The sequence below is a fragment of the Coffea arabica genome, chromosome 1c (assembly GCF_036785885.1).
Source record: "Coffea arabica cultivar ET-39 chromosome 1c, Coffea Arabica ET-39 HiFi, whole genome shotgun sequence".
In the NCBI taxonomy this organism is placed as follows: Eukaryota; Viridiplantae; Streptophyta; class Magnoliopsida; order Gentianales; family Rubiaceae; genus Coffea; species Coffea arabica.
In genome coordinates, this window is record NC_092310.1 from 33,733,539 (window position 1) to 33,805,627 (window position 72,089).

Sequence of the window (72,089 nt, forward strand, 5' to 3'; positions counted from 1 at the left end):
GACCCCTTTTGACTTTTGACTGGTACAGTTAGGACTAGTTAGGGTGACGCGAGTGCTGAGGCCATTGTATTTTGCATGCTTGTGTGGCCTACTTTTGGGCACTTGTTCTTACTTTAGTCTTTTGTGACTAAAAGTATACTTTTGAGCACCTGTGTGCTATATTTTGTGAATTGTCCCTAACTTCCTAATTGTACGAACTTGACATGCTTATGAATGTAAATTATTGTTAATTTCAATGCTTTCTTGGTTGGTTCTAATTTTGATATATTTCTTCTTTTCTGCTTAAGTTAATCTATTTCTTGCACTAGGCACATTTAGGCTAATGGAATGACTAAGAAGTGGTCGAGGCCGTGGGCGAGCGTCTAGACAGGCCCAACCTCAGGGGGATGACCAGGGATCGGCAACTGGACCGACCCAGGGACAGGAAAACATTGAGGGTAACCAAGTGGCTACTGCCATCAATAGGATGACTGATATCCTAGAACGTCTAGCGGAGAGATAGGGTCCTGGACCATTTAACCAACCTGGGGGCCAGGATAGAGGAGAGGATAGAGCCCTGGAAAGATTCTTAAAATTTAACCCGCCTAAGTTTATGGGTGAACCTGACCCCGAAGTAGCGGAGAATTGGCTAGAAAGGATGATCAATATATTCGCCGCACTAGAATACACTGAGGATAGGCGAGTGAACTTTGCTGCTTTCCAATTTGAGGGAGTGGCCCGTGCTTGGTGGGATTTGATAAAAGGAAAATGGGAAAGGGCTCGAACCCCTTGGACTTGGGAGAATTTCACAAGGGAGTTTAATGAAAAGTTTCTTCCGCCCTTAATCCAAGAGAAAAGGGAGGACGAATTTATTAAGTTGAAACAAGGAACCCTTACTGTAGCAGAGTATGAAGGGAAGTTCACTAAACTTTCCAAATACGCTCCTGAGTTAGTAGCCAATGAACGGGGGAGGATTAGAAGGTTTGTACAGGGACTTAATGTGGAACTTCAGGAGGGCCTGGCTGCAGCCCAAATCTCTACTTTTACTGAGGCTTTAGAGAAAGCGCAAAGGGTTGAGAATGCAAGATCTCAAGTAAGGGATTTCCACAACAGAAAAAGGAATTTTCCTAGTCGCACTACTGGGCAGACCAGTAAGTTTGTACACCCTTCTAAAATGGGAAGAGGGGAAGGAGGAACGAGAACTGCTGGAGCTTCTAGGGGAGCTCTATCTAGGGGAGGTCGTAGCAGGACGACTCAAGTTAGGGGGGCACCATCTGTTGGATCGACTGTGACCCCTCAAGTTACATGTGGGTATTGTGGTAAATCCAACCACTCTGAGAACGATTGCTGGAGAAAGTTGGGAAAATGCTTACTGTGTGGGAGCACTGAGCATCAAATCGCGAATTGTCCGAAATCGTCGAAGACAGGGGGAAGCCTGCAGAGGCCTGAAAAATCAACCTCTAAGCAGACCAGTGCCGGAGGAAGTCGACCGAAAGTACCGGCTAGGGTCTACGCATTGGACTATCCACAAGTTCCAGAGGCGACCGAGGTGGTTGAAGGTACAATTCCAATCTTTCACCGCCTAGCTAGGGTTTTAATTGATCCGGGTGCAACGCACTCTTTTGTAAACCCTGATTTCATGAGTGGAATAGACTTGAAGCCAATTAAGTTACCATATGACTTGGAGGTTAAAACACCCACTGGGGACAAAAGTCTAATTGCTAATCTGGTGTATAAGAATAGTGAAATCTGCATGAAAAAAAGAAAATTGCTGGCCGATTTGATAGGCCTAGCGATTAAAGGATATGATGTGATCCTAGGGATGGATTGGTTAGCCCGTTATAATGCCCAACTGAATTGTAGGACGAAAATTGTAGAATTGTGTATTCCAGGGGAAGCAACCCTGAAATTGGATGTGAGGGGTAAGTTAGCCTCGTCTGCACTTATTTCGGGAATTCGGGCTAGAAAATTGTTAAATAAGGGAGCTCAAGGATATTTGGCTTTTCTTATTAATACCCCTAGCGATAAGGTGAATCTGGAGGACACACCAGTAGTGAAAGAATTTTCTGATGTTTTTCCTGAAGAATTGGAGTCCCTACCCCCGGAACGGGAAATAGCTTTTAAAATTGATGTAATTCCGGGAATAGCACCTATTTCAAGGACACCATACAGGATGGCTCCAGCTGAGTTGAATGAGTTGAAATTACAATTACAGGATTTGTTGGAACGGGGTTTTATACGAGAGAGTGATTCCCCGTGGGGAGCCCCAGTTTTATTTGTAAAGAAGAAAGACGGGAGTTTGAGGTTATGTATAGATTATCGAGGCTTAAATGATGTTACAATTAAGAATAAATACCCACTACCCCACATTGATGAACTGTTTGACCAACTGCAAGGGGCGGTAGTGTTTTCAAAGTTGGATCTAAGGCAAGGTTACTATCAATTGAGGATTTTGGAGAAGGACATACCTAAGACTGCTTTTAACTCGAGGTATGGGCACTTTGAGTTTGCAGTGATGCCTTTTGGGTTAACCAATGCACCGCCGCTTTCATGGATTTAATGCATAGGGTTTTTAATCCTTACTTGGATCAATTTGTGGTGATTTTCATTGATGATATCTTGGTGTATTCTAAGAATACGAAGGATCATGAGAAGCATTTGAGAATTGTTTTACAAATCTTGAGGGAACATCAGTTATATGCTAAGTTTAGCAAGTGTGAATTCTGACTAAAAGAAGTGACTTTCCTAGGGCATATAATTTCTCAGAATGGGATTAAAGTGGATCCAGCTAAAGTTGAAGCTGTTTCAAAATGGAAACGACCGAAAAACCCAACGGAAGTTCGGAGTTTTATAGGATTGGCAGGGTATTACCGGAGATTCATCCAGGATTTTTCGAAAATTGCTGGGCCTATGACTGAGTTGACCAAGAAAAATGGAAAATTTATTTGGAGTCCTAAGTGTGAAGGAAGTTTCCAGGAGTTGAAAAGACGGTTGACTAGAGCGCCTGTTCTAGCTCTACCTAATGGACGGGATAGTTTTGTGGTTTACACCGATGCTTCTAAGGAAGGTTTGGGATGCGTGTTGATGCAAAATGATAAAGTGATAGCGTATGCCTCTAGGAAATTGAAACCGCATGAAGGAAATTATCCGACCCATGATTTGGAGTTAGCGGCTGTGGTCTTTGCTTTGAAGAAATGGAGACACTATTTGTACGGAGTGACGTTTGAGGTTTTTACAGATCACAAAAGCCTTAAGTACTTATTTTCTCAGAAGGAGCTGAATTTGAGGCAACGTAGATGGATGGAATTTCTGGAAGATTATGATTGTACGATTAAGTACCACCCTGGAAAGGCCAATGTAGTGGCCGATGCTTTGAGCCGTCAGGTACAAATGGCTGGATTGATGGTTAAGGAATTTAAGTTGTTGGAGGAAGTTAGCTATTGGAATCCTCGATTAGAACCAAGGAAAGTGATTTTGGGAAATATTGTAATAACCTCCACTTTGTTGGAACGCATCAAGGAATTTCAGGAAAAGGACCCTGAAGTGTAAAAGTTGGTGGAGAAAGTTAAGATGGGAGACCAGACCGATTTCACTTTGGGATCAGATGGAATATTGAGATTTCGAAATCGGGTGGTTGTGCCGAAGGATGAAGGGCTTAGAAAAGAAATTTTAGAAGAGGCACACCGATCAAAGTTTACAGTAAATCCAGGAGGGAATAAAATGTACGAAGACTTGAAAAGTCTATATTGGTGGAAAAATATGAAGAAGGAAATTGCCCAATTTGTTCAGACATGCTTGATTTGTCAACAGGTTAAAGCCGAACATCAGAAACCATCAGGACTTTTGCAACCTCTAGAAATACCTGAGTGGAAATGGAAAAATATTACCATGGATTTTGTATCAGGCTTACCAAGGACACAGAGAGGCCATGATGCCATTTGGGTGATAGTGGATAGATTGACTAAATCCGCTCATTTTCTACCGATTAACATGAAGTATCCGTTGGAGAAGTTGGCTAGGTTGTATTTGGATGAGATCATCAGACTACATGGTATACCTGTGAGTATCGTATCGGATCGAGATCCAAGATTTGTTTCGAGGTTTTGGCAAAAGATGCAAGAAGTGTTGGGGACTAAGTTGAACTTTAGTACCACTTACCATCCCCAGACGGATGGACAATCTGAAAGAACAATTCAGACCCTTGAGGACATGTTAAGTACTTGTGTGCTGGATTTTGGAGAGAATTGGAGTAAGTTTTTGACTTTAGTGGAATTTGCCTACAATAATAGTTTTCACTCTTCTATTCAAATGGCTCCATACGAAGCACTTTATGGTCGAGGTGTAGATCTCCAATTTGTTGGGATGAAGTAGGTGAACGGAAAATTTTAGACCCGACAACCGTATTTTGGATTGAGGAGGCGAATGAAAAAGTAAAATTGGTACGGCATAGGATTCAAACAGCTCAGAGTAGACAAAAAAGTTATGCCGACAATCGGAGGAAGGATTTGGAGTTCACTGTTGGAGATATGGTATTTCTCAAGATTACGCCTTTAAAAGCAAGTTTACTGTCCGGAAAAGGGAAGAAACTACAACCAAGGTTTGTAGGGCCTTATAAGATTATTCAGCGAGTTGGGAATGTAGCCTATAAGCTGGAATTACCACCGAGCTTATCTCGTATTCATAACGTGTTTCATGTGTCCATGCTTAAGAAATATCATCCAGACCCCTCTCATGTTTTACAACCGGAGAATATTGAGATCAATGAAACCCTGACCTATGAGGAGAGACCGGTAAAACTTCTGGATCGAAAAGTGAAGGAATTGAGGAACAAGCAGATACCACTAGTGAAAGTTTTATGGAAGAACCATGGAGTAGAGGAGGCAACATGGGAAGTTGAAGAGACAATCAGAGAGAAGTACCCAGACTTGTTCATCAACCAAGGTAAATTTCGAGGACGAAATTTTCTTAAGGGGGAGAGGATGTGAGGACTCGTAAAAACTATTATTTTATGCCTAATTTATGGCTTAATAAATTATTTAATTGGATTTTATTTCCAAGGAATATTTTCTAGTCTTATTAGACCTAAATACATGGTAATATAACTTCGTTATATTTTTAAAATGATTCGTTTCAAAAATTAATTTCCTGGAGTGCGTTTAGTAAAAATAGTGAATAGTGCTTGGAGATTTTATCCGCGTAGGAGCACAATAAGCTTGGAATATTTGAGACTTGTACTATGGTTCTAAAATAGGTAATCTTATGAATAAATACTCAAGTGATAGTTAGTAGTGCAATCGTTATAAGAATTTCTCGGAAGTTTCGCGTTATGACGTTAAATTTGACGGTACGCGTTTTCACATGCGCGGCTTCATTTGAAGGACTTTAGACCCTTATTTCGGGACAACTAAGGGTGACTAATATTTACATGAATATAAATGCATTGGAGGTTTAGTGCACTAGTGAACCAAACGCGCGAGAAAATCGAGCCGTAATCGCGCCAAACGGCCCCTAATGAGAGTTGACTTTTGGGTGAATTTACACCACTTATTTCACCTTCTCTTGGAAGCTAAAAGAAATCAGATCACTCTCATCTTCTCTCTCCTCATTGCCGACCAGCCCTCCCCTCTCTCTAACTCCCTTGCTTCAAAATTTCAGCTCACAAATCTCACTCAAACCAACCCCAAATCATCTCCAAATTCAACCAAACTTGCACCACACTTAGCTTGATACTTGAGGAGCATTTTGAGCTGCAAACAAGGGCTGAAAATCACGGTTTTTCTGGGGTAAAAGAGGGCTGAAAATTCTGCTTGAACATCAAACCAAAGTAAGTGATGATCCACTCTTGGAAACTTGAAGTTTGGAAGCTATCTTACCTTGTTAAGTTCATGCATGCATTTGGTTAGCTTGATATGGTTGTAAAATGTGAAAGTGGGCTCTTGGTATTCCCACACTTGGGTTGTTGTTGCTGATTAGATGACTAATGTTGGATTTAATGGTAGTTTAGTGGTTATAATGATGGATTTATGGAGTATTATTGTTGGAAACTCAAGTAGAGGTCATGACAAGAAATTTCCGAAAATACCCCTGTTTTGTTCGGCCACTATAAGGCCCATTTTTAGTGATTTATTGGCATGAACCTGATGTTTATATGTTATACTATATGTGTAAAAATTTTCGTTGTAAAACATTAACGTTTGGATGGGCAAATGAATTTATTCGTGAACTAGGCAAGCTGGAACATCATTTTCGGGTAACCCTGTCCAGCGGTAGCATTTTAGCCATACCTCTGTCCTCGGGTGTCGAAATCAAGTACCGTCGGTGGCGTTGGAAACTAGACATTCCTGGATTTAATTTGAGATAAAATTCATGTTCTGATTCATTGTGAGTGATCCGAACCAAATGTTTTAAGATAGCTGTCCTGTCTCTCGGATTTGCTGGAATGGTTTGTAGAGGCAGCAACTTGATACTCAATTTCGAGCTGGTTGCTTGCCGAATTTCAGAACATTTGCTTCTGTGAACTTTTAGTCCTATGAATGTATTTTCTAACGCCATAAACCATGCCTAATTCCGAGTTAAATTGACTGAGTTGTGACTGAAACAAGTGGACTGCCCTGTTTTGGAAAAACGTAAAATCTGGACTGATTTTGGACAAAACTTGGGAATGATTTTATTAATTGAAGTTCTTGATACTCATCACTTACCAAAGGTATCATGGATGTATCTTAGACCTTTATTTCACAAATGAACCATGGTTGGATAGTTTTCATGGTTAAACGATTTGAATTTGGAAATGGAAGTCACAAGGCAGATTGCCTTAGAATTTTTCATGAACTTTGGTTGACTAATTAACTATCTTGCCGAAGGTATTTTTCCCTGAAATTTGATAGAGCGGTACCTTTCATATGGGAGTAAAATACTGCCAATTTTGGTACCAATCCAAGTTCGTTTCGATACCTAATTAAATTCCTAGGGTTGAAGGTTCAAATCTGGAAATTCTTCCCCAGTCTTGAATTTCCCCAACTTCGGGCTACCGTATCTCGGTACTCGAAACTCCAATTCTTGATCCGCTTGTTTTGTTATAAACCTCACTTGTAACACTGATTGAGCTGCAAATTTCAGAGGCCGGTTTACAACGTGTGAATCGTGCCGAATTTTCAAAGTTGGCCGAAATCCAACTTAATTCTGCCTTGTAAACCAATCCTGCATCTTCAAGCTCATTTTTGAACACTTTCCACTTCGATTCATGGACAAATGTCTTCTAGGAACTTATAGTACTTTCTAAGAGGTTTCCAACGGTATAAAGTTTTCCAATTCTCGACTTATGCCGAGCGAGTTACGATTTTCAAAGATTCATAATAAAATTGGAAATTTTCCAATTTCAAAGAAATAGAGTTTTTCAAGAACTCTTTATTCTTTTGATATTCTTAAACGTTTGCCCTCGATTTTCATGATAAAAACTCAAATAATATTGTACATAATAAAAGGCAAGTTGAACCTCGATTTACGTGTAATTGAGGTTCCCTTTTGCGAAATAATCCTTAGATTGTACTAGTATACAATCTTCTTGATAAGTGGGTTAATTGTGTGATTATCCACTATTAATTGCCAGGCGCACAAGGAGACCTTCAAGAGGATCTCACAGTGGACACTTGAACTCCCAGAAAATAATTCTTATTGAATTGCTCGGTGAGTGTCAAGTGTGTGAATTTTGATACTTGCTTATTGTGATAATTGTTGGAATTTTAAAAATAAGGCCGGGTGCGTACTTTATCGCACTCGTTCTAATTTCAAATGAATGATTGAAGTGTATTGAATGAATGAAATGTATTGAATGAATGACTGAAATGCAATGGTATGTTATGAATACATACGTCGACGGAGTGAACCTCCTCGACTTTCAAATGAATGGGGGACGCCCAAACTCATAGGCCAACCTTAGACTCGAGCCGGCAATGGGCTAGGTCGGGGACTGGGGCGAGCCATGAGATACATATAAGCTCGACCTAATGAGAGGTCTTGCTTGGCATACTCGTGGAGTATCGCCTTATAAATGACTTGTGGGCCCTTGAGGTGTACGGTGGACGAAGGGAAGTAAGTGGTGGTCTACGGAAATGGAAATACCGACCCGGTTGACAGGAGGGTCAACGCGGGAAGGTATACGAATGACATCGGCAGATCGAGTGGAACTTAGCTCCTGAGAGCTACTATATCCTTGAATTGTTTCTAATTACTTTTCCTGTTCGAATGATTGATTATTGAAAAGACATGGTTTTATTTATTAAATTTGGGATTGTTATTTGACAAAGTGCTTGCATGTGTGTTCTTGGCCTCACGAGTGTTTTGCTCACCCTATAGTTTTGTTTTCCTTAACAGGACCGAATCTCAGAGAAGTTTGGAGAAAACCCTTCGCTGTACTTTTGTTTTAAGGTTTTCTATTGTTAGTGGCTATGTCCTTTGTTGGGATTGTACTTTTGGAATTGAAGTGTAACTTTGGGGCTGACGTATATTTTGGATTTAAGTTGTATCTTGAACGCCCTATCTATGGGTGGAGTAATGGATGATTTTATGCTTGAACGCTTCCGCATTATTGTATTCATGTTGCTCTCTTCGAAGTGCTTAATTCGGTTTTAAAATTGAATGGAATTGCTTGAGTCCTGGTGAGAGCTAGGCAGGCGTCCGCGGATACCCTTTGGTCCGCCTTAGGGAGATGTGGGGTGTCACAAAAAGGCAGCAGAATAAAAAATCGTAATTGCCTCTGTCATGCATACAAAAAATTTCTAGATTTGTTTTCTTGGGTTCAAGTTTTCGCGAAGACCATTTATCAAACAAGTCAGGGCCTTTAACAAAATCCAATTAATCCCTCAATCCATGCAGTAGCAACCCCAAAATCTACAGCATCCTAATCAAATTGCTCATACGCAATAGAAATTATACATTTCACATGGAGGCCGAGACACCAAAAAGGGATAAAATTACTGATTTCAGTCGAACATTTCATCGAACAGCAAATGGGCATTACAATTTTACTAGATTTTTGCTCAAATTGAAGTTATAACTAGCCCCAAAAATTTTCAGAAACCAAGACATTCATCTCAATCAACGTATGCAGCATGTGTATTCAAAAAAATGAGGCCAATTGACAGGAAAATTGCACCAAATGAAATCATGGAAAACCCATTTCAAAACCTGGACAATAACTGAAATTTTTAAAGAGAAAAGAAACTTACAGTGCTCTTGTTCGGTGAAGATTCGCAGGTAGTAATGGAAAAATCCCAGAACTGGCAACAAGTTTCAATCTCTCTGCCAAGTCTCTTCTTTTCCTTTCCTTCTTGCCCGAAATTCTTCCTCAATTTTTCCTTTCTTGCTCTGTTTTTCTTCAATTTTTTCCTTCACTTTGCCGAAGCCTTTCTCCTCTGGCTTACTCTTTGGTTCTCCCTCTCTCGTTTTGATTACCCCTGAAGAATTCCCTCAATTTCCCTAGATTTTCCTTCTTTACTTGCTCTCTCTGGTTCTTTTCTTGCCCAGCCGAAGCCTCCCTCTTCACTTCGTTCCCCCTGTTTTTCCCTCTGCCAAAGACGAAGCTCTCCATTCTTTTTTTTTTCTTTTTGTTTCCTTTTTTTTTTTTTTTTACTTTTTTTCGTTCCTTCCCTTCTTCTCTCCTCCACCCACCTTTTTCTTCTTTTTGTTCCTTTTCCTTTTAGCCGAAGCCTTTCTTTGTTTTTCTTTCTTTTTTTTTCGTCCCCAAATTTCCTTAGGCCCCATGTGTCTTAACACCTCACCTCCTAGGTGTTGTGTTCTCCAAGAAACAAAGAGATGCTTATCCCTATTGCATATGCCCCATTTGCTCTATTGCATGTGTACCACTTGATCCTATTGCATTGTGCCATATGTTATTTTGTATTTTGTATTTTTCTTGTCAATGCTAATTTCCAATGTCATTTTATATATAAAAACTGAGTTTGAATAAAAAGATAAAAAAATTGAATCTTTATTAAAAATTTTCTTTTTTCGAAGTTTAGTGTAAATTTTTTTTAAAAGAAAATGATGAATCTTAATATACCAAAAACAAACACCAATTACTATTTTGTAACCTTAAATAAATTAAAATAAAAATAGTAAAAATGAAAACAAGAATAAATAAAAATAAAAATTGAATTAAATAAACACATAAAGCCAACATTAAATTAAATAAATAAATAAAGCTAAAATTAAATTGTATAAATAAATAAATAAAGTTAAAAATAAAAAATTTAAATTTTGGTGTCTACAACGGTTATCGAAAGATGGTCTTTGAGCCTGGCAATTGGGTATGGATTCATATGAGGAAGGAGCAATTCCCTGTGGAAAGAAGGAATAAACTCTTGCCAAGAGAAGATGGACCATTCCAAGTCATGGAATGCATTAATGATAATGTATACAAACTCGACCTTCCAGGTGAGTATGGCGTATATGCTACTTTCAATGTCACTGACTTGAGCCCTTTTCTTGTAGATGATGAGCTTGATTTGGGGGCAAATCACCTTCAAGAGGAGGGGTGATGCAGAGTTGCAAGTTGGCCATGGTGTGCATGTTGACCCCGTGAAGGTTCCTCAAGGTCTAGTAACACCTGCAAGAGCTAAAAGATTCAAAGAATCACTTTTGACTTTTGTACATGCTGTGCAAGAACAACAAGGACCCTTTACAAGCATTGAAGGTATCGACTTGGAAGATTCTCGCAAACCTACTAAGGTGTTGTTATCCATTGAAGGTGACAATGGTCAGGCATCAAGTGAGTATTTGTGTTAGTTAATCGGATTTTTTTCAGTACCAAATAACCAGCTCTTGTTGAGCTTTGAATAAACATATAGATTTGGGTCTAAGCCTTGAGTGGCAAGGCTGGTTTCTAGTTGGTTAGTTAGTTGTTAGTTTTAAACCTTTACAATTCGGCCCAAGTTGCAGCAAATCTCAAGGGCCGAGTTCCTTTATGTCTTCCAAGTAGTAGTAGGTTTATGTAAGGTTATAAATTGCCCTAAGTATGCTTTGATTATTAGTTTTTGACAGTTTAATAAAATTTCTAGAATTTTATCTTCTTGAGAGGTGAATTTATTAGCTTGTGAAAGCTAGTTTGAGCATCTTAGTGTAGAACCTTTGATGTTCTTTGACTTATCAATCAAACAACACACTTGATTGTGCCATCTTCTACCTTTGTTTTCACTCTTGAGTGGTCCAAGGTTGAATTTGAATCCATCCCAAACCAAACGTTCCTCTTACAAAGATTTTGGGTGATACGAACCCACCACGAATGACATGAACTCGTATCCCACCTAACCTCGGATCTAGACGAAGAACCAAGTTAGAGTTACGAACACACTTGACCCTTCTAACCCGCGTAGTTACGAACCTATTGAACTTAATCTCCATCCACAACTAAACAAAAAAGTGAACCAAGGCTGTTGGTAGATTGTGAGGACTCATGTTTTATTCTTAATTTAGTCATTTTTACAATTATTTGCCCTAGTGTTATTTAACTATACTATTATTGCGTGAATTTCCCTCAAATTTTGCTTTATCCCGTTCGCATCGAAAGTTTCTCGAATGTCGCGTCGGTATGACTAATTGGAGATTGAGGATTTAATACTAGACTAGTAAGTATGAGTAATTATAGTGTTAGAAGAATTACCTTGGAGGATTAGTGCATAAGTGTAACAAACAAGAGAGAAAGTAGTAGTACAATGCACTATTTCGCTACTATTGAGAGTTAACTATTGCACCAACTTAAAGTTACCTTTTCTTCATTCTTCCACCACAAGATTCACAATACTTTCCATCCCTCACTCATTCATCCTCTCAGCTGAACCCAAGGAAAGAAAAGGGGAAGAGAAAAAATTCCATCCTTGCTCCCATCTTGCTTGTTTTTCATCCTCCAACCCATAAATCATTTGGAATTTCACTCTAACTAGAAGAAAGGAGCAACCTTGTGGAGTTTCTTGGTGAAGTAGTGGTGGAAAGACTTGCTTTCATCTAGGGTTTAAGAGCTCCAAGAGGTAAGAACTTCATCCCTCTTTTTCCTTTCAATTTTTACAAAGTTTAGTGGTTGGATTTCATGGGTTTGAAACCCCAATTAAGATTCTAGGATAGTGGACTTGAGGAAACTTTTATCTTGCTTTATGTCCTAAACTAGTGGTCTTGAGGTGACCTATGAGGTAGCAGACCTGAGGTTATTGCTTGATTATTGTTGTTTATATGAATTATAGCTTGATATTGGCTTAAGTGGAGAGAAATTGGAAGAAAACCATGAGAGAGAGCGGGCCGAAATTTCTGTTTTGTTGCCTTGCTAGGATTTCAAATTTTTTTTTATTATTTGGCTGCTAAACTGATTGATATATGCGGTATTATGTGTGTGGAAAGTGCCTTTCAAATGGTTAGACAAAACTAGGGTTTTTGAAAAGGAAGAAATCTGGAAATTTGCTATCAAGCCAGCCGCCCATTGGTTCTTTGTCTAAACATAACTCTTTGTACAAAAGTCAAAATTGAGTGATGTTTGTGGCATTCGAAACTAGATATCAAGAGCTTTCCAATGGTATAGAATTCCCCTACTAATTCATTTTGAGGAAACCGTAACAAATCGGCAAAGTGGACTGACATGTTTTATTTGTTTGTCCGAAAGAAACTAGGAAACAGCATATTGTGGCTTGATTTTGTCCCTTTTGTGAAAGGAGTTTGGAAATAAATTTTTCTCATGAATTATAGCATTTTGAATATAGTTTCTAAAGCCATAAACCATTCTCAATTTGGACTTTCGTAGAGTTAGATATGGTCTGATTTCAAAACTATGTTGAAACTTGGTGATTGGAAATCTTCTGAACAGTTGTGAAAATCAGCCAAATTCAAACCATTGTATCTTGCTGCTCAAAACTCCAAATTTTGTTCCAATTATTGTGTTTGAAACTTGACTTGAAGCTCTGGTTTTGTTATAAATTTCAGAGGCCGATTCACTTCCTGTGAATTTTACCGAATTTCCAAATATTGCTGAAAAACCAAGACTAGTTCTGTCCTATCTTCATGAAAATGTAACTTTGAGCTGAAATTTGAATGATTTCTGGTTAGAATCTTGGAAAAATGTCTTCAGGAAGTTTTAGTACTTTGAATCTGATTTCCAATGGTATAAAGTTTTCCATTTTTGGACTTTCCAAACTCAAGATACGATTTCTCAAGTATCGTCGAGTAAAGCTGGAAAAATTTCTGATTTCCTAAGAAGTGAACTTTAATGAACTTCCGACTTCCTTTTGAGATTGATGGTTCATTTTAAACTCAATTTCCTGAATGATATGAGTTCACTTGAGACTTTAAATTCTCATTTTTTTGAATCTCGATTTTCGAGGGATTAAAGTTCTTTTAAGCCATTGTCTTAAGTTTTAAGTGAGTGCACTTTCTTCTTTGAATGTTAAGTGGTCGTGAGTATATGTAAGTGATGATTGGTCACTGTTTCATCAGGTGCTCAAGAGGGTTTTGAAAGAAATCCTGGTATGAACGACTGAAGGGCTTTACTTACTCACTTGTTTTGAATTGGTGAGTGTCAAGTGCATGAATTATTACTAAATACTTGAATTCTTTCTTGTTCATTAAGTGATTGGGATTTGTCGAGACTAGTGTGTACTTTATCTTCTCTTGTACTTAACTAGACAACTGAATTGTGTGAAATGAATTGATAATTTGTGAGGGCCCAGTCAGTTCGTAAGTTGATATTAGGGTCATTTATTATTCGGTGTGGTGAAGTTAAGGTTTTAGGGCTAAGGAGAAACCCTAAGCTCGGCTAAGATTGAAAACCCTAACTTTGCTTATGATAAAACCATAGTTTATGCGGTATTCTAGTGTGTGTTTTGGCACAAGAAAAAAATAGGATTCGTTATAGTTTACAGAGGTTTAACAAGTTTGAAAATGGTTAGTAAACTCTGGATTAGCAAACCTCTAGTGTTCCAACATTAGAAAGCTTAAGTGGAGTTTTATTTATCATCCGCCTTTTTCCACATTTTCTTTATTAGAAAAATTCCCCAGATAATTTTTATGAGTAAATATAGGTTTTAGATGATTTTCTAGTATCGGTTAGTTTTTGAGAAATTAAGAACGTATATCGGACGTGGGACCCACTGGTGCGGTAAGTTCGGAAAAAAATTCGGCCAGTTAGGTTAAGTTTTGGATACTGGATTTAATTTACCGGGTGTTATGAGATATTTAAAGGTACCAAGTGGATAGGTGTAAGAGAGACAAAAAAAAAAAAGTTAGGCAAGCATTAAATATGGTGACAAGTGTCACCAAATGGTTGGAGGAACTTTAAGACCACTATTCATTGTCTTACCATTGACTAAATAAATCATAAAAATCACCAAAAATTCCCCATTTTTCTCTAAGACTTGGCCGGCCCTCTCTCTCAAGAAAGGAAGAAAGAAAACTCTCCAAGTTTGCTTCAATCTTGCTTCAATCAACTCACTCAACCTTCCAATCTTGTTTGTGCTCCATAAAACCACTTAAGGGAGTGATAGTGAAGTGTTGTGTGGAGTTATTTGAAAAGCTAAGAGGACCTATTGCTCCCTCTCTCTTGTTTCTAAGGTGAGTTGTGAAGAACCACTTTCCTTCCTCTAATGATACTTAATTTGTGATTAGTAGTAGTATAAGGTGCAATATTATGGATTACATCTTGATTTGTGGTTGAAGTAGTGAAGTTTTCTATTTATTGGTGATTTTTCTGTTTTAATATGAACATGATTGTGTGGCTATCTATGATGATTAAAAATGGTATGTAATGACTCTAGGAAGTGGAAAAAGTGATTAATTACAACCAATTTACACAAGTTAGGGTTTTGTGAAGAACATTCTGCCCGGTTTTATAGCTCCTAGTTAGAGGCTGAATTAGCCTTGGCTTAAAACATGAAAGTTGTAGGGAATGATATTTTAGAGGTGCCTACAAAATTTCAGATCAATTAGAGTAGTGTAGAATGAGAAAAGTCGAAATTACCCTTGCTGTCCTGGTGTTACCCGAATGTAAGAATTGCACCTGTAATTGGTTGTTTTGGCTGGAATTACTTTAGAATTGGTTGTTAAGGTCTTCCGATGATTTTTAGCCCTGTTTCTAAGCTTTTGGATGGATTTGGAATTTCTGGATTTGAACTTCATTAGGCTGAGTTATGCTGTTTGTAGCAGAATGCGTTTTGTGAATCTGTTTTTCTGATTTTGGTATAGTATCTTGCATTTTTGACCTTGTTACACTCAAAACTGGACAAAGTTTCCTTCTTAAATATTGTAGCCCCTTAAGTCCTGAATATTCCTGTAAAATTTCAGGTCAATCGGATTAGCGTATCCTGAGTTATAGATGAAATACTCAAGCCTGTTTTGAACATCAGATTCTGTGCGTTTTTAGTTTAGCTTCTGCCCGTGACTTTTTCGGTTTTGATACCGTACGATCTGGGTATTGACTCCTTCATAAGAAATGTAGATCTTAGTTTTAGCTTCGAAACGGTATAAAGTGCGTCAAAATCCGAGTTCCGTAGCTCCTGTTATGACCAAAACAAGATCGATCATCAGAACTGCCTTGAATCTGGACAGTTCTGACGGGTACTTTGACACTCAACTTTCGTTCTGTTCTGAGTGGATTCAGGTCTTGGCCAAAACATAAAGGTTTTAGCCTTATGCCTCAGCTTTCTAATGCTTTTATAATTTCCTAATTTGGGTTTGTGAGCTGGGAGTTATAGTCCAGCAAACATACCCTGTCCGTTACTCCAGAGTGCGAATTCCTGGAACGGTTTTCTGCACTTTCGACCCATCTCTGTTCAGATTCGGATTTAGGTGTCTTCATGAAAATTGTAACCCTTCCTCTTAGCTTCGCAACAGTACCTCACATACCTTGATCCGACACTCGTAGCCTCAATTAGACTCAAAACCGTTTTGACGGCAAAGCGATTAGGTTACCATTTTCGATTTCCGTATGCCGTTTCCGCACTCGTATGTGCCGATTTTGCCATTTTGCTTGTTTTAAGTATGTTAGTAGCCATTTATGATATTATGTGACGCAATCTTCTATTTCAGACGGTGGTGAGCTAGATGGAGCCGGTGGGGCCTACTAGCTACTCTTCGCGACGCGAATTTTATCCTTTTGATTATCCTTGTTCGTTGAGTAAGTATTCAGGCCGCTCTTACGTGTTAGTTACTTATGTGTTTTGACATGTATGAAAAGGGTACCTAGGCGAGGGTGTACTTTATCGCACTCGACCTAAACCCTAGTTTGCGCACATATTTGTACATGACATATGTATATGTATCATTTTGGAACTAAACCCCTTGAGCTTGTGGCTCGGGGTGACTTTTGAATAAATTTTGTGAAGTTTGTGAGTTTGGGACCCGATCTCATGACCTAGATGGACTATTCGAGCCGGTTAGGGCTTGGTCGAAGTCAGTCCAACCTGGTTGAGGTCACCAAGTTTGTGAATCCGGTTCACCGATTATGTGGACCAAGTTTGTGACCCGAGCTTGTGAACCAAGCTCAATTTCGTTCGCTCGAGCAAGTTTGTAAGGTGTCTGGCCAGAGAGGGTGATAAGGTGTACGGTGGGAGTACAAGTGAAGTTCTACGGACCATTAATTGTGGTCGACGGAGTGTCGGCAGGAGATCATACATGGCACATGAATTGGCTTTGGAGCCACCTGTATCCTTATTATGTGATGTTACTTTTCTGCTTTTGCTTTACTCTTACTGTGTAACTATTGTTACGTGAAATTTATGCTTTCGCCTCTGTTTACTTACTAAGCATATAGCTTACCTCTTTCCTTTTGTTTTCCTTAGCAGGACCCCTGATTGAGTTGACTAAGAAAAGTGAGAAGTTTATATGGACCTCTAAGTGTGAAAAAAGTTTTCAGAAGTTAAAAAGACAATTGATAAGGGCACCTATATTAGTTTTACCTAATGAAAAGGATAGTTTTGTGGTTTATACAGATGCTACAAAGGAAGGCTTGGGGTGTGTATTGATCTAGAATGATAAGGTGATTGCGTATGCTTCTAGAAAGTTAAAACTTCATGTGAGAAATTATCAAACTCATGATTTGTGTAGTGTTTGCATTGAAGAAGTGAAGACATTACCTATATGGGGTGACGTTTGAGGTTTTTACCGACCACAAGAGTCTTAAGTACTTGTTTTCCCAAAAAGAGTTAAATTTGAGACAACGTAGTGGGTGGAGTTTTTAGAGGATTATGATTGCACGATTAATTATCACTCAGGAAAAGTTAATGTGGTAGCAGATGCTTTAAGTCATCAAATACAAGTAGAAGGATTGATGATCAAAAAGTTATACTTGTTTGAAGAGATTATTTTTTGGAATCCTTGTCTTGAACCAAGAAAAGTGATCCTTGGGAATATTGTCGTGAAATCTACTATGTTAGATCGCATCAAGGAGGCACAAGAGAAGGATTCTGAAGGACAAAAGTGGTTGGAAAAAATTAATAAGGGGAAAAAGTCAGATTTTAATTTGGGAGTAAATGGTGTACTAAAGTTTTGAAATCGCATAGTAGTGCCAAAAAATGAAGAGTTAAAAAGGGAAATTTTAGAAGAAATTCACCGTTCTAAGTATACGGTACATCTTGAAAGAACTAAAATGTACCAAGATTTGAAGAGTTTGTACTAGTGGGAGAACATGAAGAAGGAAATTGCTCAGTTTGTCTAGACTTGTTTGATTTGCCAGCGGGTTAAAGCCAAGCATCAAAAACCGTCTGGCCTATAACAACCTTTAGAGATACCTGAGTGGAAATGAAAAAATATCACCATGGATTTTATATCTGGATTACTGAGGACACTGAGAAGGAATGATGCCATTTGGATAATAGTGGATAGATTGACCAAATCTGCTCATTTTCTACCGATTAGTATGAAATACTCCCTGGAGAAGTTAGCTAAGTTATATTTGGATGAGATTATAAGGCTACATGGAATACCAGTAAGTATTGTGTCCGATCGAGACCCTCGGTTTGTCTCTCAATTCTGGCAGAGGATGCAAGAAATGCTAGGAACCAAATTAAATTTTAGCACTACCTACCACCCCCAGACTGATGGACAGTCAAAGAGGACAATTCAGACTTTTGAGGACATGTTAAGAACATGTATTTTAGATTTTGGAGAGAGTTGGAGTAAATACTTGACATTGGCGGAATTTGATTACAATAATAGCTTCCATTCATCCATTCAAATGGCTCCGTATGAAACTCTTTATGGCCGGAAGTGTAGATCTCTTATTTATTGGGATGAAATAGGTGAAAGAAAGATTTTAAACCCAACTGCAGTACCATGGATTGAAGAGGTGTATGAAAAGGTAAAGTTAATACGTCAAAGAATTCAGACAACTCAGAGTCGTCAAAAGAGCTATGCAGATAATCGAAAGAATGATTTAGAATTTGCGATTGGAGATCAAGTTTTCCTTAAGATCACTCCTCTAAAAACAAGTTTGATGTCAGGGAAAGGAAAGAATTTGCAACCTAGATTTGTGGGACCTTATAAGATTCTCTAACGTGTGGGAAATGTGGCTTATAAGTTGGAACTGCAACCAAGTTTATCTCGAATTCATAATGTTTTCCACGTGCCTGTGCTTAAGAAGTATCATCCAGATCCCTCCCATGTATTGCAACCAGAAAATATTGAGATCGACGAGGCACTGACTTATGAGCAGAAACCAGTGAAGCTTCTAGATCGTAAGGTGAAGGAACTAAGGAATAAGCGAATCCTGCTGGTAAAAGTTCTATGGAGGAATCACGGAATAGAGGAAGTAACTTAGGAAGTGGAGGAGGGGATTCGACAGAAATATCTAGGCCTATTTCCAAATCAAGGTATGAATTTCGTGGACGAAATTCTTTTAAGGGGGAGAGGATGTGAGGAGTCATGTTTTACTCTTAATTTAGTCATTTTTATAATTATTTGCCCTAGTGTTATTTAATTATACTATTATTACGTGAATTTTCCTCAAATTTCGCTTTACCGTGTTCGCGTCGAAAGTTACTCGAATGTCGCACCGGTACGACTAATTGGAGATTGAGGATTTAATACTAGACTAGTAAGTATGAGTAAGTACAGTGTTAGAGGAATTACCTTGGAGGATTAGTGTATAAGTGTAACAAACAAGAGAGAAAGTAGTAGTACAATGCACTATTTCGCTACTACTGAGAGTTCACTTTTGCACCAACTTAAAGTTACCTTTTCTTCATTCTTCCTCCACAAGATTCACGACACTTTCCCTCCCTCACTCACTCATCCTCTCAGCCGAACCCAAGGAAAGAAAAGGGGAAGAGAAAAAATTCCATCCTTGCTCCCATCTTGCTTGTTTTTCATCCTCCAACCCACAAATCATTTGGAATTTCACTTTTTAACTAGAAGAAAGGAGCAACCTTGTGGAGTTTCTTGGTGAAGTAGTGGTGGAAAGACTTGCCTTCATCTAGGGCTTAAGAGCTCTAAGAGGTAACAACTTCATCCCTCTTTATCCTTTTAATTTTTACACAGTTTAGTGGTTGGATTTCATGGGTTTGAAACCCTAATTAAGATTCTAGGCTAGTGGACTTGAGAAAACTTTTATCTTGCTTTATATCCTAAACTAGTGGTCTTGAGGTGACCTATGAGGTAGCGGACCTGAGGTTATTGCTTGATTATTGTTGTTTATGTGAATTATAGCTTGATATTGGCTTGATAGTGGAGAGAAATTGGAAGAAAACCATGAGAGAGAGCTGGCCAAAATTTCTGTTTTGTTGCCTTGCTTGGATTTCAAATTTTTGTTGATTATTTGGTTGCTAAACTGATTGATATATGTGGTATTATGTGTGTGGAAAATGCCTTTCAAAAATCATTTCAATTGGTCACACAAAACTAGGGTTTTTGAAAATGAAGAAATTTGGAAATTTGTTATTAGGCCAGCTGCCCACTGGTTCTTTGTCTAAACATAACTCTTTGTACAAAAGTCAAAATTGAGGGCCGTTTGCTGCATTTGAAACTAGACATCAAGAGCTTTCCAACGGTATAAAATTTCCCTGCTAAATCATTTTGAGGAAACCGTAACGAATCGGCAAAGTAGACTGACCTGTTTTATCTATTTGTCCAAAAGAAACTGGGAAGCAGCATCTTGTGGCTCGATTTTGTCCCTTTTGTTAAATTGTTTTGGGAGTGATATCTTCTGATGAATTATAAAATTTTGAATCTAGTTACTAATGGCATAAACCATTTTCAATTTGGACTTGTGTAGAGTTAGATATGGTCTGATTTCAAAACTGTGTTGACGCTTGGTGACTGGAAATCTTCTGAACAAGTTGCGAAAATCAGCTAACTTCAAACCATTGTATCTTGCTGCTCAAAACTCCAAATTTAGTTCTACTTGTTGTGTTTGAAACTTGACTTGAATATCTAGTTGTGTTATAAATTTCAGAGGCTGATTCTCTTCCTGTGACTTTTACCGAATTTCCAAATATTGCTGAAAAACCAAGACTGGTTCTGTCATGTCTTCGTGAAACTGTAACATTGAGTTGAAATTCGAATGGTTTTTGGTTGGAATCTTGGAAAAGTGTCTGAGGGGGAGTTTTAGTACTTTGAATGTAGTTTAAAACGGTATAAAGTTTTCAATTTTTGGACCTTACGAACTCAAGATACGATTTCTCAAGTGTCGTCGAGTAAAGCTGGAAAATTTTCTGATTTCCTAAGAAGTGAACTTTAATGAACTTCCGACTTCCTTTTGAGATTGATGGTTCATTTTAAACTCAATTTTCTGAATGATACGAGTTCACTTGACACTTTAAATTCTCATTTTTTTGAATCTCGATTTTCGAGGGATTAAAGCTCTTTTAAGCCATTGTCTTAAGTTTTAAGTGAGTGCACTTTCTTCCTTGAATGTTAAGTGGTCGTGAGTAGATGTGAGTGATGGTTGGTCACTGTTTCTTCAAGTGCTCAAGAGGGTTTCAAAGGAATCTCGATGTGGATAATTGAAGGGCTTTACTTACTCACTTATTTTGAATTGGTGAGTGTCAAGTGCGTGAATTGTTGCTAAATATTTGAATTGTTTCTTGATTTGTCGAGACGAATGTGTACTTTATCACACTCATTCTCTTGTACTTAACTAGGCAACTGAATTGTGTGAAGTGAATTGATAATTGAATTGATTGAACTTGGCAAATTGTAATTGTACATATGGGGACGCCCAAAATTCATTGGCTAACCTTGCGACTCGAGCCGGCATGGGTTTGGTTGAGAAGCCTGGTGAATCATGAGAAAATCATAAGCTTGATCTTTTGAGATCTTGTTTGACATACTCGAGTAGTATTGCCCTCCCAATCAGTGTTTGGTTACGGATCCGAGAGGGTGAAATGAAGGATGGGGGAAGTAAGTGGAGTTCTATGGGCTTGATACCTACCCGGTTGACGGAGTGTCATCCCGTGGAGGTATTGGATCGAGCCTCAGCAAAGCAAGGGAAATCTAGCTCCTGAGAGCTCCTGTATCCTTGTTGAGTGTGCTTTATTGTTAATTGTAAATTACTTGAACTTTCTAGCTATATTTCTTGTACAAGTGTTATTGTTACTTGAATTATGTGTTTGCATGCTTTTCTTTGCCTCGCTGAGCGTTAGCTCACCCCGTATTTTGTTTTCCTTAACAGGAGCTCAGAATGAAAAGATTTTTGAGGAAGCCGACTTGATTACCTTTTGATTAGAATTTTGGATGTAATTGATTAGTCGACTTTTGGTGGTTGTATTTTGGAGAAAGTTGATATACCTTTTGGTAACTTGTGATGTAAGATTTGAATGTTTATTTAAAGAAGCGACATTTCTTTGTATCTATTTTATTATTGGTTGTCTACCCTTAAGTTTAAATTTGACTCGTATCGAGCCCTGGCGAGAGCGAGGCAGAAGGCCCGCCGATACCCTAGGATTCGCTCTAAGGAGAAGTGGGGTCATCACATAGATGACGCCACAACCAATGGTGATTTATTGGTTGATAAGTTGAAGACCACTCAAGCACAAATCTCAAGTATTCAAGTGAAGATCTCTTACAAAAGAGAGTTGCAAAACACAAGTTTTTGATTGAAATTTTAGTTCATTAAATTCTACAAAATAATGTGACTAAAGGATATATTTATAGCCTTTTACAAGACGCAAGAAACCTACTCCAATTTGGAAACAGATTGATACTTTCCTAACCCTAATCGACTATAGTTTTGGTCAACATGACTTGGACTTTATTTCCTAATTCAAATGACTAACTTAACTCTTAAATTAACCCCTAATTAATGACTAACAAGCTAGAAATTTTAAATAAACAAAACATCACAAGTAACATGAACAAATAGCTCGAATTTCATTTACTCCTCGCACCCGATGGTATGATCTTCATTCACATTTGCATCATTGACTTGAATAAGTGTACAAAGTGTTGTATCTTTACGATCAAGCCCTTGAATACATGTATCACCAACATGAGCTTGTACATCATGAACTAAAGTTTTGAATGACTCTCTAAACTTCTTAGCACGCGCCCGAGTGACTGGACCACTTGAAGTAATTTGAACATTATTCTCAAGCGAGTCTTGAGCCCTGAGGTTCCCTTCATTCCCCTCCTCTTGTAGGCAATTTGCCCCCAAATCAAACTCGTCATTTACAAGAAACGGGTCAAGTCAGCGACATTAAAAATAGCATGTACTCCATACTCACCTGGTAGGTCAAGTCTGTATGTGTTATCGTTGATTCGCTCCACGACTTGAAACGGCCCATCACCCCTTGGTAAGAGTTTGTTTTGCCTTTGCACGGGGAACCATTCCTTCCTCATGTGGATCCATACCCAATCTCCAAGTTCAAAGAGCATCTTACGACGCCTCTTATTGGCACTTTTTACATATTGAAGGGTGCGTTTTTCAATATTTGCTCTTACCTTGCCGTGAAGCTCTCGCACATATTCAGCTCTTTTCTTGACATCTAAGTTAACTCTCTCAGGAACGAGTAGTGGAGACAAATCCAATGATGCGAGAGGGTTAAAATCATAAACGACCTCAAACGGTGAATATTGTGCAGCGCTGTGAATTGCGCAATTGTATACAAACTTAACATGCAGTAGGCAATCTTCCCAAATCTTAAGATTTCTTTTGATAATAGCACGTAATAAAGTGGATAGACTTCTATTGACTACCTTAGTTTGTCCATCAGTTTGTGGAAGACTCGAAGTAGAAAATAGAAGTTTGGTTCCAAATTCACTCCACAGTGTCTTCCAAAAGTAAGTTAAGAACTTAACATCCCTATTAGAAATAATAGTACTTGGTAAACCATGCAAACGGACAATTTCTCTAAAGAACAGGTCAGCCACATAATTTGAATCGTCAGTCTTATGACAGGGAATAAAGTGAGCCATCTTAGAGAATCGATCTACTACCACATAAATTGAGCCATGACTGTACCTAGTGCTAGGCAATTCAAGTACAAAGTCCATTAATAAATCTACGCAAGGGACACTAGGAATGGGTAAAGGTGTGTAGAGATCAAAGGGGTTTACCTTAGATTTTGCATGATGACAAGTAATACATCGTTGTACCTTATGTTCCATATCACGCTTCATTCTTGGCCAGTAAAAATGCTCTTGAGTATAGAAAAGGTCTTTGCTACTCCAAAATGCCCCATGAGACCTCTTCCATGAGCCTCTCGAATCAATAAGTCTCACAAGGAACAAGTTGGTACACACAACTTATCCTTCAAAAACAAGAATCCCTGTGAGTCATAGTAATGCTCACGGTTTTGTCGTGGCAAAGCATCAAAGATTTCTACAAAAGTTGGGTCAGTGGCGTATAGTTCTTTAATAAGCTCAAAACCCAACAACTTAGTATCAAATGAAGTAATTAAAGTGTACCTCCTTGACAACGCATCAGCAACAATGTTCGCTTTACCAGCCTTATACTTATGGAAAGCTATCAATAAAAGCAACCTATCTAGCATGTCACTTGCTTAGATTATTTTGAGACCTTAAGTGCTTGAGCGACTCGAGATCAGTGTGCAAAACAAACCCCTTTGGGTGCAAGTAGTGCTGCTGTGATGACCCTACCTCCCCCTAGGGCGTACCCCAGGGTTTAGCAGACCGCCTACCCAACTCTTGCCAAGACTCACTCACTCACGTCAAGAAATAAGTTGAAACTTCAAAATTAAAGGAAACTACAGTTCTAAAGCTTGGAACGTACATTTACATTCATTGCTATCTCAACCATTCATACATATCCGAATATAATAAACGATTCAAATTCTAGTTGAGCTTCTAACCCTAATCGAGCACTAGCGCTAGCAGAATTATAAAAGTAAAATATCTAGACAAAACTAACCTTTCCAGCGTCACGTGTGACGCCCCCACCTCTAGCTAGGGCGAATCCTAAGATATCAGCGGGGCGGCTGCCCAACTCTTGTCAGGACTCACTCACTTATTCTAACTTAATAAAGGACCACAAGTCAACCATTGCTTAGAATAGAGAAGTACATCGAATATACAAGTCCAAAAACTCCCAAGATTGCCATTTACAAATACAATCCACAATATCCAAGTATAACAAAGTTTACACCTTTACAAGTCCCCAATATCATACAAAAGATTACTAGCTTCAACCAAAAATCGCTAGTCTAGAAATTTCAACTTCCACCTCCAAAGCTTGCTAAGGAAAACAAACTTAAAGGGATGAGCTAACATTTAGTGAGGCCAAGAAAACTTAAGCAAACAAGCGAGTAGCACCAATCAATCAAATAACATACTTGAAAGCAACTTTAATATGAACTTTAATTTAAGTGCACAAGTAGGAAATAAACACAAATGGAAGGAAATAGAAACTCTCAGGAGCTATTTCTATGTCTCGATCAATTCAAGTCATTTGAGGTTCACTCTCCGTCAACTCAAAAAAAAATAACATGACCGTAGCGCTCCACTTACTTCCTCCATCTACCAAAATGCCCACTCGGATCCGGAACCAAACACGTAGTAGGTGGCAATACTATTCGAGTATGCCAAGCAAGATCTCAAAAGATCAAACTATAATATTTTCCAAGGTTTACCAAGTTTCTCGACCAAGCCCTTGCCGGCTCGAGTTACGAGATTAGCCAAAGGGTTTGGGTGTCCCTACAAGAACGAGTGGTCAATGAGACAATGCTCCAATCGACTTAAAATCAGTCATAGCACTGAGTCGGTATGAGAGGCACCTCCCACCCGCACAGGGTGTGGTACATGTTGTTGCTCAGAAAATTAATTATAGTATTGAGTCGGTATGAGAGGCACCTCCCACCCGAATAGTGCTCACGAGTTAAAACAGTTTCGAGTACAAGTAAAATGGCTTCGAGCAAAAGTAAAACAGTTTCGAGTACAAGTACAAGGCACAAACACTCATGTAACATGTATCATTTAATCAAGAGAGAGAGAACAAGGGCGGTAAAGTATAACCTAGTCTCGACAAGTTCACGGTTCACGTACCACTTGTACAATTATCATATCAATCATAATAGCATGAAACATGCACTTGACACTAACCAAAAGTCAAGGAAAAGCAAAGACAAAAGCAAGAGGTCAGACAAGCTCCTCAGCATCCACAAGACCACCTGAGAAATGCATAACCACTGTTACCTAGGTACTCGGCCAAGGTTAATAAGAAAAATATCCTCTTGCTACCCACACTCGAAAGCCACATGTTCAAATCGAAGTAAAAGAGACTTTCTCATTTAATCATTGAAATAATACCCAAGTAAAATCCAAAAGTCGCTTTCAATTCAAGTCGTAGCAAGAAATCTCAATTCCATAGAGGAAAGTACCATACTTAATTTTGGCACGAAAATCGAGAAAATGGGAGATGGTTTTCATCTCTCAAAACTTCTAATCCTATGCCTAAGTTTTAGAATAAAAGGAGCGTTCACATTTCTAAACTAATGGAGTCAGAATTCATCAAAACTCCACTCATTTCCATAGTAAATGTTAAAGCTAAAGGTTCCAGGTTTCGAGTATAAACTAGTGAAATTCTCCAAAAATTACTCTAGTTAAAACTCTCCATTTTTAGAGTTCAACATCATGGAAATCAAGGGCATAAGACTAGGGGTTGAAATCCATTTTTCAAGTATGAATTGAGGTGCAATTAACCAAGAAAGTTAGGCAATCAAGAAAATGCATAAAGAGAGGTTTAATCCTTTAGGAGCCAAGATTCAAAATGAAGGTCTAATGCTCAAAGAGAACTTGTATCCATCCATAAAATCAAACTTAAAATGAACTAACAATCTCAAAGGAAAGTCGAAAGTTCTTAAAAGAGCATTTTTGTTTGAAACCAGAAAATTCTAGTTTTGTATGACACCATTTGGAAAATCATATCTCGAGTTCTATAAGTCCAAAAATTGGAAACTTTATACCGTTGTAAACTAGATTCAATGTACTAAAACTCTCTGGAATGCACTTTTTCCAGATTCAAATCCAAAATTAGTCAAATCTTAGCTTCAAATCACTGTTTCAGTAGGAAAAGGGCAAACAGTCTTGCATTTTCGGTGAAATTTGAAAATTTGGGAAAATTCATAGAAATTGAATTAACCCTTGAAATTTATACCACTAAAAGAATTCCAAGTCTAGTCTCAAATGCAATAAATGGAACTCAATACGGACCTTTCTACACCAAGATACAACAATTTTTGGAAGGCTGATTTTTGGGACTTGGTTCACGAAATTCCAGTTTTTGAGCACTTGACACAGTTTTGAAATCAAGTCATAACTAAGGCTACACAAGTTCAAAATTGTTGTGGTTTATGGCGTTGGAAACTAGATTGAAAATGTTAAAAATCACTAGAAGAAACTGTCTTCAAATTCATTTCACAAGGGGAACAAAAATGAGCTACAATTTGCAGCTGTGTAGGTCTCACGGGTAAAACAGTAGGTAAAAATCAATCAACTTTGCCAGTTCAATATGGCTCATAGGAAATGAATTAGCAGGGTATTTTATACCGTTGGAAAGCTCTCAGAGTTTAGTTTCATATGCCATAAACGGTACTTGATTTTGACTCCTATACAAAAAGTTATGGCCTGTTGAACACACACTGGTCTGCTACCTTGATCAGAAATTTTCTTGGTTTGCATTCTCACTTTAACCTAACCTTTTCTCAACCAAATGAAATGCTTTTTGGGAGATAATTTACACACATAAACACCAACATATAACAAGCATTTTGGCATCAAAATAATCACAAAATTTGAAATTAAAATGAGGGAATCAACCAACTAAACACACAATAATTCCTTAAGGCCACTACCTAAGAAGCCACCTCAAGACATCTACCTATAATCAAGGTTCAAAGAACCCATCAACAACCCAATGCTTAACTAGTTAAAACTAACCAAAATCTAGTTAAGAGGTGAAAGAAAATGAGGCCTTTGAGGAGTTTTTACCTTCTTCAAGAGTAGAAAGTGAGACCACAAGGAAACCAGCTCCAACCACCAAGAGTCTTCCTCCTCCAAGTCCCTTTCTAAGCTGGAGTGAAGAACCAAGAAGATGAGCAAGATTGAAGTGAGTTTTGGAAGCAAAAAGGAAGAGAAGGAAGCTGAAATTTTTTGGCTAAAATGGCAAGGGAAGGGCCGGCCAAGAGGAGAAGGAAATTTGGGACTTCCTTGGCTAATTTGGAGGATGATGTGCACGGCTAAGGAGAAAAGAAAGAAAGGAAATAGAATTGTTTCGTCAATTTTCTTTTACTTAAAGGCTAAGGGTAGACCAAGTCACAGTCAAAGTTCCATGAATGTGTGACAATAGTCCATCCAAAAATTAATCCCCATCCTATTATCTTCTAATCACTAAAATATCTAACCAATCCCTAATTATCTCTTAACACCTTATAAAATAATATTCTTTTGTACGAAACTCCCTTTTTGTGACAGCCCCACCTCCCCCTAAGGCGAACCAGAGGGGTTAGCGAGCTGCCTGCCCAACTCTCGCCAGGACTAACAGTGCAGGCAAACACGATCTAAAACGTTCCGGGAAAATAAAACGCACTCACACAAGCCGAAATCACAAAATAGCCAAACGCAAATCAAACCGTCGGTGAATAGTGGGTGCCATGTCATATAACTCGGAAAACTATTTCCAAACCAAATAGGACCCATAAACAGGGTTAAACAGTGTTATATACATACGTTTGTAATTTACAAAACAAAAGGGAGATAATTAGCTCAAAATACATTTAGGGTTTTGCCCAAAAGGGAGCTATTCAAAATATATTTACATAAGCTCAACTCGGCAACCAACATCCATAACCTTTCCAAAAGTATTCAAATTACTGTAAGGAAAACAAAAGGAATAGAGTGAGCTTACGCCCAGTGAAATACTACCACTCAGGCAACGAAGTTCATATAAGCAGAAAGCATGTCATTCCAATTCATCTAATAAAAGTAACCGAAGAGTACACATCAATAGAATGGGTAAAAGGATACAGACGGCTCTCAAGAGCCCCCTTCCTCGCTTGTGTACTTGATCGGACTTCATTGACCCTCCGTCAATGTTTGCCAAGTAACCAACCATAGGCCCCACTTTACTTCCATTCCTTCCACCCAACATACCCCTACCGGGCCCGAACTCCATACAGTATAAATTTGGTAATACTCGAGTATACCGGAACCAAGAGCCTCATACTCAATGATTCCTTATAACAGTCCCCATGGCTCGTCAATTTTCACGACCAAACCCTTGCCGGCTCGATTCAATTGACCACCAATAGGGTTGAGCTCAGTGATAACAGTAAGGCCGTTGGATACTCGTCCATACGACACCAATTCAAGTATTTGCATGTATCATTCAATTTCACGGTAAACATTCATATATAATACAAAAGGAGTGAGAGCGATCAAGTACACCCTCACTTTAATCAGTTTCAACAGTGCAAATAAGCGTTCAAGGCATCAAGTTCAAATATAACAAAGCCACACAGTAACAAGCAAGTGAGTAGTACACTCACCAAGCATGCAAGTGAAATTTCATAAACTTCCACCCAAAGAGCGTCTTTAATCACCGTCACGCCCTAAAATATTCAAACAAGCACAATAAGACTCGATTACAAGTCATAAACCAATTCCACATACTATCAAAAATAAGGCTCCATTAGAACGTATAAGTACTAAAGTGAACTAGGGAAAGTCCGGAAATGAAGCTAAACTCTAAACCCTAAAAACAGTTTTTGACATCGTTTAGCGGTTTTGGCACCACTAGCACTACGATTATCGGATGAATGTACAATATACACCTTTTCTAAGCTAAAAGAAAGGGTTACAATGTTGAAGAAGGCCACTCAATCCAGTTTGTAGTGCAACTAGGTCAAAAGTTCAATGTACTACAATAGAACTGTAAAAACAGGTTAACAAACCGCATTCTGGTTAAATAACCATAATTCAGGCTACCTAAGTTCAATTCAAGTGATTCCAGAGCCATCCGAAAGCTAAGATACCAGGCTATATTTATTAAGAGACATCAACAACCAAATCAGTAGTATTCCAAATCAAATTAACCAATTACCAAAGCTGAATTTCAGTTTCGGACAGAAACAGGGTAGCAGGGGTATTTCAGTCTTTTCACAGGCTACGCTGCTCAGATTGGCCTGAAATTTTGCAGGCAACTATAAAATATCATCCTCGACAACTTTCATGTTTTAACCCAAGGCTAATTCGGCCTGTAACTAGGGGAAACAGTGCCGGACAGAACAGGCCTAATAGAAACCCTAATTCTGGAATTTTTTTGCTTCAAACCAGAAATTTTCCACTAATCATTACAATTATCATACCAAAGCTTCATTCTAACCCATACTAGACCATCATACATGGCCACACAATATTACTCATATGAAAATAGAAAAATCATAAATAAATATAAAACTTCACCAATTTCTACCAAAATCATGAAACAACACCTAAAATCATCACTTCATCTCACATAAGTCACTAATTAAGCATTATTAGGATCAAAGGGAAGGTTCCTTGGTCACATGCCTTGCAAACCCAAGAAAAGACCCACTTTAGCACCTTGCTCCTCCAAACCACTTCACAACCAACCTTAATACCACTAAACTAAGAGGTTTTATGGAGTAATTTGAAGATTAACCGGTTGGAATGAAAGATTGAGCAAGATTGGGGCTAAGAAAGTGATGAGTTTTCTTTTCTTTCTCCCTTAGAGAGGACCGGCCATGAGCTTGGAATTTTGAGTGATTTTTGGGTCAATTTTTGATTTATTTGGTAAAGTAATGAGTAGTGGTCAAAAAGTATGACTAGTTCTCCAAGTGACACTTGTCACTATAATTAATACATGGTTATCCTTTTGTCTCTCCACTCTCATCCATATAACAATCTCTAATTATCTCTTAGCACCTAGTAAATTAATCCCAGTATCCCAAACTTAACCTAATTGGCCGAATTTTACCGAACTTTCCGCACAGCGGGTCCCACGTTTGGTATACGCTCTTAATTTCTCAAAAACTAGCCGGTACTAGAAAAATCATCTAAAAACTATATTTACTCGTAAAAATTTTCTACAAAATTTTCCTAATAAAGAAAATGCATAAAAGGCGTGCAAATAAATAAAATAAAGCCTAGAATAAAGAAATTTATGGGTTCTCACACTTTTAACCTTCAAAAATTTATTGCACTTATCGCATTAGCGGGTCGCACTTCCAAAATGCACTTCAAACTTAACATGCACTAACTTATATATTGAAAATGATTTAAAATGTGATTAACTTGTAAAAATATTGTGACGGCTCCACCTCCCTCTAAGGCATACCCCAGGGTTCGGCGGGTCGCCTGCCCAGCTCTCGCCGGGACTCACTCACTCACTACAGTCCTCAAATGAATTACAAGATAAATTTCAAATATTACATCCAATTCTCCAAGAATTACATATCACGAGTACCAGAAAGTAAACCCTAGATACTACAACCACCACGACAACTATATACATCTTACTAGTCAACTTATAATAGGTACAAAGTCAACTAGTCTATAACCAAAAGTCTACACACTTACTTGAGCGATCCCCGCGTCGGCCCCTACTAAGGAAAACAAATAGAACAGGGTAAGCTATATGCTTAGTGAATAATTGGGGTTAAATGTAAAAGCACATTCAGATAAACATATAAATCCAAATATTTCGCATCATTACAGAAATGTAACATCACAATGGTAGGATACGGGTGGCTCCAAAGCCAATTCAATTCCCCGAGCTTGAACGCCTATTAACACTCTGTCAACCAAAGTACTCATGGTCCGTAGACTCCACTTAACTTTCCCCGTTCACCTTATCAACCCCCGCTGGCCAGTCAACAGCACACAGCAGCTTGAGCAAAACAAGAACTTAGCTTTCATCAAAGCTTTAACAAAAAACTAAATTCCAAGGTTAGCATGGAACTAACTTCGACCAAGCCCCGGCTGGCTAGAATAGTTCGTCTACCCTTGGAACCGGGCTGGAACCAAGCCTTGAGATATCCGATCTCTCAATAGATGGTATCTCTTAATAAAGTACACAACAAAGTACTTACCCCAAATAGCACACAGCAAATGGGGTTCAATTTAAGTCACGTAATCACCCCCATCAGCACACAGCAAAAGGGTGTTACTCAGCACAAAGCATGTATTCTCACATTTTAAATCAAAACAAAGGATGGGCTTAGGTCGAGTGAGATAAAGTACACCCTCGCCTAAGTATCCATTTAACATATACAAAGCACTTTAACAATTTCACATCAATACACAACCCAATTACCCACTTGATAAAGCTTGGCACGAAAAACGATACAATTCACTGAGCTTGACCATCACCGTCAAAAGCCTCACAGTTTGTATTGACAGCTTATATACACACATAAGTGAAACGGCCATACAATAGCAGTTTATAACTTGAATGATCGAAACCGGTCAAAAATAGTCAAAACGGTCAAAAACGACATTAAGGCCACAAGATTGTCGAAATTAGCCGCAACGGCTGGAATGGTAACAAAATAACAAAATAGTCCTAAATGGTCGAAAATGGCAAAAATAGTTGAGAAATGCACGTACGCCTGCGCGGAAATGAAAACGGTCGCGCGTCCGCACCCAAAGGCGCAAACGGACATTTCATACTTTTGACACCTTTTACGATTTTAATTATAATAGAAGCTGTGGTCATCGGTTTAAGGTGTACAAGATACCATTTTGAAGCTAAGAGAAAGACCTACAACTTTGATGCAGACCACTCAGTCCAGTTCCTAATGTATCTAGGTCAAAATTTCAAATTACAGAACCAAAATCTCACATTCGGGCTAGTTAACTGCAATATGCGTAAATGACAATAACTCAGGCTACCAAAGTCTGATTAAGGCATTCTTAGGGGCGTTGGAAAGCTAAGACATAGGGCTAAAAGTTTCATGTTTTGTCCAAAGACTGGTTTGATATGGATCAAGGTGAAAAAATGCAGCCAACGTGAGGCAATGTCAAAACTGTCTGCTGGACTCTACCTAGGGCAGTCTCAGGGGTATTTTTGTATTTTCTTGAGGATTGATCTGAAATTTTGTCGGCAACTATAAAACATGATTCTCTACAACTTTTATGTTTTAGTCTAAGCCTAATTTGGCCTCTAACATGGTGAACTAGAACTAGGCAGAACAGGGGAATATGAAAACTTAAACCTGGAATTTGAACTTTTCCTCTAGAATTTCATATCTAGTAAGCATTCAAGCATCAAAACCAACAATTACTAACACTATGACATCCATTACTAGATGAATAACCATAAGCAAGGCTAAAAATGTAAACCCTAGCTCCATATTACACATATCATTCCAAACTAGCAAATTTACTGTCATAAACCAAGAATATGAGTTTCTATGCAAACTTAAACAAGATTAATGAAGAGTAAAGGGATAGGCAGCCATAGTACCTTCCTAAAGCTCCTTGTAGGTGAGAAACCAAACACTTTCTTTCCAAACTTTTACCACACACAACTATCTAAGCACTAAAATGAAAGTTTAATCGGTTTGGATTTTGGATTTTCACTCAACTAAGTTGGATTCAAGGTGAAGTTGCTAGCTTGTCTTCCTCTCTTTTTTTTCTCTCAAACTCATGACCAAGAGGCTGGAATGGAGGAGAAAATTAAGCTTCAAGAAGGTTTATAAGATGGTAATTGGTTTGGGTCAAAGTTAGGTGGATGACCGCCAAGTGTCACCACAAGATTCAACCTCAATTTTTCCTTTTTTTTCCCTTTTCTTGGTTAATATTTTTGGCCATCTTAAGCTGGATTAAGGGCTGATATTTTGCACTAATTTCAAGGTTATTTTATGGTAAGAAAATGGTGGTCAAGTGGTGTACTCAATCGGTAACAAACGGTATCCATCGGTTCAACCCGATTTTTTTTAAATTGCGCGTACTAGGGTTTTCACTTATAATTCTCTAACTTATTATTCTCACTTCCAATCACACACTTAATGTCATCTAAAACTCACTCTTAATCACCAAATTTGATCCACACTCCGTACTGGATAGTCATACCATGGATAGGCGTAAAACCCTAATTCGCGCTAACTTGAAAACGAAAAGGAAAAACCCATACTTCTATATTCATTTGCACTTATTGTGGGGTGATTGGGTAGTGAGGTTATTATAAAGTAATAATTTCCAAGTAAAAGGAATTTTAAAAAAATGTGTGGGATTTTACAATTCCATTAAAAGTAGGGTTTCGATTAAAATATGAGAGATTTAAAAAACCGATTAGTCACAACTAAACTAGAGTTTTTGTTTAGACTTTAGGGTTTTTAGAATTTAGGATTTTCTTGTTTTAAAACAAAACAATGTCTTAAATAAAAAAATAGTAATATTCTCTTTGAGACTAAACAACAATAGCATCCTAAAAGTTGGGGTATCACAAATATTTAGAAGATTAAGACAATAAAGTGAGGTATAGAAAATGCATTCGAAAAAGAAAAAAGAAAATAAAATTATATAAAATAAAGAAATTTTTAGGTCCCCACATCCTTCCTCCCTTAAAAGAATTTCATCCTCGAAATTTATATTTTGGTTTACAAATAACTCTGGATACTTCTTTCGAATCTCCTCTTCCACCTCCCAAGTTGTTCTCTAAATTCCGTGATTTCTCTATAAAACATTCACTAGGGAATTTGATTGTGTCTTAACTTTTTCACTACTGGCACGTTTTCCAACTTCACCTTATCTGCAGGTGTATTTATAAGAAAGGCTAGATACCCTTTAGTCTCTCTACTCAATAATTTCCTAACTCAAATCCCAAAAATTAAAATAGACGTTGCTAGTCTATCCCTCACATCTAACTTCAAAGTTGCTTTCCATGTAATGCATAATTCTACTTATTTCATCTTACAATCCAACTGAGTATGGTAACGAGCAAACCAATCCATTCCAAGTGTCACGTCATGTCCCTTAATTATTAGACTCATTAAATCTGTCAACTATTTACTTTCACCAACCCAAATCTCACAAATTTAATACATCAAGTTGGCAATCAAACATTGGTCCCCAGTTTCAACCCTAAGTTCCTAATTTTTGTCCACCGCAGATCTTTAGTCACCCCTAAGACCTTGGGGTTGCCTACACCCTGGAGCACGATTTCAACCAAGTCTTCTACCGTCCATGTCTTATCACAAGCCTAAAGGTGTTGGACAATAAATTAAATATACATATAAACCATAAAATCAATTAAAAGCAAAGTAAATTTTCATATGTCATAAAAGATCATATTAGTTATATCAAGTTAGGATAAATTCATCAAATCATTTCAAAAAAAAATGGGAAACAAACAAGATCATAGCAAAACGTGCTAAGTCGCAAATGCACAAAACAACGAAAGAACTTTATCCCCTATACAAAAGATTACAACCTCTAAAAGTGTCAGTCTAGACTAAGGCATAACCACAACTCCTACCTCCCAAGTGAAGTTAGATCCATCCCCACTCGTAGACTCCCACTACTTGGATCCCACTCACAGCCATTAGCATTAATCACTTCCTCTGGCACTCGACTGTTTTGCAGCGGACCTAGCAGGTTGCTGAGTATTTCCGCCTTCCTTAGAGGTGTTAGGGCAACTTGAAATCTGATGCTTAGGATTACCGCAGATCAGCTATTTTCCTTGCTTCAACTTAATAAAATTATCCTCCATTTTTTTTCTTGTATCATTGGCGGGAGGAACTTGGCATTAAACTCCCTCTCAAAGTTTGCTCAAGTCCAACCAAGACCGAAAGGTTGCCTACTTTTAGCTAAAAAGAACAGAGTAGTTAAGTGGCGGAATCTACTGCTACCGAGGCAACGGAAAAACGAATTCCTTTATCTTGCTTCAAGCAGGGGTAGGGCACAGTCCATATTTATGATTTGAGGGGAGGGACAGTGGGCACATACTAGGAATCAAGGATCGGTGAATCCCAGCTATCAAGCCAGCAAGCAAAGATGCACTATGCTCGGTCAAAGTTCGGGACGTGGCGGAGAAGTGTGACAGCCCCACTTCCCCCTTAGGCGAACCAGAGGGTTCAGCGGACCGCCTGCCCAGCTCTCGCCGGGACTCAGTCATTCACTCACACAAATCAAAAATAGAACTACAAGAAAGAGCAAAACGAGGGTCCAAAACTTAAAATAAAACTTATATACATTACTATCTCAGAAAGAAGTACAACCTTCGAGAATACAACAGTTCTCAAGTCACCATACAACCAGCCCGTGCCAAGCACTAGGGCGAGAACCAAAACAAAACCAAAACTAGACCCAGCCAGTCGATACAGAGCTTTCGCCCTTGCTCGCCTTCCCCTGATAAGGAAAACAAAACTAAAGGGATGAGCTAAAAGCTCAGTGAGGTTCCGAACATGTAATTAAACAACAAAGCCAATACATTGACCATCAATAATCAATAATTCAAGAAACATTTAGCATGGAAAGCAATAAGAACACATACATTAAAAGGATACGGCTCACAGGGAGCAATTCATTCGATCATCCATTCGTTCTCCTGACATTTCCCCTTATTCCTCCAATCATTTGAAAATTTCATTTTTGTAAATAAACCCTCGTTCGTTCGTTCATTCGTTCATTTCATTCACCCCCTCCTGGAAATTGGTTAGGCTCCACCAACCTACAAGGTAATACTCGAGTATACCAAACGTTCACCCAGGTCACCATATCGCCCGACCGAGTCCGCTTCTGGCTCGAGTCGATCGGTAACAAGGGGCAGTGGCCAGTTCAGCCAAAAGGCTTACATTCATGCGCAAGTAACATTTCTATCGTTCAATCATTGAAATTTCACAATCATTTAGGCTGAGTGCGATAAAGTACACACTTACCTAGAAAACTCATTTTGGCTAATCATTAAAAGCACTTAACACGTTATCAACCAATAATACAAGTCATGAAGTCAAGAAAATACAACAAACAAGGAACACTCACCTAATTATGCAAAATAACGTGCAAAATATCCTTCTGGATAGTATCCTTAATCACCGAGAAAACCTAAGATTCAACGAAAAAGAATATAGCGCAACCAATTAGGTGAAATCGAAGAAACCCAATAAATGATGAGTAAAACGCATAAAAATGACTTTAAAACGAAACGGGGCATTTGGACTGATGGACGGAAATATCTAGGGTTTCACAAACCAAACGCAAAACTAAACTAAAAAGGGTTATAAAATTTTGCGGCAAAAAGTACTTGGACCAAAGACAAGTCGGAATCCAACTAGCCTTCAAGTAAAATTTCGGCAGCAAATCCCTTGTGTTTACCTATTTTCCAGCCATTAATGGCTTCATTATTTCCTCAAATCAGTCCCAACATCTCACACAAAATAATCTCATTTCCAAAAGCCGTTCACTAGGCTTAAAGTCATTCAAGTACAGAATTTAGCTAGGAAAATGACCGGAAATGAAAGTCAAGCCCTAAAATATTCCAATAAGCACAATAAGACTCGATTACAAGTCATAAACCAATGCCATATACTACCGAAAGAGGGTTCCATAAGCATACATAAGCATTAGAGGAAACCAGAAAATTCGGAAATGGAGTTAAGCTTTAACCCTGAAAAAACAGTTTTTGACATCATTTTGCGGTTTTTGCACCAAAGGCACTACGATTATCGGATGAAGGTGCAAGACCCACCGTTTCGAAGCTAAGAGATAGGGCTACAATGTTCCAGAAGGTAACTCTGTCCAGTTTCGAGTGTAACCAGATAAAAAATGCAAGATACTACACCAGAACCGGAAAAACAGATTCACAAATCGTATTCTGGTGCAAACATCATAAAACAGGCTACCTAAGTCCAAATCCAGAAATTCCAAAGCCATCCGAAAGCTAAGAAACAGGGATACAATTCATCAGAAGACCTCAACAACTAATTCTGAAGCAATCCCAACCAAAACAACCAATTACAGACGCAATTCTCACATTCGGGTAAAACCAGGACAGCAAGGGTAATTCAAACTTTTCTCAAGCTACGCTACTCCGATTGACCTGAAATTTTGTAGGCACCTCTAAAATATCATTCCCTACAACTTTAATGTTTTAATCCAAGGCCAATTCGGCCTCTAACATGGTGGAATAAAACCGGACACAATGTAAGATAATGAACCCTAACTTTCCCATTTTCCTTCCAAAACAGAAATTTCTTGTAATTAACCACACTTTCCACCTTCTAGCTTCCTTCAATATCATTTCCAATCATCATACAAAGCCACAACATATGAATCATATTAAATCAGAAAATTCATGGTTAAATAGAAAATGTTATCAATCTTCACCATAAGTCATGAAATCATCCAAAAAATCACTTGTTCAACTACCACACCTACTAATTTCACCTCATAACCATCAAGGAAACAATTTCTTAACCACTTACCTTACAAACACTAGATACAATGTAGATGAGAGTCTCTCCCTCCAAACAAAAACCACCAAGCACTTCAATCACTCCTAGCAAGTAAGTTTTATGGAGGAATTTAAGAAATAAATGGTTGGATTACAAGATTTTGGCAAGAAAAGGGAGCAAAAATTGAAGAGCTCTCTTTCTTTTCTCTCTAGAGTTGGCCGGCCAAGAAGGTGAAAATGAAAGACAAATTTTGGTCAAAATTGGTTTAGTAAAGGTAAAGAAAGACTAGTCAAATGCCAAGCTCCAATCACAAGGCGACATGTGTCCATTCCAAGCTTATCTCATTTCTTTTGTCTTGCAAGAATTAATGAACTAAACAAACCCCTAATTATCTCATAACACCGTGTAATATAAACCATGTATACAAAACTACTCCAAATGAACCACATTTACCACACTTATCGCACTAGTGGGTCCCACGTCCGGTATACGCTCTTAATTTCTCAAAAAACTAACCAATACTAGAAAATCATCTAAAAACTATATTTACTCATAAAAATTATTTTCACAATTTTTAAAATAAATAAAATGTGAAAAAACGTGCAATTAAAAGAAAAAAAAATAAAACCTAGTACTTAAGAAAATTACGGGCTCTCACAAGAAGCCTATTTGCTGGCTGCCCTAATGTTGGTGATGCGATTTTTTTGGTTAGATATGTGAGAACCCAGAGAAAAAAAAACAAAATTTATTATTTATTTATTATTTTATTCCTGTGCACCCGTTTTCCTTTATTTTCTTTATTATATTACTTTTATCAACATTTTATCAGTAAATATAGTTTTTAAATCATTTTGCTAGTATAAGGTAATTCGTGAGAAATTAGGAACGTATTTTGGACGTGGGACCCACTAGTGCATTAAGTGAGAGAAATTCGGCCAATTAGGTTAAATTTTGTGTATAGGGATTTATTACTAGGTATTAGGAGATAGTTGGAGGTTACCTAGATGGATTAATCATAGAGGGACAAGAGGATAACTCTAGCAAAAACAAAGTGCCAAGTGTCCAATTGTTGTTGGACTAAGCTTACCTAACTTTTGACTTAACTTTCCTTACTTTACTTAAAGTCTAATTTTGACCAAGTTGTCTTCATTCTTCATCTCCTCATAGCCGAACCTTTCTAGCCAACAAAGGAAAGAAATCTTCAACCTTTCATCTTCAAATCCTTGCCAAATCTTGAAAATTAACCGATTGTTTCTTGAATTAGTCCATAAAATCATCTTGCTAAGGGTGTTTGAAGAACTTGGTGGTGTTTTTTTGGAAGGAAACCTCCTAAGCTACAACCTTTCTTGAAGAACTAAGGTATCTTGCTTGGAACTCATCTTTTGTTTCTAATTTTGGCCAATTGGTGCCTTATGGTAGCTATATAAGTGATTTTACGGAAGATTTGGTGGATTGGAGTGAAGTTACCTAATTTTCTGATTTTTTTTGGAATTTTCTGTTTTCCTATGATGGATATGATTGGGCTTGAATTGGTGGTTCTAAATGGTGTTTTATAGCTCTCTTGTGTGTTAATTGTAGTTAATTGCGGAAAATTTCCACTTGTGCAGAAAATTTCAGATTTAGGGTTTCTAATTGGGGGTTTTCTATGGTTGATGGTTGAGCTTCTAATTGGCTATAATTAAGGGGTATTGTGACCTTAATGAAGTATATTGAATGGCTTATGAATTGTTTGGATGCTTGTGGTTGTGTTGGATGGCTTTCAATGGTTGTCTTGTAGGTTGGTAAAGCTGAAATTTTAGGGGAAATGCTGTCCAAGTGTCTAGGGTATTAGATTCTTGTGAGTTGGGATGAGATTGGATAGAAGTGAACGGTTTTAGGGGTTGTTCCTACTTTTAACCCTAAATGTTATGTATTTTTCATTTCCAAGTTATATTTGGTTCTTGCCTTAATAGTTCCTAGAAACAGGTATTCGACTCATGTTTGAGTTTAATTGTACTTTCTTGATTATTATAGGACGTGCCAGTGACCGAGGCTCACTTCGGGGGAAAACTTGTGAAATTACTTTGTTTGACTTGGTGAGTGTACTACTCACATGTTTGTTATTCCGTGGCTTCCTTGTACTTGAATTCTGTGATTGGGACTAGTTGTGATGATTGTTTGGACTAGATGAGGCGAGGGTGTACTTTACCACTCTCGTACTCTCTGGCCTCCTTGACGGGTTATTATATTAGGCCTACTTGTTTGTTTATTATATCACTCAAATACTCTTGACTGTACTTGATTTGGTGTCGCTTGGATGCCGACCTTTACTGTTCACTCTGAGCTTTACCTCATTGGAAGTCAATGGACTCGAGCCAGTAAGGACTTGGTCGGGGACATTTGACAAGCCATGGGGACTGTATTTGGGAATCTTTGGGTATGAGACCCTTGATTCCGGTATACTCGAGTAATACCAATTCTGTACTGTTTGGTGTTCGGACCCGGTAAGGGGAAAGTGAGGTGGACGGATAATTGGAGTAAAGAGGAGTCTACGGTCATGATTACCTAGTATACATTGACGGAGGGTCAATGAGATGAGATCAAGTATGGCAAAAGCGGAAAAGGGCTCTTGAGAGCCATCCGTATCCTTTTATTCCGTATACTTGGGTGTTATTGCTTTTGCTTACTTGATGTACGTATTTGGATTGAATATTCTTATGTTTATGTGCTCTTGGTATGTTTACGTGATAGTACCTCATTGGGCGAAAGCTCACTCCGTTAATTTTGTTTTCCTTACAGGGAATTGTCTTTTGGACTTTTGATTTGGAAGAATGAGTTGAGTAGAGCTAGTTGAGAGATTTTGTATAGCTCCTCAATAGTTGAAACCCTAATTGTATTTGGATTTAAATGTTTTCTTTTGGCTTGTAAACATACGACTGTGGTTTGTAATAGTGTGTGTACTCCTGTTCAATATATTATATTTGGCTTGTATGTATTCCTTTCGGGGATTGTTGGAAATTACTTGTATTTGATTGAATCTTGGCGGATTGTGATGTGGCAATCACTATTCGCTTTACGTTTTGGTTTCCATTTTCCGTTTCTCGATTGTCGGTTTCGTTAAGCGCGCTAATAGTTTCCCGAACGACTTGAGTTAGTGTTTGACCGTTTTAGTAGTCCTGGCGAGAGCTGGGTAGACAGTCCGGTAACCCCTTTGGTACGCCTTAGGGGAAGGTGGGGCTGTCACAAGATAACTGGATGCAAATCAATAAATTGGAACAACTTCATGAGAATATAATTTCGATATAAAAATCGAAAGGATCCCATTCGAGGAAGTTTTCCATTTAAAAGGAAAATTTGTTGGGGTTTCTCCCCTTTCCCACTTCGCCCTAACAACATTCCACCATAATCGCGCCGCTCCCTCGAACTGGAAGACAGCAAAATTCACTTGCCTTTTCTCGGCATAATTTAGGGCAGCAAAAATCTCTACCATCCTCTCAAACCAATTTTCTGCTGCTTCGGGATTAGATTCTCCATAAGACCTAAGTAGAGTGAACTTCAAGAATCGCTCTAGAGATCTATCCTCACTCCTCTCTTGGTTTCTAGGTTGGTTGACTAGTTCAAGACCTTGGCACTCAGCTAAACTCTCAAGAATACCAGTTATGTAGTTAAGGGTCGTAGCCACTTGATCACCCCCTTCATTCCTAGGGTATTGGTTCGGTTTAGTCGCTGATCCCTCATCTCTCTCGGGAGTCCAAAGTTGCTGAAACCCATGCCCACAACTCCGTCCACATTCTCGCCAATCAATATAGCAGGATTCAAAATGGATAATTAAAAGAGGAGAAAATAAGCATAGAAATTTAAAACATAAGCGAGTTGCACGAACACTTTAAAATTAAAACGTAGCTCTTTACATAACCTAAAAGTCATGATACATGTCAAAAGTGCATACAAGGAGTCAATAATATCAAGTACAGGACATAGGTATCCAAGTGCCTTAAAATACAGGGGTACATGCAACAAAATACAAAAGGTCTCAAGACAAGAATCACCCCTTCTAAGTTCTTATCAAAAGTCAAAAGATTAAGAGGTCACTAATATAAGCGAACCGAACTAATAGACCCTACATCGTCAGAAGGCTCCTCCTCGGGGTCCTCCTCAGGATTTTCCTCCACCCATGGTCTCCTCTAAGTGCTTGGATATGGTCACATACTCAATCATAATACCATCCACACGGTTACCCACGTCCTCGACCATCCGAATGAGGCATCCATCGGTCGCCTAGAACTGAGCATAGGAGGTGTCAGCCCTCTGACGCTCCTCGATTACTCTAGTCTTTAACTCCTGAGTCCTGTCAGTCTGAGCCTCCATAGCGGCTCTCATCTCCTCTCTCTCAGCTCGTGCTACCTTGAGGTCACGGGTCAACTGTCTCCTCTCCTTGACTATCCCTAACACCAAGTGATTAGGGTAGGAGGACCTCTCTCGACAAGGGCATGTCCCATCCTGCCTGGCGGGTGAGTACCGAAGAAGGAGTCCGTGTCTGACCCTGCGATATGGAATCACTTAGGAGGGTCCCTCAATCCTATCACCGTCGCTGCTACTGTCCATATCCTACAAAACCCACAAAACTAAATATTAGATTCTTATAATCACTAGTACCATTCGAAGATTTAACTTAAGGTTTATCACGGATTTCTTGTAACCAAAAGTTCACGACTTAGAATTCCTAACACAGTTCCAGGTATTTCAAATCAAGCGCTCTGATACCAATTGCGACGCCCCTACATCTCCCAAGGGTGAACTCTAGGGTATTAGCGGGGCGCCTGCCCAACTCTCGTCAAGACTCACTCACTTATTCTAACTTAATAAAGGACCACAAGTCAACCATTGCTTAGAATAGAGAAGTACAGCGTATATACAGGTCTAAAAACTTCCAAGGTTACCATTTACAAATACAATTCACAACATCCGAGTATAACAATGTTTACACCTTTACAAGTCCCCAATATCATACAAAAGATTACTAGCTTCAACCAAATGTCGTTAGTCTAGAAATTTCAACTTCTATCTCCAAAGCTTGTTAAGGAAAACAAACTTAAAGGGATGAGCTAACGCTCAGTGAGACCAAGAAAACTTCAGCAAGCAAGTATAGCGTACTTAAAAGCAACTTTAATATGAACTTTCATTTAATTGCAGAAATAGGAAATAATCACACATGGAATGGATACAGAAACTCTCAGGAGCTATTTCCATGTCTCGATCAATTGAAGTCATTTGGGGTTGACTCTCCGTCAACTCAAAAAAAAAAAACATGACTTTAGCGCTCCACTTATTTCCTCCATCCACCATAACACCCACTCGGATCCGGAACCAAACACGCAGTAGGTGGCAATACCATTCGAGTATGCCAAGCAAGATCTCAAAAGATCAAACTATAATATTTCCCAAGGTTTAACAAGCTTCTCGACCAAGCTCTTGCCGGCTCGAGTTACGAGGTTAGCCAAAGGGTTTGGGCATACCCACAAGAATGAGTGATCTATGAGACAACGCTCCAATCGACTTAAAATCAATTATAGCACGGAGTCGGTATGAGAGGCACCTCCCACCCGAACAGGGTGTGGTACATGCTGCCGCTCAGAAAATCAATTATAGCACTGAATCGGTGTGACAGCCCCACCTCTCCTTAGGGCGAACCCTAGGGTATCAGCGGACTATCTGCCCAGCTCTCGCCAGGACTCAGTCGTTCAAAGAACTACTATCATTAATGAAGCAACGTAACATCATCCACTCACGGAAATTGAAACCCTGATTCAAGCATAATCCCTAATCCAACATTTCAGTTTAGCACATATAACATCATGTCAACTTAACACACTTTACTCCAATTTACATAATAAAACCATACTTAAGAAATTAAGCTTACAAGTCTGCTTAAAAGGAAGTCACAACCTCAAAACGCAAAACGGCAAAATAAAGCTAAGTATGCCCTTGATCAAAAGCCTTCCCGCTCTGTTAAGGAAAACAAAGGGAATGGGGTGAGCTAAAGCTCAGTGAGGTTCCAAGTAAAACAAGTAAGTACATAGCCAAATAAGAGTACAGAAATAATCAAATAAATATCACACAGTAGGATAACAGTTTAATCACAGTTCAATTCAAGGATACGGGTGGCTTTCAAAAGCCAAAGGTCCACTTGAGCTTGATCATAATTGCCTCCTGTTGACACTCCGTCAACACTTGTAACAGTATATAGGTCCGTAGAACACCACTTTCACCAGTTTCCGTCCACCAAACAACCCCCCACCGGGCCCGCACTCCATAAACAGTAGTTTGGTAATACTCGAGTATACCAGGAATCCGAGTTTCAAATGCTCAAGGATTCCAATGAAATAGTATCAAGCCGAGGATTTTATCACTGGTGGTGCTGGACAACACGACAAGCAAGCACAACGGCTATGCTTCACCAGGGACCTCCAAGCAAGATTCGATTTCCAGTGAACAGTAAACAGTCCTCAAGGTTTATCGGCCTTCTCGACCAAGCCCTTGCTGGCTCGATACAACCGACTCACCTATGAGGTTGGGTACCCAAACAGTAACAGTAGTTGGTGGAATGTCATCCACGCATCTTAAGCACAGTCATGTATAGCAATATCTCATTTCATGTTAATTCATCCAGCAAGTAGAGCCTCAGTGAAAAGAAAAATAACCAGGAAGGTCGAGTGCGATAAAGTACACACTCGCCTCAATTTTAATTAAAACAGTGTTTGGCTCAATCAATAACAATTCAATACTTTCAAGTACACAAAATTTTCACATAACAAGTAGCAGGTAGTGGAACACTCACCTGTCAGCAAAAGTAATAATCGACGTCAAACGTCTCAGTTACGATCACCGTCGTTGCCCAAACCTAGGTCAACGAGTGAAAACATTAATGATTGGATTCGTTCCCTAGTAAAGTATAGGTTCAGTAAGAGGCCAAGTGAGTAGCTTAAGTTACTTAATCCGGCATGCAAATAGGGTCTAAACCACGGTGAAAGTTCATGGAAAACAAGTTTAGTATGTAAATAAAAGTTTGGCAAGAGAAAAGTTTCACTAAAGCTCAAAGACTTCATTACGGGTTAAACTATCTTGCCCGGTCAGCCTCGGGAAAATGGTCATTTCTCATTGTGGGAAAGTTGGAATTAGGTTCCGTCAGTTGCATTGGAAACTAGGTTCATAAGGCTAAATTTGTCTAGAAGAAACCATTTCCAAAATCCCAACATAAGTGGCTCAAAATTAAGAAACCAGAAGAAATTTCTGGACTGCCTTGGATGAACAGTACCCACGGGTAGCCGACTTCCACGACTTGTCACGAATTGCTCAGGACGAACCAGAACATGAGCCAGGTACCATTTTAAAGCTCTAAGAGTCTATTTTCCAATGCCACAAACGGCACTCAATTCGGATCAGTGAGTAAAACGTTATAGCCTTTACAACATGGCTGGATAGAAAGTTTCTGGACCTAGTCCAGTTTTGTCCCTTTGCTTGCAACTCAAAATTTACTCAACCAAATTGGCTAATTTTTTTGTAGACAACCTCTACACACATAACCCAAAATATATCACTCACATTTGTAGCCAAAAAATTCATGAAACATCAGGGCAAAATTCGGACAGCAAGCTGGACAAATTTCGGTCAGCACACTTAATTCTTTCCCAACTTTCATTCTTCTCATTATTTTCACTTTTTGCATATCCCAAGTATTACATCTGACCATATAGGGTTTTAAAGCATATCAATACCTCATAAACATAGATGAATAAGGATTAGACATTTCATCAAACACTTGGTATGCATATTAGTAACCTAACCATTACTTGATTAACTCAAGAAACTAAACCCCAAATTCAACCATAACAAGTTGTTTTTCACCATTTCATCCTCAAGTAGATAATATAACATCATAAACCCAAATTGTAAAGATTACATACCTTATTTACAAGTTGCTTTGGTCACCAAACAAACCACCACAATAGAAGCTTTAGGCTTGAAACAACCTCAAAAATTGAAGGAAATTTTCTCACAAACTCTAGATCTTTCTCTTTTGGTTTTTGTTCAAGATCAAACTAAGGTTGTCATAGCAAGAAGATGGAGTTTTCTTCCTTCCCTTGGAAGCCCTTAAGGTGGACGAAATTTTGGAGGAAAATGAAGCAAAGTTGGTTTAAAATTCCTCTAATCCTTTGGTCAAACAAGATACATGGCTAAGGTTTTGCCACATGTCCACTTACTTGTCCCATTCTTTCTTAATCTTTGACTAATGGTGTCTTAACCTTTCCAAGTGCACCAATCATTCTTTAACACCTCTAACTAACCTTTCCAAGTGCACCAATCATTCTTTAACACCTCTAATCCTACATGTAAGATCTCTACCACTAATATAAAGACACTTGGTAAAATGCAAGTGGTGTATAATTAAAATCAACTCAAGAAAAATGTTTTACTTCAAGTAAAAAGGAATGAAGTGTAATGCATGAAAATTATTGTAACACCTAGAAAATATAATGTAAGGACATATAATATATGATTTAAATCCTATGATAAGGCTAATAATTTGAGGAAATTGTATTTTAAAGTGAGAGTCAATACAAGGGATTTGTTGTAACACATTGTAAAATATAATGCTAGGGCATATAAGAGGTGGTTTAAATCTTGGTGCAAGGCATGTAGTTTGGGAAAATTGTATTTTAAAAATGAGGGTTCTCACAATCGGTATGAGAGGCACCTCCCACCCGAATAGGGTGTGGTACATGCTACCGCTCAGTACTCACCAGTTAAAACTGTTTCGAGCACAGGTAAAATGGTCTCAAGCAAAAGTAAAATAGTTTCGAGTACAAGTACAAGTCACAAACACTCATGTAACATGCATCATTTAATCAAGAGAGAGAGAACAAGGGCGGTAAAGTACACTCTAGTTTCAGCAAGTTCACGGTTCACGTGGCACTTGTGCAATAATCATATTAATCATAATAGCATGAAACATGCACTTGACACTCACCAAAAGTCAAGGCAAAGCAAGGACAAAAGCAAGAGGTCAGACAAGCTTTTCGGCGTCCACAAAACCACCTGAGAAATGCATAACCACTATTACCAAGATACTTGACTAAGGTTAATAAGAAAAATATCCTCTTGCTACCCATACTCGAAAGCCACATGTTCCAATCGATGTAAACGAAACTTCCTCACTTAATCATTGAAATAATATTCAAGTAAAATTCAAAAGTCGCTTTCGATTCAAGTCGTGGCAAGAAATCTCAATTCCAAAGAGGAAAGTACCGTACTTAATTTTGGCATTAAAATCGAGAAAAGAGGAGATTGTTTTCATCTGTCAAAACTTCTAGTCCTACGCCCAAGTTTTAGAATATAAGGAGCATTCACATTTCTAAACTAATGGAGTCAGAATTTATCAAAACTCCACTCATTTCCACGGTAAATGTTAAAACAAAAAGTTTCAAGTTTCGGGCATAAACTAGTGAAATTCTCCAAGAATTACTCTAGTTAAAACGCTCCATTTTTAGAGTTCAACGTCATGGAAATCAAGGGCATAAGAGTAGGGGTTGAAATCCATTTCTCAAGTATGAATTGATGTGCAATTAACCAAGAAAGTTAGACAACCAAGAAAACGCGTTAAGAGAGGTTTAATCCTTTAGGAACCAAGATTCAAAATCAATGTCTAATGTTCAAAGAAACCTTGTATCTATCCATGAAATCAAACATAAAATGAACTAACAATTTCAAAGGAAAGTTGAAAGTTCTTAAAAGAGCATTTTTGTTTGAAACCAGAAAATTCCAGTTTTGTATGACACCACTTGAAAAAATCATATCTCGAGTTCTGTAAGTCCAAAAATTGGAAACTTTATACCGTTGAAAATAGATTTAATGTACTAAAACTCTCTAGAAGACACTTTTTCCAGATTAGAATCCAAAATTAGTCAAATCTTAGTTTCAAATAACTGTTTCAGTTGGAACATGGCAAACAGTCTTGCATTTTTGGTGAATTTTGAAAATTTGGCAAAATTCATAGAAATAGAATTAGCCCTTGAAATTTATACCACTAAAATAATTCCAAGTCTAGTCTCAAACGAAATAAACAAAACTCAATTCAGACCTTTCTACACCAAGATACAACAATTTTTGGGAAGCTGATTTTTGGGGCCTGGTTCACGAAATTCCGGTTTTGGAGCACTTGATACAATTTTGAAATCAAGTCATAACTAAGGCTACACATGTTTGAAATTGGTGTGGTTTATGGCATTGAAAACTAGATTCAAAATGTAGACACCAAATTTTTAAATAATTTGTATGCTTTTATTTTGTTTTAGTTGTAGACACCAAAATTTTAGTGTAATTTCATTTACTATTTATTTTTTAGTTTTTTAGTTTTTATTTGTCGTGTTAGTTTTATTCACTCTTTAGTCTTTAGTTTTTAGTTATTTTATTATTTTTATTTTTAAGTTTTTAGCATAGAATTTCTCGGAAAAAAAAGGAAAAAGCGTTCAAAAAAAAATATGCTTTGGTTGTTTTTGATTTAAATTCAATGTTTTCTTGAAAAAAAAAGAAAAAGAAAAAGAGGAAAATGATGAAAATGAAAAATGATGAAAAAATGAATGAATGAAAAATCGCAACTTTGTTGTTTATTATTTCTAGTTTATTTTTGTTCAATGTTACTTAAATTTTTGTTCTTTTTACTTAATTTTATTATCAATTTTGTCAAATATTTTTTCAAAAAAAAAAAGGGAAAAGAGCCGCATGCAGCAGCGTGAAAACCATACCATTTGCTGGTAAATCGGATGGCTGAGGATATGGGGGAGAACCAACCCTTTATCCTCACCTTTGAGGTGAGGGTTTAGGGGTTATGGTTCCCCATATAAAAGGAAAGGGAGATAGCAAAGAATAGGAGGCGGAGGACGGCTGGAAAAATCTGGAGGGAGGAGAAGAGTGAACAGCAAAAGGCTTCGGGGCTGAGGGCAAGAAAAGAGGAAGCGGGGGAAAGAAACGCAGCCGAAGTAAGAGGCGTTGGCGGCTGGGCTGAGTAGGAAAGAACAGGGGAAAGGATTTGGAAAAGACCGAGAGCATAAAGGATAAGGACTGTGGCGGCTAAGTAGAGAGTGAAACTTGGAAAGCGGAGAACTTGGAAGGTAGAGAAGAGAGGGACTGAGAGTTAGGACTGAAAGTGGAAGCTACGGGCTAGGATCTGAAGAGAAAAACCAAGCACGAGGAAACCAAGAAAAGGAGGAGCGACTTCATCAGCGTTAACAGTTCCTGCAACAATCAATTCTTGGGTTTTCATTTCCAGAAACAACGTGTTGTCTTGCGGTAAACCCGTTTTGTTTCGTATCATTTCAACATAATCCTGTGAAGGTTTGAGTTCACCACGTCTGTTTCTTGTTCTTTCCTTGTACATGCATCTGTTAGTTCATCTGTCTATGGTTTCTGATACTCCTGAGAAATTTGTGAGCATTTGAAAGCTTTATGGTAATTGGATGTTCAATGGTTAGATGATTTGGCTAAAAAGCAGTAACTTTTGATGAATCTAATTTCAATTGGCCGCAAGCTTCTTCCTTTTCTGCATTTTCTGTGATTAGCGACATGGCTAGATCCTCTGGAAATGGGAAATGTTATTTGGGTAATGTGATCACAAATGGGCTGAAACCTTACAGTGGGTTTTGTTTACTGTGGGGTTTTCTCAGTTTTTTTTTGTCGCATGAGTAAACTTGGGTTGGATGAATTTGCTGCAGATGGTTTCTGTGTGTGTGTGTGTAAATGTCGAACAGCTGTAATTTGTTGCTTGAAATTAGAGAATGATGTTTGATTCAGATTTTAGTTATCACAAAGAGGAACTTGCGCATCTGCAGTTAAAACCCAGAAATCAGCAATAGGAAAACAAAGTTCGGACCATGCTGCATTTCTTTTATGTTGTCTCGTTTCTTGGCTTGGTTTCTACTGGTTGGGATGATTAGGGGATAAGTAGTCATGCTTAAGCTATGTTAAGATTTATGTTTGAAGATGTGTGTGAGTTTGATTCATGAATTTTGTGCGATGTTCTTGGCATTCCACCCATGCGGGTATCAAGCTGCAAAAAAAAATTGCAGCAGGGCAAAGGTTGCCGCACCTACTTTGCTGTTTTCCTTGTCCGTAACCATGCGCTGGGCTTTAGCCTTTTCTAATCTGTTAGTTAGTCTTGTGTAGAAGGGGGGGAGTGGAAGTTTGGTGCTGGAGTTTGCATGTTTGGGTCTTAAACACTTGAACTATGACCAGATAATTGCTAAAAATGAACAAACTAGGATTTGCCGAGCCATTTTCTAGCATTTTTGTGCAATTTCCCTTCTATGTTTTGATTTGTTTGGATGCTGAAATCGTATGCCCTATTGCTTAGATTAAGTTTTGGGATGTTTTGGTCGAAAAGTTCTGATCAAATTTGTGTTTAAGTTTGATGTTTTGCGCATAAAAATGGAGGTTGCAGTGATGTTTTTCTTGGTTGCAGAAGGCTTGTTCCATTCGTGAAGTTTGCATGATTTGCATGAAAAAATAGATTTCAAAAATTGCTTCTTAACCTCCTAAGCTTCCATCTGTCTTACTATGGCCCAATTATGTTTTATTTTCTTGCAATTGGGTTCTAAAATAATTGCAATCTGAACCATTACTTGACCTTTTTATTACTCTTGGGTCCTTGAAGTTCTCAAAATATTTTAATTGGGCCTGAATGATTGATTAATATTTGCAATTGGATCCTTAGAAGTTCTTCTATCTTAGAAGTTTGGTCAATAATCTACCTCCTTTGAGATTAAGCATCTTTTGACTACATTTAAGTTGCAATTAGGGAAGAATTTGGTGGTTTGTCAGTACCCCTTTTGAAGTTTCTAAGGTGTTCTGAATTTCCTTTTTGCCTTTTATTCTACTTATCTTTAAAGTGGTGCATTAATCCCTTACTTTGATGGTTTTAGCCCAAGTTATCTCTTTCTTTGGTGACTCTAGCCCAAGTTAAGTCTTGTTCATTTTACTAACATCACAAACGGGGAGGTATAACTTCTTTTATCCTTTTTTGTCTCTCCTCTATGTGATCCAACGTGCTAAGTGAAAATTGCATGTTTACTTTGCTTTCCTTGCCTTTCCTTAATTCCCTTCATTTATTTCTTTTACTTTTGCTTTTATTAAGTTATTCTTTTATGGGGTATGTGAACACCTCTTGGCTTGTAATAGATAGGGCTTGGAGAGCATTTTTATTCATTTTTCCTCTTTCCCATTTGTTTTAGTTAGCAAATGTAATAGGTTCATTAGCTTGATTGCTTGCTTTTGTTGCTACGTGTTAATTTGCTTTATTAGGCCCTTGCATTTAGTCGAGCATGCTAAGTGTTATGTGCTACGTGTTTATAGGTGATTGGCATGTCTACTTACTTTCTATAGTCATAGATGAATGTGATGGATGAATGCGTCACCGTGGCTAGTCCAACTCTGGTCATGGTCTTTCCCCTCAAGCTCTCGCAAGTCCAATGCTTGTGAGAGAATTTTAGAAAAGGGCTAGTCCAATGCTGGACCCAATAGGCCGTCCCCTCTTGTTAGTACATACTTGCATGTCTCACTACATTTCATACATTTTTCTTAGTTTTCTAGCATTTGGCATGCCCCTCCAATCCTTTCCCCTTCATCTTAGGTTTTTGCATCCTCATGCTAGTTATATGGTACATTTGCTTGAGAGTCCCCTTTCGGTAAGGGAAACGAGCGAGTGTGGCTACAAAATAGCCTTAGCACGCAAGTTCTTCCTTCTAATCAAAGGGAAAATTAAAATCGTGAAGTTAGGAGTCATTCCCGTACCCGACTTGATGCATTCCTCTAGGTTTATACACTCTCATTTTTATCATATCACTTCCTCACCTTCTTTATCCACATTCTTTTACTACTTATATTTTTTCTCAATCCACATGCCATGTTTGCACATTTTTCTTCTTTCCCTATCACTTATTTATTTTTTTTACCTCACAAATTGCACCCAATTGCACTTATATGCATTTACTACTATTATACCATATTTTCATCCATTTGCACACAAACACCTTTATTTTCTCAATTGGCACGCTTGCACACTTACACTCATACTTGAGTCTTCATTTGCATTACCCGTGACCTCTATGAGAGTTTTCCTTATTGGCCATCACAACTCATGTGATTGGGACCAAAAAGCCTCATAAGAGACATTTTAGATTTAGAATTACATTTTTCTCTTTTTCGCATCCATTAGTCATATCCAACATGCAACACATACTTTGGGTAGAAGAATTAGGAAAAGAAGGGCTAAGTCACGCAACTAGCTTTGGCTAGGGTAAGGGAGTGCCTTAGGCTTTGCCTTTGCCTTCTCCCTTATCAAATGTGACCCCCGATCCCTTTCTTTGGTTACGTAGACCTAAAAAAAAATTCTTTAAAAAGGGTTTGTTTACTTTTCTTTCCAAAAATAAAATCACTTTTTGGGTGACTTGGTACACCCTAACTCTATACCAAGTGGCGACTCCTTTTCTCTCTAAAACCCTTTGTTTGGCCAAACCGTCGCATTTCACAATCCCACGGCCTTTTATTTTCACTTTCACACACGTTCACCTACATATCCCACACACTACTTTCACACCTCAAAAAGTGGGGCGCGACAGCTTGGCGACTCCACTGGGGAGCTCCTAAGTGGGTCCAAGCATTTGATTTAGCTATTCTTTTCTGTTTTCTACCCTTGTTATGCGTAACATTTGGATATTAGGGTTACATTTTCCATTTTAAGACCTTTTGCCTCGCGTGCGTATCAAACTACTCCCTCACTCACGTATGTATGATTGGTTGCTTTGATGTATGTTTTATTTGTTTTATCTCGCGCTTTGCATTGCATTTGGGGGGGTGTGTCACCTTTAGAGCCTTGCGTTGGGTCTCAACCCTTTCCCTCAAAATAGGGAACACTTCATACGTGCACGTTTATTTACTGTTATCCCATTTTATTTTATTTTCGTGGGCTCTTTCCCACACCGCCTTGTAGGACTAGGAATGGTTTCTCTAGGTATGTGGATGGTGTGCTCTGTGCCCATAGCAGTACCTAGGGGATCGCTCGAGCCACCGACCGAGGGTCTTGGGATTGATGACCCGTTCCCTTAGGTCTGAAGGCTTGGGGACCTTTTTAAACCTTATCGAGTCTAGTTGCATTAGTGAGCCCCAGCCTCATGCATCCATGTTAGAGTTCCTAGGTTAGAGTCAGCCTCACCCTTTTTCAGCACATTAGGCACGAGGGAAGGGGTTCCACCCCTTTTACATGCTTTATTGTATTTCTTTTCTTAATTGCTCCCAATATGTTATGTGTACTATCAATTGCACTAACCATTTCATTGTTTTCTTGGCTTGCATTCATGTGCCTTAGCAATAAGAGGCCTCTTTGGCACTCTTTTAGTGACTTACCCACTAGATAACTCACATGTTTAAATTTCAGTTATTACACTTAATTTTCAATAAGTACATTTCATTTTTAGACATTTTCCCTCCGATGCATTATTTGTGTCCTTTAGGCCATATTTGTCATATATTTACATCGCTTTAATAAATGGCATCATGCATCCACCCTAGAAAGGGAATGCCATTTAGGGGATCCCGTGTTAGGAATAAAACCACCTTATGTCTCGGATACTTAATCCAAGGAGACTTGCACGTTTATATTTTGTACCATCCAAAGGGATAGTGTACAAGGTAAGGTAGGATCCGATCTTTTCGAAAATGGCAAAGCAATTTTTGCACATTGGAATATGAGCGTCTAATAATCACTTTTGGCCATTTTGTCAACATTGGTAAAAATCCCTTGCGTAAAGGACATTAATTCGAAGAAATTCACAAGTAATTCCTCACTATTGAGACGATAAATAAATTGAGGCCAAAATCTGATTTTTAGAAGACTCATAGACTAATGCATCACAATAAATTTTTGAAACTACCAGTGGATAGATTGATTTTTAAATAAACTGTCATTTCCATTCAATCTATTGGACCATTTTATTCATCCAGTCCATTTTATCAATTTGTTCATTTTTAGGGCAATCTAGTCGATTTTGAATAGATCACCAATTTCATTCAATTCATTTGATTAGTTTACCCATTCTTAGGTCAATCTTATCAATTTTTTTTTAAATCATCAATTTCATTCAATTCTTTTGATCAATTTGCCTCTTTTTAAGGCGATCAAGTCATTCTTTTTATAAATCATCGATTTCATTCAATTCATTTCACCAGCTTACCCTTTTTAGGGTGATCTAGTCAATTTAAAATAAATTTCAATCTCATTTGACCAATTTACCCAATTTTAGGGTGACCCAGTCAATTTTCAATAATTTATCGGTTTCATCCGATCCGTTTGACGATTTAGGGTTTCGATGCCCAATTTTAGAATTAAAATGGCTAATTGTTTGAGGAAATCATCAAAATGCATTCATTCGACTTGGATAGATTAGGGTTTCAATCCATTTTAAGAAATTTCAAGTTTCTCCAATAACAAGCTCGTCAAAGTTAAATCGATTTGTATAAATTCTTGTGCCAACCAAAACCAATCATTCATTCGGATTTGTCCTCATTTTATTGGAGATTTCCCGCTGTTCAATTGGTCCAAAATTTCCAAATTACTTTCTAATCAAATGTCAATAAGTTGATCGGACCCCTCAGGTATGGTATGGTGCCTACCCTAGAGGATTGCATTTTCATGCTAGGCCTACCCTTGGCACAAAAGGGTTCCCCAATAGGACATGCATCCGAATTTTTTAGATATTTACTAACTCTGGTCTTTTTCTTTTTCTTTATTTTAGTTTTGCTAGAAAAGCTAAGCCAGGGCTAAGATCTAAAGGCGAGTCATTTCATATTTTCAGGTAATATTTAAACATAGCTTCTCGTCGAAGCCCCATCATAACACGATCCCGTAGTCAAACCCAGAGGAGTCGTGTAAACATGAGTTCACAACCGGAACAATCGGGTAGGTCTGCTACTACCGCCCAGCCTGAGACTATGAGTTTGGGGGTTCAACTAACCGAAATGCTCACTAAATTTGGTGTGATGGCTACCAAGATGGCAGCCCAAAGAAAGTTGATTGACGAGCTAATCAGCAGCGGAGTTCAACCTGAACCTGTACCCGTCAGACAGCCTGAGCAAGAGCCATCTGTCATACCTTCGACTCAAGCCACTGTTGCTCCACCCTTCCCTATTCCACCCGAAGAAACTTTCACCTATCCTACTACAAACTTGCCATACACTTACCCCCCTAATCCTCCATTTTTTCCTACTCATATGCGAGGTCCACAACCCCACGTCACATCAAATATACCACCTGAGCCACATACCTTTTATCACCCTGCTGCTGAGCCATTCCTGCCAGACCATACTGTTCAAACCAAGCCAGAAATGGGGGAATCTTCCGCTCCCGTTGATATGAAGCTGCTTAAGCGCCTTGACCGTTTTGATGAATTTATGAGGAAAAATCAAGGGTTGACCAAGCAAGGAGTTCTGGATTACGACGAGCTTTGCCTTTTTCCGAATGTGCAGTTGCCTGAGGGGTTCAAAACCCCTAAATTTAACAAGTATGATGGAACAGGTAATCCCAAAACACATCTCCGGTTGTTTGCTAACAAGTTGGGAAAGCCTGTAGACGACGAGAATTTGCCTTTAAGGTTATTCCCCGAAAGTCTGGAAGGCGACGCACTTGACTGGTATTCAACTTTGAAGTCTGAGGAGATAAAGACCTGGCTGGACCTGGCCGATGTGTTTATAAGGCAATACGAGTACAATTGTGAGCTAGCACCGACCCGGACCACACTAGAGGGAACAAAGAGGAAGCCATCTGAAGATCATAAAACCTATGCTAAAAGATGGAGAAAAATAGCTGCAAAGGTTGAGCCGCCAATGACTGAAGATGAAATCATTCGCACATTTATTAAAGCACACGATCCCCCGTATTTTGAGGAAATCTTTCGCATGACTGGATGCTCATTCTCTGCCCTCAAATCCCAGTTGGATGCTTTACAAGAACAAGGGAGTAGTGGAAAAAGCCGCAATTTAAAAAGAAAGAGGGGGAAGCCGCCTGCATATGGGACCAAAACCCTACACCAAGACCTAGATTTCAACACAAACCAACATATTCACCACCCTATCCCTACTACCCAAGTCCTCACCCTGTCTACAATACCAATATCTCCTACCCCGACCTCGCCCAAATTACACCAACCCGCCTACGGCCCCTTTTCAAATATCTCAACCTCACTTTCAACAAACTCGTCCTCGACCTCCTTACCACAAAAGATTTCCCCCACTAAACAGACCCATCTACAACTACCCCCAACCTACTGAAACCTACGATCAAAATCATACTCGAACATTCACCAATCTTGGCAGGCCTTTGGACCAATTGTACGAACAATTAAAAGCCGCCGGTAAAATCGGCGAAATTCCCCCTCCAACTTACCCTCATGGCGTCCCTGCCGGATACAATCCACAGTATACTTGCGCCTATCATTCGGGAGCACCTGGCTACCCAACTACTGATTGTAGAGCACTTAAACAGAAAGTCCAAGAAATGATCGAGACGGGGGAAATAGTGATTAGAAAAAGCGCAGAAAAAGGACCAAATGTGAGTAAAAATCCCTTACCAGATCATGCCGATACCGTGGGAGCCGTGATTACAAATCAAGAATTTAAAGACTTGGCTCGAAGGAGCTACACGCAAGGATGAAACGTTGGACAATGCAAAATTCTCACTCATCCCTAAAAAAGCTTTGGACAATCGGAATGCCGAGTATCTTCCCTCTTGAAGGGAATTTCGGTAAATCCGGGGATTGTCATTTGCTAAAAATTCATGAAAGTTTTCACTGTTTTTGTGTAAATAGCTTTATCAGGTTCAAGTTTTGGCTAAAACAGTTTTCATCAAGCTCCTGTGTTTTCAATAGCATGCATAATTACATCTTTTCATTATTTTGCTTGTTCGATACCATTTTGTTTATATTGGTTGATTATCATTTTCAATTTCATTCTAAATTCTTTCGATGGCCAAAAATAAAATTATTTGACCCTTTGAATATCACTGTTCTGGAATCCGATGATGGCAATCTCGATATCACTCACGACTTTGAGATTATGGAATCCGAGTTTCAAAACGAGAGTGATAGTGAAGAAGTATCTGATTCTTTTTCAAAAAACAAGGGTCTCGAACAATATGAAGAGAAATCCAAATCGATCCTTGAAGACAGAGATTGTTAACATTTGGCACTGAGATTGAGGTCAATGAAATAAAGATCAGTATACATCTGAACAAAAAGCAAGAAAAGAAATCCTTTCATTGCGTATTCTCATGAAAGCCAAGTTAGAAGGAGCTGATTGGTTAAAGCAGCATCATGAACAATTGGCTCTGATTGATGAACAACGTCTGAATGCTATATATCATGGCCAATGCAACAAAAAACGCATGGCCCGTGCTTACAACAAAAGGTCCACCGGCGATCCTTTCAAGAAGGGGACAAAGCTTCTAAAGCGAATTTGCTAATGCAAGATGAAGTCAAAGACAAATTTGTTCTAAACTGGCAAGGCCCATTTGTCGTTCAAAATATGCTACCGGGCGGAGTACTTATCCTAACAGAAATGGATGGACAAACATTCCCTCAACCTATCAACTCAGACATGTGTAAGAAGTTTTGTTTGATTATGCAAATTTCTTGTAGGAAGTCACGCAAGGGACGAGACAAAAGTCAGGCCATCTTACTTTCCAATCAAAACATTTCATCCCTAGTCATTCCCTTTGAGCTATCAGAACAATGATTTTCGTTTGACAGCCCCTGAGAATTGCAAACCCCACATTGGGGCAAATTCATTTTGAAAAGAGATGATCAGAAGGAAAAGGAAAACCCCACACTGGGCCAAATTTAATTTTTAAAAGAAAAATGCGAAAGTGAGGAAAATACAATGAAGAAAGTGTGAAAAAAAAAAGAAAAGAAAAAATTGGAGATAGTTTCAAAATGATGCAATTTCAGGTTATTTCACACCTCTCATCAAAATTTGCTTTCAAGCCTCAACTTTTCTTGAAAAACATCCCACCTGACCTCATTACAAAAGCCCAAAGTCCTGGCTTTCGTCACTTGCTGTATTTCTATTAGGAAATTCGCTAATCAACTGGCACGTGATGTCCATAATGCCTTCACCCAAACTTATGAGGGAAGCGCATTTTACTGATGCTAGTAATCTTCAACTCACTTTCTTGAGTCGATCATAGCCGAACTTTTCCACCGTTCTTTAGGTGAAAACCCGAAAGGGCACCTCAAAAAAAAAAAGGAGAGAAGGAAAAAGAAAAAAAAACACAAAACAAAAGGGGTGGGGACAACCTTGGTGAAAACCCGAAAGGGCGTCAAGGTAGGGTTCTGCAGCGAGCGAACACGAGGAGGAACAACTGGTGACTTGGTTCATTGGGATTTCTCCTCATTTTTGTAATACTTTTGCCAATATGAAATTCCAGAACAAAGATATCCAGAGATTTGAATATAACATCTGTTGGCCGAAAGCTGCGTCACTTTGTAAAACATCTTTTCTGCAAAATACATTCTTATGAAACTCATTTTTCTCAATTGCTTGTATTCATGACATTTTGTAGGCTTAAGCACAGTTGTTTGTGTTTGCATTCTTTTGCATATTCGTTTCTGCATGACATGTGAAATTACTTTCTTTTAGTCATCGAATTTTGGCAAATAACAACCCCCATGGTTTATCCAAAGCATACTTGGATTCAGTCATCTTTTGGAAATGGTTGAGATTCAGCAAAGCTGATTACACAAGTTTCACAACATGGCAAAGTGCATACCGGGTCAGTCTGGGAAAAATGCCACAGCAAAAAGTTGATGAAGGCATCAAAAGACTCATGTTTACATGATTCTCAAGAGGAAAACGGATCAAATGATGGCGGCAATTTCTTTGTTCCTTCTTTTTTACAAAAAAATGGCATTTACAAATGAAAGCAATCACACCTCGCACTGGAATCGGTGTCGGAAAGAGTTCTCTAGTGAACGAAAGGAAAAAAAAATATTGATCAAAAGGTGCAACAACATGAAAATGCCGAATCAACTATTAGCTCAGAGGCAAAAGCTTAACCTCTACTGGGGCAAAATTCTGGGCTATTTTCAGGTAAGTATACTGGAATTTCCCGTTTTTTTTTTAAAAAAAAAACTGCATTTCATTGCCACTGAACATGGGTTAGTCCCACCAGTGAGCACTTCATTTTGCTTCGCCACTAGCCGTGGGTCAGTCCCACTAGTGAGCATTTCGTTTGCTTCGCCACTAGCCGTGGGTCAGTCCCACTAGTGAGCATTTTATTTTGCATCACCACTAGCCGTGGATCAATCCCACTAGTGGGCATTTCATTTCACTGCCACTAGCCGTGGGTCAGTCCCACTAGTGAGCATTTCATTTATTCAGCCACTAGCCGTGGGTCAGTCCCACTAGTGAGCATTTCATTTACTCAGCCACTAGCCGTGGGTCAGTCCCACTAGTGAGCATTTCATTTACTCAGTCACTAGCCGTGAGTCAGTCCCACTAGTGAGCATTCTATTTTGCATCGCCACTAGCCGTGGGACTGCTAGTGGGTCAGTCCCACTAGTGAGAATTTCATTTATTCAGCCACTAGCCGTGGGTCAGTCCCACTAGTGAGCATTTCGTTTGCTTCGCCACTAGCCGTGGGTCAGTCCCACTAGTGAGCATTTCATTTACTCAGCCACTTGCCGTGGGTCAGTCCCACTAGTGAGCATTTCGTTTGCTTCGCCACTAGCCGTGGGTCAGTCCCACTAGTGAGCATTTCATTTACTCAGCCACTTGCCGTGGGTCAGTCCCACTAGTGAGCATTTTATTTTGCATCGCCACTAGCCGTGGGTCAGTCCCACTAGTGAGCATTTCATTTACTCAACCACTAGCCGTGGGTCAGTCTCACTAGTGAGCATTTTATTTTGCATCGCCACTAGTCGTGGGTCAGTCCCACTAGTGAGCATTTCGTTTGCTTAGCCACTAGCAGTGGGTCAGTCCCACTAGTGAGCATTTTATTTCACCCTGCCACTAGCCGTGGGTCAGTCCCGCTAGTGAGTATTTCATTTCACTGCCACTGAACATGGGTCAGTCCCACCAGTGAGCACTTCATTTTCATTGCCGCTAAACATGGGTCAGTCCCAATTTTAAATTTCTGTTTCGGGTCAGTCCCGATTTTTAAACTTCTTGTTCGCGCCAGTCTCGTTTTAAATTTCTTGTTCGGGTTAGTCCCGTTTTAAATTCCTGTTCGGGTCAGTCCCGTTTTAAATTCCTGTTAGGGTCAGCCCCGTTTTAAATTTCTTGTTCGGGTCAGTCCCGTTTTAAATTCCTGTTCGGGTTAGTCCCGTTTTAAATTTCTTGTTCGGGTCAGTCCCGTTTTAAATTCCTGTTCGAGTCAGTCCCGTTTAAATTCCTGTTCGGGTCAGTCCCGTTTTAAATTTCTTGTTCGGGTCAGTCCCGTGTTAAATTCCTGTTCGGGTCAGTCCCGTTTCTTTTTAAATTCCTGTTCGTTGGAATCATTTTACGGCTAAACAACACAGGTAAGTATTTGGTGTCTAATTTTTTGTCTCAAGTTTTTCCAAAACTCAGACAAAGAGGGGCAAACTGTAGACACCAAATTTTTAAATAATTTGTCTGCTTTTATTTTGTTTTAGTTGTAGACACCAAAATTTTAGTGTAATTTCATTTACTATTTATTTTTTAGTTTTTTAGTTTTTATTTGTCGTGTTAGTTTTATTCACTCTTTAGTTTTTAGTTATTTTATTATTTTTATTTTTAAGTTTTTAGCATAGAATTTCTCGAAAAAAAAAGGAAAAAGCATTCAAAAAAAATTATGCTTTGGTTGTTTTTGATTTAAATTCAATGTTTTCTTGAAAGAAAAAAAAGAAAAAGAAAAAGAGGAAAATGATGAAAATGAAAAATGATGAAAAAATGAATGAATGAAAAATCGCAACTTTGTTGTTTATTATTTCTAGTTTATTTTTGTTCAATGTTACTTAAATTGTTGTTTTTTTTACTTAATTTTATTATCAATTTTGTCAAATCTTTTTTCAAAAAAAAAAAGGGGAAAAGAGTCGCATGCAGCAACGTGAAAACCATACCATTTGCTGGTAAATCGGATAGCTGAGGATATGGGGGGGAACCAACCCTTCATCCTCACCTTTGAGGTGAGGGTTTAGGGTTATGGTTCCCCAAATAAAAGGAAAGGGAGATAGCAAAGAATAGGAGGGGGAGGACGGCTGGAAAAATCTGGAGGGAGGAGAAGAGTGAACAGCAAAAGGCTTCGGGGCTGAGGGCAAGAAAAGAGGAAGCGGGGAAAAGAAACGCAGCCGAAGTAAGAGGCGTTGGCGGCTGGGCTGAGTAGGAAAGAACAGGGGAAAGGATTTGGAAAAGACCGAGAGCAGAAAGGATAAGGACTGTGGCGGCTAAGTAGAGAGTGAAACTTGGAAAGCGGAGAACTTGGAAGGTAGAGAAGAGAGGGACTGAGAGTTAGGACTGAAAGTGGAAGCTACGGGCTAGGATCTGAAGAGAAAAACCAAGCACGATGAAACCAAGAAAAGGAGGAACGACTTCATCAGCATTAACAGTTCCTGCAACAATCAATTCTTGGGTTTTCATTTCCAGAAACAACGTGTTGTCTTGAGGTAAACCCGTTTTGTTTCGTATCATTTCAACATAATCCTGTGAAGGTTTGAGTTCACCACGTCTGTTTCTTGTTCTTTCCTTGTACATGCATCTGTTAGTTCATCTGTCTATGGTTTCTGATACTCTTGAGAAATTTGTGAGCGGTTGAAAGCTTTATGGTAATTGGATGTTCAATGGTTAGTTGATTTGGCTAAAAAGCAGTAACTTTCGATGAATCTAATTTCAATTGGCCGCAAGCTTCTTCCTTTTCTGCATTTTCTGTGATTAGTGACATGGCTAGATCCTCTGGAAATGGGAAATGTTATTTGGGTAATGTGATCACAAATGGGCTGAAACCATTACAGTGGGTTTTGTTTACTGTGGGGTTTGTCTCAGTTTTTTTTTTGTCGCATGAGTAAACTTGGGTTGGATGAATTTGCTGCAGATGGTTTCTGTGTGTGTGTGTAAATGTCGAACTGCAGTAATTTGTTGCTTGAAATTAGAGAATGATGTTTGATTCAGATTTTAGTTATCGCAAAGCGGAACTTCCGCATCTGCAGTTAAAACCCAGAAATCAGCAATAGGAAAACAAAGTTCGGACCATGCTGCATTTCTTTTATGTTGTCTCGTTTCTTGGCTTGGTTTCTACTGGTTGGGATGATTAGGGGATAAGTAGTCATGCTTAAGCTATGTTAAGATTTATGTTTGAAGATGTGTGTGAGTTTGATTCATGAATTTTGTGCGATGTTCTTGGCATTCCACCCATGCGGGTATCAAGCTGCAAAAAAAAATTGCAGCAGGGCAAAGGTTGCCGCACCTACTTTGCTGTTTTCCTTGTCCGTAACCATGCGCTGGGCTTTAGCCTTTTCTAATCTGTTAGTTAGTCTTGTGTAGAAGGGGGGGAGTGGAAGTTTGGTGCTGGAGTTTGCATGTTTGGGTCTTAAACACTTGAACTATGACCAGATAATTGCTAAAAATGAACAAACTAGGATTTGCCGAGCCATTTTCTAGCATTTTTGTGCAATTTCCCTTCTATGTTTTGATTTGTTTGGATGCTGAAATCGTATGCCCTATTGCTTAGATTAAGTTTTGGGATGTTTTGGTCGAAAAGTTCTGATCAAATTTGTGTTTAAGGTTGATGTTTTGCGCATAAAAATGGAGGTTGCAGTGATGTTTTTCTTGGTTGCAGAAGGTTTGTTCCATTCGTGAAGTTTGCATGATTTGCATGAAAAAATAGATTTCAAAAATTGCTTCTTAACCTCCTAAGCTTCCATCTGTCTTACTATGGCCCAATTATGTTTTATTTTCTTGCAATTGGGTTCTAAAATAATTGCAATCTGAACCATTACTTGACCTTTTTATTACTCTTGGGTCCTTGAAGTTCTCAAAATGTTTTAATTGGGCCTGAATGATTGATTAATGTTTGCAATTGGGTCCTTAGAAGTTCTTCTATCTTAGAAGTTTGGTCAATAATCTACCTCCTTTGAGATTAAGCATCTTTTGACAACATTTAAGTTGCAATTAGGGAAGAATTTGGTGGTTTGTCAGTACCCCTTTTGAAGTTTCTAAGGTGTTCTGAATTTCCTTTTTGCCTTTTATTCTACTTATCTTTAAAGTGGTGCATTAATCCCTTACTTTGATGGTTTTAGCCCAAGTTATCTCTTTCTTTGGTGACTCTAGCCCAAGTTAAGTCTTGTTCATTTTACTAACATCACAAACGGGGAGGTATAACTTCTTTTATCCTTTTTTGTCTCTCCTCTATGTGATCCAACGTGCTAAGTGAAAATTGCATGTTTACTTTGCTTTCCTTACCTTTCCTTAATTCCCTTCATTTATTTCTTTTACTTTTGCTTTTATTAAGTTATTCTTTTATGGGGTATGTGTACACCTCTTGGCTTGTAATAGATAGGGCTTGGAGAGCATTTTTATTCATTTTTCCTCTTCCCCATTTGTTTTAGTTAGCAAATGTAATAGGTTCATTAGCTTGATTGCTTGCTTTTGTTGCTACGTGTTAATTTGCTTTATTAGGCCCTTGCATTTAGTCGAGCATGCTAAGTGTTATGTGCTACGTGTTTATAGGTGATTGGCATGTCTACTTGCTTTCTATAGTCATAGATGAATGTGATGGATGAATGCGTCACCGTGGCTAGTCCAACGCTGGTCATGGTCTTTCCCCTCAAGCTCTCGCAAGTCCAATGCTTGTGAGAGAATTTTAGAAAAGGGCTAGTCCAATGCTAGACCCAATAGGCCGTCCCCTCTCGTTAGTACATACTTGCATGTCTCACTACATTTCATACATTTTTCTTAGTTTTCAAACATTTGGCATGCTCCTCCAATCCTTTCCCCTTCATCTTAGGTTTTGCATCCTCATGCTAGTTATAGGGTACATTTGCTTGAGAGTCCCCTTTCGGTAAGGAAAACGAGCGAGTGTGGCTACAAAATAGCCTTAGCACGCTAGTTCTTCCTTCTAATCAAAGGGAAAATTAAAATCGTGAAGTTAGGAGTCATTCCCGTACCCGACTTGATGCATTCCTCTAGGTTTATACACTCTCATTTTTATCATATCACTTCCTCACCTTCTTTATCCACATTCTTTTACTACTTATATTTTTTCTCAATCCACATGCCATGTTTGCACATTTTTCTTCTTTCCCTATCACTTATTTATTTTTTTTACCTCACAAATTGTACCCAGTTGCACTTATATGCATTTACTACTATTATACCATATTTTCATCCATTTGCACACAAACGCCTTTATTTTCTCAATTGGCACACTTGCACTTTTCTGACATTTGCACACTTACACTCATACTTGAGTCTTCATTTGCATTACCCGTGACCTCTATGAGAGTTTTCCTTATTGGCCATCACAACTCATGTGATTGGGACCAAAAAGCCTCATAAGAGACATTTTAGATTTAGGATTGCATTTTTCTCTTTTTCGCATCCATTAGTCATATCCAACATGCAACACATACTTTGGGTAGAAGAATTAGGAAAAGAAGGGCTAAGTCACGCAACTAGTTTTGGCTAGGGTAAGGGAGTGCCTTAGGCTTTGCCTTTGCCTTCTCCCTTATCAAATGTGACCCCCGATCCCTTTCTTTAGTTACGTAGACCTAAAAAAAAAAATTTCTTTAAAAAGGGTTTGTTTACTTTTCTTTCCAAAAACAAAATCACTTTTTGGGTGACTTGGTACACCCTAACTCTATACCAAGTGGCGACTCCTTTTCTCTCTAAAACCCTTTGTTTGGCCAAACCGTTGCATTTCACAATCCCACGGTCTTTTATTTTCACTTTCACACACGTTCACCTACATATCCCACACACTACTTTCACACCTCAAAAAGTGGGGCGCGACACAAAATACTAAAAATCACTAGAAGAAACTGTCTTCAAATCCATTTCACAAGGGGGACAAAAATGAGCTACAATCTGCAGCTGTGCAGTCTCATGGGTAAAATAGTAGGTGAAAATCAGTCAACTTTGCCGGTCCACTATGGATCATAGGAAATGAATTTGCAGGGGTATTTTATACCGTTGGATAGCTCTCGGAGTCTAGTTTCATATGCCAAAAATGGCACTTGATTTTGACTCCTATACAAAAAATTATGGCCTGTTGAACACACGCTGGTCTGCTATCCTGATCAGAAATTTTCCTGGTTTGCATTCTCACTTTAACCTAACCTTTTCTCAACCAAATGAAATGCTTTTTGGGAGATAATTTATAAACATAAACACCATCATATAACATTTTGGCATCAAAATAACCACAAAATATGAAATTAAAATGAGCGAATCAACCAGCAAAATTTTGGACAGCATGCTTCTTCCTTTCTTCCAGTTTTCTTTTCAACTTTCCAAACCAAACTAAGTCACAATTCATCAAAACAAACATCAAACAACCAACTAAACACACAATAATTTCTCAAGGCCACTACCTAAGAAGCCACCTCAAGACATCTATCTAAAATCAAGGTTCAAAGAACCCATCAATAACCCAATGCTTAACTAGTTAAAACTAACCAAGATCTAGTTAAGAGCTGAAAGAAAATGAGGGCTTTGAGGAGTTTTTACCTTCTTCAAGAGTAGAGAGCGAGACCACAAGGAAACCAACTCCAACCACCAAGAGTCTTCCTCCTCTAAGTCCCTTTCTAAGCTGGAGTGAAGAACCAAGAAGATGAGCAAGATTCAAGTGAGTTTTGGGAGCAAAAAGGAAGAGAAGGAAGCTGAAATTTTTTGGCTAAAATGGCAAGGGAAGGGCCGGCCAAGAGGAGAAGGAAATTTGGGACTTCCTTGGCTAATTTGGAGGATGATGTGCACGGCTAAGGAGAAAAGAAAGAAAGGAAATGGAATTGTTTGGTCAATTTTCTTTTACTTAAAGGCTTAGGGTAGACCAAGTCAAGGTCAAAGTTCCATAAATGTGTGACAATTGTCCTTCCAAAAATTAATCCCCATCCTATTATCTTCTAATCACTAAAATATCTAACCAATCCCTAATTATCTCTTAACACCTTATAAAATAATATTCTTTTGTACGAAACTCCCTTTTAACTTTCAAAAATTTATTGCACTTATCGCATTAACGGATTGCACTTCCAAAATGCACTTCAAACTTAACATGCACTAACTTATACATTGAAAATGATTTAAAACGTGATTCACTTGTAAAAATATTTAGAATATTAAGACAATAAAGTAAGGTATAGAAAATATATTCAAAAAAAAATAAAAATAAAATAAAGAAATTTTCGGGTCCTCACATCACGCCTATACTGGTAACCTCTGTAGGGAAAACCAAAACTAATAGAGTGAACCAAACCTCAGCGAGGTTTCAAAACTTCATGCAGACCCAAGTAGCAAGTTGGTCATTATGTAAAACTTGAAATCTCAAAATGAGTGAGTGTAAAAGTTCATAAAACAAACAATAACATTACAAGTAACAATCATTTCCAATTATAAGGATACAGATAGCTCTCAAGAGCCAAATTCCCATTGCATTAATTGATCTGAACCTGTTGACACTCCGTCAATGTTTAAAGTAGCAAAACCATGACCGTAGATCTCCACTTTACACTAATTTTCATCCACCAATCAACCCCTTTACCGGGTCCGAACTCCAAACTAAGAGTGATGGTAATACTCGGGTATACCGAATCCAGTGGACCATATCCAAAAGATTATACAATAAACAATAAACAATAAACAGTACCTATGGTTTGCCAGTCTCCTCGACCAAGCCTTTACTGGCTTGATTCGATTGACTAACCAATAGGGTGAGGATAAAAGTAGTGAGACGGGATGAGAGGCACCTCCCACTCGGATTAAGTGTGGTACATGCACCGCTCAGTGCTTACAAGTCAAGTACAAGTACAGGCTAATCAAACTCAAGCAAGTATGAGATCATTCAAGTAGGGGAGGACGAGTGCGATAAAGTACACCCTCACCTCATCCAAACAAGTCAAGTAGTATTCAATCACATTAGCAAATCATTTCATTCAAAGATCAAGTCCAATCATGCATTGGAAAACACTCACCAATGAGTTATTGCTTTTCAAAACCACGCTCTAGTTCAACTCCTTGGCTGGAGTCCAAATCATCGATAAAATACCGTTTAACAGTTTGCAATCAATTAGGGTTCAAAATATAGGGGTTTCACTTAAAGAAAATCAAATAAATGAAACTCATTGAAGTAGTATTCATTTGATCGCGCCTCATTTTTTAATAAGAAAAATAAATTGGTTAAAAAAGTGAATTTTTATTTGAAAAAAAAATGAATTTTGATTTACAAAGAAAATGAAGAAAAATATGGGTCTAAATGGGACTTGAAAATGCGACGATTTGACCTAAAATATAGTTTAAAAAGGGTTTTTGAAATAAAAATCGGAGTCGCCACTTGGTATAGAGTTAAAGTGTACCAAGTCACCTAAAAATGAATTTTTAGAGGAAAAGGTAGAAAGAAACCCCTTTTAAACGACTCCTAATCTACGTAAACCAACGAAAAAGGTTTGGGAGTCACATTTGACGGAGGAGAAGGCAAGGATAAAAATCCAAGGCACCCCTTCGACCTAGCCAATGCTAGTTGCGTGATTTAGTCAAAGATTTTCTTGTTTTAACCAAAGAATTTATCACATTTTGGATGTACTATATGAATGCAAACCATAGACCTAGGGGGCATCGGGGGGCAAAATTTTTCTTCAACGCTTGAATGGTGCCAATCACATTAATTGTGATGCCCAGTAATGACTCTTTCGAGAGGTCACGAATAATGCAAAAATATGGGACTCTAAGAAAAGGAAAAGGGTAAAGTAATTATAGCAATATGTATGTCTTAAAGGGATGCATCATGTCGGGTACGGGGGACTAATGTTCGTGACTCAATTTTCCCTTTTAATAGAGGGAATACGAGCGTGCTAAGGCTAGAAAAGCCAAACTCGTCCATATCCCAAATCCAAGGGGTTTTTCCTAGTCTAATCAGGCAAATGTACTAACTTAGTCCTAATACTTAGATGAAATGCAAGTCTAATGTCATGTTTCATACAAAGGGGTAAGTAATATATACGGGAAAATATGGGGAAGGGATATACGTATAATGAGGGATGTCATGCAAAAAATGATAAAAGACCCTAAAAAGTGAAAAATATGCATGAGATGTAATGTAATCATACAAACATGATCTAGCATCGAAGGTCCCTAAGGGTCTAGCATTGGACTAGCCCATATCTAACGCTCTCTCACAAGCATTGGACTTGTGAGGGCGCGAGGGGAAGACCACGACTAGCATTGGACTAGCCATGATTACGTGCATTTGCATCCATCATACACATATATAAGTAATGTGCATAATTAAAGCAAGTAGACATATGAGCACGTAATTCACATAACACATAAGCATGCATATCTAGATGCAAAGCCCTAATAAAGCGGTAACACATAGCACGTAAGCATGCAAATCACACAAGCAAATAAGCAAACAAGCCCTAATTATTACATTGGGGGTAACCCTACTACAATCTAAAAAGGGGGAAATACATAAATAAATAAATAAAGGAATACCTAACTATTACAAATTTGGCATTCAAGTGCCTTTCGAACGATAGATATACAAAGCTAAAGCCAATAAAGCAAATAAATAAATAAAGGAAATAAATAAATAAACATGCAATTAAACACGTAAAGTCACATACGGCACATATAGTCAAATAAAGTAAGACATGAGGGAAAGGGTGTACCTCCCTTGATTTGAAGCCCTAATGGAGTGAAATGACTTATTTACCCTCCAAAATAAAAGAAAAGGTCAAGGCACCACTTTAATTAACAAATAATCATAAAAAATAAAAATGAATTGTGAAATTGAATCAATCAACTCATATAAACAACCCACATTCAAGAAGTCAAAAGAATAAAAGACTAGATTGCAAACATTAACAAAGTTTTGGGGTCAAAATTTAAAAAAATAAAGTTTAGGGACCTATCTATAATTAAATTAGGGACCCAATTGAAAACATTGAAAGTTTATAGGGCCATAGTCAAATTAAAGAAAAGTTCAAGGACTGATTTGCAAATTTAATTACTAGATTCTTAGTCAGACAGACCATTGGGCCTTTGTATTTATTTGCGTGGGCCACAACCTTCCCTAGCCCAAACAAAAGGTCCAAACCAAGTCTAATTTTATTTAATAAAGTCCACCAAAATAAACCCAACTAAAACTTGCTAACCTCTGATTATGCATCAAACCCCAGCATTAATCTATCCAGAAAATCACATAAAATATGCAAACAGAGGATTAAGCTTAAGAGGGCAAAATTAGTTTGGTTTTTCCAGATTTTGAGCCACAATGAAATTAGACAGAAATTGAGGGATTAAATTGCAATTCTTTTGGAAAACCCAAACAAACTTACGAAGAACAGGTTTCTTCCTCACTTAGACAAAAGCTTCTGCAACTCAGCAATTCACAAACCCAACTCACAAACACAATCAAATCTAGCTTGAACTTGAACAAACAAAGCTACTACCTATACCTTTACTTTGCAACATGCAACCTCTAAATTTAAACCCAAAAGTCAGACAAAAAAGCATGCAAACATCAAAACAACATTCTGCAATTTTCCGGCTACAAGCCGAAAATGGTGATCATGCAAAGTAATGGGAATGAGTACGTAGTGATCTGTCCACCCAAACTCATGTGAATTCCAAATCCTCAACTTTATCATAATTCAAGCATAGTTGTCTATCACTAGTAATCCCAACAGAGAGTATCCAGGCAAGAAAACAAGAAGAACAGAAGATGCGAAACATCGATTCATCAGAATTTTCTCAAATGCAAAAAATTGAACTTGCTAACTTATTCAGTTTCTTCACACGCAAAAATGGAGACCAGTTATCTTTTAATTAGAACACTCAGTTGGGCATTTCATTGAACAGGTTGTAGGCATCAAAATCTTACCAGATTTCTGCTCAAATTGAAGCATGACTAACCCAGAAATTTGTCAAAAACCAAGGAAATTCAGTCCAATCAAACACACAAGGCACACTTATTCTAAAATCCATGAACGATCAACATAAAAAATGGAAATTACGAAATCACAGAAAACTCATTTTCAAATGTTGGACAGAAAACTAAAATTTTCAGAGAAAAAACTTACAGTGCTCTGACGATGAAGATCCATGGGCGATGATGGTGGGTTCTGGTGGTGGCAATGGCGGCTATGGTGGCAAAGGATGGGAAGTCGGCAGTGGGAGCAGAGTTAGGAGCGGCGCCATTGGAGAGATGAACGCCGGTGAGGGAGTATTGATTGTGCTGCTAGAGAAGGTCAGCTTCGTTTTCTTCGGAGTCGGATGCCCATGCGCCTGGTGGTCGTGCTATGATGGAGCTGGAGGCGCGCGACAGCAGCTTGCGCGCGATGGTGCCGATGGCAGACAGCAACAACGGCGGACGTGGACTGGTGGTGGCTTGGACAGACTTTCCTTGCGTTGTTTCTTCGCTGCCTTGCACCGTGGCTCCCTCAAAACTCTCGGGGAATTCTCCGATGAACTCTCTCAATCTTCCAGATTTCCCCCCTTTCTTCAATTTTCCCCTGGCCGCTATTTTCCCTTTTTCCAAACCTCTTGCTCACTCCTCTGATTTTCTCAAGCTCCGCCGCAACTCTGTTTCTCTGTTCTTCAGCAATCTCATCCAACAACCTTTCGTTCAGCTCCCTCTTTCCTTTGTTTTGCCGTGGTTTCTTTTTGCTTTTTCCTTTGCCCCCCCCCCGAAGACTCTCTTTTCTTCTTCCTCTGTTTTTTCTGTTTTGTCTCAATGCCTGATAGCTCCTCTCCCCTGTTTCTCCCAGCCGAAAAACCTCTCCATTTTTCCAGCTTCCCCCCTTCTTGTTCTCTTCTTTTCTTCCTTTTTCTTAATACAAGCTCTCAGCCTCTCTTTCATCGGCCCCCCTCCTCTTTTGGCTTGCGGCTCATTTTATTTTAAAGGCACCTCCAAAGACTAAACCTAACTTGAAAGGCCAAGATCTCAAACCCCAAAGTAGGCTTATGTGTCTTATTCCTGTCCCTTTGATTGACTTTTTCTTTTTCTTTCTTTTTTCTTTTTTTTTCTTTTTCAAAACCCTAGAATCGAAACAAACAAAATAAAATTAAATGATTAAATGATTAAAGTTTAATTAAATGATAAAAATAACTTAAAAATAAAAGACTAAAAGTAAATGAAATGAATCAAAAAATAAAAATACCAGTAAACAAAAATACCTTAAAAATTTGGTGTCTACAGTTTGCCCCTCTTTGTCTGAGCTTTGGAAAAACTTGAGACAAAAAAGTAGACACCAAATACTTACCTGTGTTATTCGGCCGCAAAATGATTCCAACGAACAGGAATTTAAAACGGGATTGACCCGAACAGGAATTTAAAAACGGGACTGACCCGAACAAGAAATTTAAAACGGGACTGGCCCGAATAGGAATTTGAAACGGGACTGACCCGAACAGGAATTTAAAACGGGACTGACCCGAACAGGAAATTTTAAAACGGGACTGGCTCGAACAGGAAATTTAAAACGGGACTGACCCGAACAGGAATTTAAAACAGAACTGACCCGAACAGGAATTTAAAACGGGACTAACTCGAACAGGAAATTTTAAAACGGGACTGACCCAAACAGGAATTTAAAATGGGACTGACCCGAATAAAATTTAAAATCATGGAATGCACACTAATGGGACTGACCCATGTTTAGTGGCAATGAAAATAAAATGCCTTGACCATCGGTCAGTGGGATTAAACCCGAGCCTGTCAAGAAAATCAGAAATAGAAAGGCACGTTAGTGGGACGAACTCAATGCCAATGGAGATAAACTAAAAACAACAACACACACGTTAGTGAGATAGACTCGATGCTAACGGTGGTGGAATGAAAACGCACACGTTAGTAAGATAGACTCGATGCTAACGGTGATAGAATGAAAACGCACACGTTAGTGAGATAGACTCGATGCTAACGGTGGTGGAATAAAAATGCACACGTTAGTGAGATTGACTCGATGCTAACGATGGTGGAATAAAAATACACACGTCTGTGAGATTGACTCGATGCTAACGGTGGGGATA

General features: G+C 38.5%; 1 long non-coding RNA gene across 1 annotated transcript; it reads right to left on the minus strand.

Moving 5' to 3' along the window:
* Positions 1 to 43,615: 43,615 nt before the first annotated feature.
* Positions 43,616 to 45,938, minus strand: LOC140006445 (uncharacterized). The gene is made up of 3 exons (XR_011814067.1): positions 45,758 to 45,938; positions 44,632 to 44,694; positions 43,616 to 43,799 (listed from the first exon to the last, which is right to left on the minus strand). It is a non-coding gene; the product is annotated as an uncharacterized lncRNA (long non-coding RNA).
* Between the last annotated feature and the right edge of the window lie 26,151 nt (positions 45,939 to 72,089).